This window comes from Cucurbita pepo, chromosome 7 (genome assembly GCF_057944985.1).
Source record: "Cucurbita pepo subsp. pepo isolate OVF chromosome 7, ASM5794498v1, whole genome shotgun sequence".
Lineage (NCBI taxonomy): Eukaryota > Viridiplantae > Streptophyta > Magnoliopsida > Cucurbitales > Cucurbitaceae > Cucurbita > Cucurbita pepo.
The window spans coordinates 8,863,766-8,934,742 of NC_141804.1; the positions used below are offsets into that span (position 1 = coordinate 8,863,766).

General features: G+C 36.3%; 5 protein-coding genes and 1 non-coding gene across 13 annotated transcripts; 5 read left to right on the top strand and 1 right to left on the bottom strand.

Moving 5' to 3' along the window:
- Positions 1-3,334: 3,334 nt before the first annotated feature.
- On the top strand, positions 3,335-29,483 carry LOC111798424 (calcium-transporting ATPase 10, plasma membrane-type). Of its 5 annotated transcripts, none has more exons than XM_023681550.2 (35): positions 3,335-3,432; positions 9,181-9,228; positions 10,833-10,996; positions 11,897-12,013; positions 12,090-12,129; positions 12,516-12,640; positions 12,747-12,878; positions 13,092-13,181; positions 13,334-13,403; positions 14,843-14,913; positions 18,118-18,201; positions 18,270-18,347; positions 18,442-18,516; positions 19,894-19,977; positions 20,050-20,132; positions 20,207-20,315; positions 20,491-20,546; positions 20,864-20,906; positions 21,018-21,101; positions 21,606-21,743; positions 21,937-22,002; positions 22,097-22,195; positions 23,359-23,466; positions 23,739-23,909; positions 24,301-24,360; positions 25,083-25,247; positions 25,353-25,469; positions 25,729-25,827; positions 26,691-26,828; positions 26,911-27,011; positions 27,470-27,515; positions 27,609-27,740; positions 28,019-28,126; positions 28,215-28,306; positions 28,963-29,483. In XM_023681550.2, the coding sequence occupies exons 3-35, from the start codon at positions 10,844-10,846 to the stop codon at positions 29,063-29,065; spliced, it is 3,237 nt and encodes a 1,078-aa protein (XP_023537318.2). In that variant the 5' UTR covers positions 3,335-3,432; positions 9,181-9,228; positions 10,833-10,843; the 3' UTR covers positions 29,066-29,483. The 5 variants fall into 5 exon arrangements, with proteins under 5 accessions (XP_023537318.2, XP_023537316.2, XP_023537322.2 ...); XM_023681548.2 differs by having other exon boundaries at positions 3,338-3,432; positions 10,726-10,996; XM_023681554.2 differs by lacking the exon at positions 3,335-3,432 and adding an exon at positions 8,437-8,482.
- A 4,707-nt stretch (positions 29,484-34,190) lies between these two features.
- On the top strand, positions 34,191-36,825 carry LOC111798255 (plant intracellular Ras-group-related LRR protein 6). Its single transcript, XM_023681289.2, has 3 exons — positions 34,191-34,717; positions 34,973-35,142; positions 35,836-36,825. Exons 1-3 carry the CDS (start codon positions 34,451-34,453, stop codon positions 36,524-36,526), a joined length of 1,128 nt encoding a protein of 375 aa, XP_023537057.2. The 5' UTR covers positions 34,191-34,450; the 3' UTR covers positions 36,527-36,825.
- A 366-nt stretch (positions 36,826-37,191) lies between these two features.
- Positions 37,192-37,406, top strand: LOC111799372 (small nucleolar RNA U3). Its single transcript, XR_002815841.1, has one exon. It is a non-coding gene; the product is annotated as a small nucleolar RNA U3 (small nucleolar RNA).
- A 3,503-nt stretch (positions 37,407-40,909) lies between these two features.
- LOC111798896 (ribosomal RNA processing-like protein) lies at positions 40,910-43,294 on the bottom strand. The gene has a single exon (XM_023682244.2). It carries the CDS (start codon positions 43,068-43,070, stop codon positions 41,397-41,399), a length of 1,674 nt encoding a protein of 557 aa, XP_023538012.1. The 5' UTR covers positions 43,071-43,294; the 3' UTR covers positions 40,910-41,396.
- A 3,277-nt stretch (positions 43,295-46,571) lies between these two features.
- Positions 46,572-52,152, top strand: LOC111798955 (protein trichome birefringence-like 5). The gene is made up of 5 exons (XM_023682312.2): positions 46,572-47,342; positions 49,022-49,214; positions 49,284-49,477; positions 51,410-51,568; positions 51,651-52,152. Exons 1-5 carry the CDS (start codon positions 46,783-46,785, stop codon positions 51,985-51,987), a joined length of 1,443 nt encoding a protein of 480 aa, XP_023538080.1. The 5' UTR covers positions 46,572-46,782; the 3' UTR covers positions 51,988-52,152.
- Positions 52,153-53,958: 1,806 nt separating this feature from the next.
- Positions 53,959-58,854, top strand: LOC111799300 (methyl-CpG-binding domain-containing protein 2). Of its 4 annotated transcripts, none has more exons than XM_023682805.2 (6): positions 53,960-54,192; positions 54,335-54,398; positions 55,947-56,601; positions 58,115-58,168; positions 58,281-58,435; positions 58,523-58,854. In XM_023682805.2, exons 3-6 carry the CDS (start codon positions 56,006-56,008, stop codon positions 58,732-58,734), a joined length of 1,017 nt encoding a protein of 338 aa, XP_023538573.1. In that variant the 5' UTR covers positions 53,960-54,192; positions 54,335-54,398; positions 55,947-56,005; the 3' UTR covers positions 58,735-58,854. The 4 variants fall into 4 exon arrangements, with proteins under 4 accessions (XP_086981914.1, XP_023538573.1, XP_023538574.1 ...); XM_023682806.2 differs by lacking the exon at positions 54,335-54,398 and adding an exon at positions 55,810-55,844; XM_023682804.2 differs by lacking the exon at positions 54,335-54,398.
- Positions 58,855-70,977: the final 12,123 nt, after the last annotated feature.

Here is a 70,977-nt window from a genome sequence, read left to right on the forward strand (position 1 = left end):
AATTTGGGACGACCATAAAATAATAAATAAAGTATGATTTTCCAATCCTCTAGAAAACTCCATTCCTTTTCAAATCTAGAGAGACTAAGAGAAAGAAAGTACAATAACTTAATGAAAGGATTAAAATAATTTTTTTTTTCAAATCAATAAGTATGATTTTATTTAATTTAGTTCCATTTTTTTTAAAACATATAAAAACAAATATAATTTCAAAAAATAAAAGATAAAAACTCGAATAATTATCGAATAAAAACTATAAGAAAGCGACCAAAATAACGAGCTCTGACCTCGCTCAACTAAAGGAAATTGCTACAAACTTTCGGTGAAGAAATATTCTATACAAATATAAACAACGTCAACTCTGCATTGTACGTTTGTCTGTCATAAGTGATGAAAGCTAATGAAGTTAGAGGAAGTTTCATACAAAATTTCTGGCCTCTCACGATAGGTCACGAGTACAAAAAGTCATATCTACTTTTCTCTCTCTCGATGTCATTTTCCCGACAATTAACATTGAGAAATTTTTCAAGTTCAAATATGTGGAACCTCGAAAGAGTAAAGAATCAAAGGAAGAATGTATAAATATTTCATAACTGGAATGATGCGTTATATGTCATTACCTTTACGATTCTTTTTGTTTGATTTTTCGCACCGAAAAGGTTAAAGTGTGTAGAAAATTCAAGTGGAACGAACATGTATTCGTTTACTAGGTTGTCATAGACATAATCTAAGTGTTCGTAAAGATTGAAGTGGGTTGGTTTTAACTAGGAACAATAAATTAAATACTATCATATATGTATATTTAACTTTGTCGGAAGAGCTACTTATCAGATACTTTTAATATCTCGTGTAATAACCCATGAATGGCGATGATGTATGCTAGTTGTGTCATGGGTTTCACTTCTACATTAATATTCTTGAGTTTTTATGTGACACCCGAGTAAAAGAGGGTTACATGAATGAACGGAGGTCATGTCCGAATGAAAATGGTTATGAGGATAGGATGGTTAAGATGAAAAGAATTGAGAGTTATTATAGACTAATAAGGTGCACGTTTTTTTCGGTGGCTTAATAGTTAAGAGTGTTTTTTTTTTTTTTTTTTTTGAGCAATTCTATGTCGGGTGACCTCTCGAGAATTTTCGTAGGAAACAAGTTGAAAAAACTCGTGTTGGTCTATGGAGGATAGTTTTTCCTTTTAGAAGCAAGGCATAAGTAATCTAACCATGTAGCACGGGATACATGAGAATGTCGAGACCATCAGATATTAAACGTAGATTCTGAATCCTGGACATGCAACATTACATTTTACTTTTAAGGTAGGTTTTTATCGTAACCCTAAATTTTAAAAAGTTTTATTTTAACCTTCAAACTTTGAAATTGTTCCAAAAAAATGTCCTTCGAAACATTTTTCGTTAAAATTAGCGACAAAACTGACGCATCGACTAGTTGTACACGTGATATCCCACATCGGTTGGAAAGGAGAACAAAACACCCTTTATAAGGGTGTGGAAACCTCTCCCTAGCAAACACGTCTTAATAACTTTGAGGGGAAGCTTGAAAGCGAAAGTCTAAAGAGGACAATATCTGCTAGCGGTGGACTTAAGTTGTTACAATACAAATCAAAATACATATATTTACAACTTCATTTCAACTACCGAACGTCAGCGATCACGTCATTTACTACTTTTCACTTCTTACCACCATTTTACTTCAACTTTATTTTTTTACCTAGAAAAGTAAAAATCTCGTACCATAAGAAGTTTCAAAGAAATTACAAAATCAACTAACTTGTTCAACGTCAATCCAAATGCGTGGAGTTGGTCCTCTACTCCTTTATTTTCCAACTACTATACCCACTACTATATCCCATACCTTATTAGTATATATTATTTTTTTAAACGTTTCTTTTACGACAAATAATAGAAAAATATAGTAGCTCGAAATTTCTTGGTATTAGATATCTGTTCATGAAATACCCCACGTTATTGGTATAAGTAATAATTATCAATTCTTTTAAATATTTCTTAATCATAATCGTATATGTTTAGGATTACTCTCATTCGAATGTTATCTCGTTTAATTAACATACTCTTCCTCACGTTAGCTAATTAGGGAGAAGATTTTGGTATATAAGTAAGGGACACTATCTTTGTTGCTAGAGACTTTTTTAGAGAAACCAAATGTAACGGTTACAAATATATATATTAACTAGTCGCCGGTATCTCTGAGAATTCCAGCGACTCGCTGGAATTCTCGGGCAACCTCTCCCACGAACATGCCCGTCCCCCTCTCACTAAGTCCAACTGACCTCGTTCTGCCCACCAAGAACAAAAAACATAGAAACACTGAAAACGAGAGGGAAGGAAAGAGAGAAGGAGACGAATGGTCGCGAAATCTTGTGACATAGCTGTATAGTGTAGATAACGCCATGGAAGGGAGGACTAATGAGCCAGGGAACACCTTGATGCATGCGAGTGATTACTACCAAACGGTGTCGTAGCTTTGTTAGCCAAGAGAATGAATTGATTGTCAATACAACTCTGTGTGTGCAGGTTAGGTTCGAACCTTAGTAGGTATAGAGAAAAGAAGAATTAAGATGTTTTAAATTTCAATGTTTATTTATTTCATTTAGTTTATTGTTATGTCGTTTTAAACGACACGTAAGTCCATGACTGTGTTTTCAAGATAAAGTTTATGTTATTAAAAACTTTAAATGAAGTATTTCTGCATTCAATGTTCATAATATGTATACAGTAGCGACCTTAGATTAAATAGAAAATTTAAGGTCGTTACACCAAAAGTAAATCATATCAACTCATAGTGACGTGATAGCATCATAAACATGAGGAGAGTGCCCCGTGTCTATATCAACTAAAATACATACCTATTTTCAAGATAAAGTTTATATTATTAAAAGTTCAAATGAAGTATTTCTGCATTCAATGTTCTTGATATGTACACAATAGCAACCTTAAATTAAGTAGAAAATTTAAGGTCGTTACACCAAAAGTAAATCATACCAACTCACAATGACCTGATAGCATCCTAAACATGAGGAGAGTGCGGGTGTCTATACCAACTAAAATACATACCTAGGTTAGATATAAATAACTCCTCACTACTAGAGGTTATAGCACGGCTAGTTTCCCTTTCGGGGTTTAAAACGTGTATGTTAGGGAAAGGTTTCCACACCTTTATAAAGGTTATGTCGTTCTCCTCCCAACCAATGTGGGACTAGACACTAACAAATATAAGGTCGAAAAGTTGAAGGGGGTAAATTTGTAATTTGAAGAAAAGGTAGAGGAGGGTTTGGGTATAAATAGGGAAGGTTGTATAGAATATCCCAATACAAAAAGTGGGTAAGGGGTTGCTTGGTGAAATGGAAAGCCAAAGGATGAAAGCTTCTTCAACTGAGTTTTCTGCCATTGCAAGGTAAGCATATAACATACACACAAACTCTTATTAAAACCATTCATTCTTTATTTCTCATTTCTTCATCTCTTTTGAATTCATTTGTTAAGAACATCATAAAAGCTTTGCTTTTTATGTTTCATTTCAAACAACAAACCTAAATCTCAAAACAAACACTCTTAGATGATTGCTTTTGAGGAAGGTAATGGGCAGGAAGTTTCCTCTTAATTTCCCATTTCTGTCCTTAAACGACGTCGTATGCCTCCTATTATTATTATTTTTTTATTTCTTTTTAAATATTGATTGCTAAATTTTATTATAGCAAACAAAAATATATATATATATATTATGGACTTTGATATTAATTTTTTAGAAATTATTTAATAGCAATTGGGCATCGAGTTTTTTTTTTTTTATTTATTTATTTATTATTATTATTATTATTATTAATAAAAGAATCAGTTATATATATATATATATATATATATATATATAGGTAAAATAATTCTAGATAAAGGATTGATTAACAAATTTTTTTTTTTTTTTTTTTACAGATGAGAGAAAGTAAAAAAGTATCGATTTTATTTTTTACTTTTGTAAAAAACTTTAATGTATGAGAAGATATAAATGTAGTGAAAGTAATATTAAAAAGTAAAAAAAAGTTAAAATGAGTTCAAATGAAAAAAATATATATATTCTTTTTAGAAACAAAATAAAAATAATAAAATAAATCAAATAAAGTATTTTAGTCTTTTAATCAAAGTAATTAATTTTTTTTAGTCGTAACCTCTAAGTTGGGTTGGATCTACCATTTAGTTGAAAGTAATGAAAAATGTCTGTGTTAGCTCAAAATTGGAATTAGAGCGATGTGTCAGCTTACTCGCTGTTCCCCGAAGGGGTAGACATGAGGCAGCCTTCCAGTAAGGACGCTGGCCCCAAAAGGGGGTGGATTTGGGGGTGGTCCCACATCGATTGGAGGAAGGAAAGAGTGCCAGCGAGGACGCTGGCTCCGAAGGAGGGTGGATTATGTTGTCCCTCATTGGTTGGGGAGGATAACAAACCACCATTTATAAAGGTGTGGAAACCTTCCCCTAGCAGATGCGTTTTAAAGCCACATTGGTTGGGGAGGAGAACAAACCAAGCCTCGAAGGGAAGCCCGAAAGGGAAAGCCCAAAGAGGACAATATGTGCTAGAGGTGGATCTAGGCTGTTACAAATCGTCTCAAAAGAAACACTTGTCCAAGCTTATATGAATCATCAAGGAATCGAGTGACTTCGAGAAATTTTTTTGTCCATTAGGGAAAATTGGCAAATGTCATGGTTAGCAGTGTACATAGGTTGGCTTGAGAAATTTTTTTGAACCAACTCAAAATTTCAGGTTAGTCAAGCCGGTAACTCGAATGACTTGAACATGGTTCACAACTCAACCGAGGGTTGAATTGAGTTGTCAGATTAGCATTCACAAATCACAATACATTAGTAACATTGGTTGAGTTATAATCTTAAAAGTAGGATAGGGTTGAGTTAGATTGTGAACCATACTTTCAGGTCGGGTCAAACGTTGCAATCCGTGAACCTAATTGAATTTTTCAATTTTTCAAAAATTCAACCAAACCCAAATCGGGAATATATATATATATATATATATATATATATATATATATATATATATATATATATATATATATATATATAATCCAACCCAAAGGGTTAAACAGTCAAGGTTGTTCGAGTCCTCTAGTTGTGACGTTGTTTAAGGTAGCGTCTCGGTGGTATGAACCTCGTCGTCCATATGGTCTATAGCCCAATTTTTACTCCACAAACATAACAAGTAGATTCAACCCATGCAATCCTCCCACCCCACACTAGCACAAACTTAAAGAGGCACTCAAAGAACAAATGAAGCCTTGTCAACTAAGCTAACACTAGTAATCATCACTTAGAATAAAGGGAGTACCTCACATGGGAGAGGGCCTCCACAAGGGGCCCAAAAACCAGTTTGTAGCCCTTAAGATAGCCCTCCAACCCAAAGATGACTCATTTTAAGCCTTTATTATCCACAAATTCTTGCACATAAGGAGCCCATGCCACCCAAAGTGAACCTAATCTTAATGACTACGAAAGTTCTCGTTCATATCATCCGTAACATATATTGTAAGATCCCACATTGGTTGGAGAAGAGAATGAAACATTTCTTATAAGGGTGTGGAAACCTCTCCCTAGTAGACGCGCTTTAAAACCATGAAGCTGATGGCAATACGTAGCGAGCCAAAGCGAACAATATCTACTAGCGGTGAGTTTGAGCTGTTACAAATGGTATTAGTGCTAGACACTGAGTGGTATGCCAGCAAGGACGCTAGGCCTCCAAGGGGGTCGATTGTAAGATCTCACATCGGTTGGAGAAGAGAATAAAACATTCCTTATAATGGTGCGGAAACCTCTCCCTTGTATACATGTTTTAAAATTGTGAGGCTGACGGTGATACTAACGGGCCAAAGCGGACAGTATCTGATAGTGGTGAGTTTGAGCTGTTACAAATGGTATCAGAGCCAGATATTGAGTGGTATGCCAGCGAGAACGCTAGGCTTCTAAGGGGGTAGATTGTAAGATTCCACGTTAGTTGGAGATGGGAATAAAACATTTCCTATAATGGTGTAGAAACCTCTCCCTAGCGGTGGGCTTGAGTTGTTATATACACGTTGGTGATGGCGATCTCTTTCTCTTTCACGGCATAGACAAACTTTCGTTCTTGTATGTCCCACATAAAATTCTCGTTTAAATCGATATCTATCTACTTCTTGTTGGGCGTGCTTGATTCTCCAATACTTCTTTAGATAGAAGAAAAGGTATACATCTTGGAAGAGCATAGCGTTCTATCTCTAGCATATCACTCGAGCGAGTAAAAATGAAGATATAAAAGCTCTAAGGCACTAATTTGATAAACTCCGATCTACTAGTAGAAGAGAGCGTGCAAGATGAAGAACGTCTCATCACGAAAATCCTTACATTTGTTAGACACTCTTAAAATTTTAATACTAAATTTCATAAATACAACCAAATAATATAAATTCCAAAATCTAAAAAAATAAAAATAAAAAATTATTATTTTTTCTTTTTTTTTTTCTTTTTTGTTGAATTTTTTTTTTCTTTTAGTAATAAAAAATCTATTTGTCATTTAAAAATTAGACAAATTGTCAAAAGATCTTTTGAAGGAATGCATTAAAGTTTTCAATGGTTCGTCCCTATCCAACTGATATAGGATCTTACAATCCATCACTTTGTGACCAGCGTCCTTTCTAGCACGCCGTTCGATGTCTGTCTTTGATACTATTTGTAACACCTTAAGCCCCCACTGGATCTCACAATTCATCCCTTTGGGACTAGCGTCCTCTCTAGCACGTCACCCGATGTCTGTCTTTGATACCATTTGTAACACCTCAATTCCCCACCGGATCTCACAATCCATCCCTTTGGGACCAGCTCTCTCTAGCACGCTGCCCAATGTCTATCTTTGATACCATTTGTAACACCTCAAGCCCACCGCTAGCAGACATTGTCTTCTTTGGCCCATTACATATTGCTATCAGTTTATTTTTTCAAAGAAAAGTTAACATTCCCTACATTTGACGCTAAGTTTAGGGCATGACTAATACCGAGCTAGTAGACATTGTCCTCTTTGGCCCATTACGTATTGCTATCAATCTAGCTAAGTTTAGGGCATGACTCTAATACCATGTTAGATGAATACGACTCTCGTCAATGGTATGATATTGTCCACTTTGAGCATAAGTTCTCATAGCTTTGCTTTGAGCTTCCTCAAAACGCCTCACACCAATGGAGATAGTATTCTTCAATTATAAACCCATGATCATTCCCTAAATTAGTGAATGTGGGACGTTCATACGTAAATTCTCAGTTTATAATCAAATTTATAGTTTAATTAAAATTAAGAATCGATTATTAATATATTAATTATATTTAAAAAAAAAAAGATAGAATAAAGTAAAAGTGAAAGTGAAAGTTTTTTTTATTTTAATTATAAAAAAGAAATAATAGTGTTTTTCAAAGTAATAAGCTAAAGCCAATTCTTCCTTTAATATTTTGCTTTAATAAGTTTAATTTCATCTTTATTATATCTAATTAATTATTTATTTTTTAAATTCCAAAATGTATGCCATACTTTCAATATAATAATAATAATAATTATTATTATTATTTTTACGTACGTTGCTAGTTGATTTATAACTATATACTCAAGTTGACAATCGACAAAAGGGAATCTCGTACTTTCATTCTGTTTATACTTTGGACACTTTGATCAATCTACGTGATAATATTCAAACTACCTTAGTTTCCAATTATTCTTTAACTTTACCTTTACAACTTTACGTCCTTTTGACATAATAGTTTGAGACAAAAATCAATACGTTATGCATTTTTGTAACGGGTTTATGTCGTTTTTTAGTATCTACCAGTTAAGTTGTCTGTCATATTTAGGTTAGGTTAAATACTAGCTTACACGAACGGAGAACTCGTTTATTAACCTAAGGAGGCTCGTGGAGTATCGAAAGTACTAATATGATAGCTAACCACTTAAATTATGTCAAAATTTATGCCAAATACTTTCAATAGTGGTGGGATTGTGAGATCTCGCATCGATTGGAAAGGAGAACAAGTGTCCTGAAGTGGGGTGGATTGTGAGATCCCACATCGGTTGGGAGGAGAACGAAGAATTCTGTCTAAGGGTGTGGAAATTTATCTCTAACGTACGTGTTTTAAAAACCTTGAGCGGAACCCAGAAATGGAAAGTCTAAAGAGGACAATATCTACTGACCGGTGAACTTGAACTGTTACAGTAATATTACCCGAGTCGAGAAAAGTTGAAAAGAAGAAAACCAAACATGCCCACACATAACCTATGGTACCTAATCCTTGCTTGTAAAAACAAAAAAGGACATAGTCTAAAAAGCACCACCAACTTCACTATAAATATTCAACAACTCGTCCCTTTGCTTCCCCTTGTAGCGTTTCTCTTTGTTCCTTTCACGTCTTTCTTGTTCACGATCATTCAGGTTTGTTCCTAAGCCCCCACTCGACTATAAATTATAAATAAATAAATAAATATATATATATATATATATATATATATATATATTTTTTTATTGAAAAAAAAAATTATATTTAATATTCGAACATACGATTTATAAGATATAAATGTCTAATCACTCCAATTTTATTCCATATCGTAATCTTATTTGGTAATTAATACATTTTTTTTGTTTTGTCAAATCAAAATAATAAAGTAGAGAATTTAATGCTTTAATTTATTATTATATCTCAATAAAATTTCAACAAAAGTTAATTAATAATTTTACCACTGTAAACCCACGTGTCATATTCTTATTGGATATGCATTAACCCATAAAAACCTAATATTCAAAAGAGAAAAGAATATATGCTTTTTTATATATATATATATATATGAATAATTTTTTTGCTCTCCTTTTTCTTTCCAAAATATTCTATAAAACGCGGGATTAGCGAACCTAATTTGATTAATCCAAATTCAGATAGAAAAGGCGTTTTCTTCTTCCTTCGTCGTATCGGTATGTCGGAAAAATTTTAGGTCATTTTTTTCTCTTCAAAATAATTTACTTTGTTTGTAATATGTTCGAGATATTTCGTATGAATAAGGGTTTGTTTTATTTATTTTTTAATTATTAGTTTAATTTAATTATTTTTTGAATTTTTTTTGCAATTTTTAATGCAGAGAGGGAGATGAATTTGCTTCTTGTACTGAAATAATATTGCTTTCTTGGTAAGTCTCCCCTTCAATTCTCTTTTTTAATTTAATTTTTTTTTTATATTTCTACATTTTATTATATTAATATAATAAAAATTAAAATTAGAGATGGAAATAAATAATTAAGGTTATAATTAATTTCTAAAAGTTTTATAAATAGGGAAATGGTAAAATTTAGTTGTGGGGTTTTATTAAATTATAAGAAGGAAATTAAAAAAATTTAAATTATTTTCTATCTCACTTCAAAATTAATATAAATTTTATATTTTTTTCTTTAAAAAATTATAATTTTGAGAATATAATATCATACAAATTGATATATTATTCCAATGTTTTTTTTTAAAAAAAATACGAGAAATGAAAGTTCCAAAATTTTTATTCCCATGTTTTATATTAGTCGAATTTACACATTAAAAAAAAAAAATCGAATTATAAGTTTTTTTTAATCAATTATTATTTTATTTTTAGTAAAAGTAAATTATTACTAAAATTGAATTGAAATTTGAAAGATTTTGAGAAATTACATTTTAAAGAATTAATAATTATTTTTAAAATTTATTAAAAATTGAATAAATTAATTTTTAAAAATTGAAAGCTGTCATTATCACCAACGGCCATTTTCTCACCGGCTTTTGACGGTTACGAACCTTCTTAATTCTAAAAATAAAATAATAAATAATTAAATTTTACACGTTTCGTCCTTTCAAATTTCCCGTACATTTTTAATAGTACCTTTTATTTATTTAATTACTTATTTATTATTATTTTTATGTCCACCCGGATTTTGCTGACCGGTCTCTTTCTGAAAATATAAAAAACTTGAGGGACCACTTGTGCAATTACGTAAACTAAAAGAAACAAATATTTTAATTAAATTATAATATTTTAGATTTTAACTTCTTTTTCTTTCTCGTCTTTTTAAATTATTAAAAATAATATAATAATAATAATAAAAAAAAGCTATTCGTGTCGTGTCCCTAAATCAACACGCCACGTTGTCCTCTCTGTTTCCAGTTCATTCCGTACCGTTCTTTCCCCCTTTTTCCAAATCTGTATTATATTAATTATCATTATTAATATTCATAATTATAATTAATAATCGGTTGATCACTTCTTTTTAATATAATCATTTATATTGATTAAAAAAAATTATTTTCTATTTTTCTAATAGATTATTAATTTTTTTTTTAAATTAAAAAAGATTTTTATTAATATAAATAAGAGTCGGCAGGATTTTGGTCGGTGACGTGGCATTAATAAGTCGGGGGGAGGTGTCTCATTTTTTTTTTTTTAATATAAATTTTGGGAAGTTTTTAATTAATTAATTTTTAATAATAATTATTAAAAATATTTATAGAAAAAGAAAAAATAATTTCAATAATATGATAATAATTATTGATTAACGGAACAAATCGTAATTAGGAAGATAATATGGAATAAGGGTAGAATTGTCATTTTGCTTCTAATCAAAAGAAAAGAAAAGTGAATATAAACGGGACGTTAAAATTACAGACTGAACCGCCATTTCTTTTTCCCGGCGAGATTTTTCATTCGGTCATTCTCCGATGACTTGCGTTGCCTGAAAACACAACTTGACGGTGCCATCTCTCCTGCGATAGATTTTTCGACTATGAGTTCATTCAAAGGCTCTCCGTTTGGAAGACGGAGTGATGTGGAGTCCGGTAGTAGCAATTCCGGTGAGCCGGAGGAGGAGGAATCATCCAATCCTTTCGCTATTCCAAGAACTAAGCATGCTTCTGTTGACAGACTCCGCCGCTGGAGAGTACGGTTTTTCTTTTTGCTCTCTTTTTTTTCGTTTTATGAATACTGATGAATCACTGTGTGTGTATGTGTTTATGTTTTGGATTGTATTCATTTGAATTTCCGCTATATTTCCGGCTTTACAGTGTTTTTTTTTTTTTTTATTTATTTTATTTTAGTAGCGTGTGTGTGTTTATGTTTTGGATTTTATTCATTTGAATTTCTGCTATCTTTTCGGCCTTACAGTTCTTTTTTTTAGTAGTGTGTGTGTTTCTTGTTTTTTTTTTTCGTCTTGCTTTACATTTGGTGATCTTGGAATTGACGTCTTATGTGTTCAATATTCAATACTATGCTTACTGAGTTATATCTTTAGAGTTCTTTAAGGATTATATCCATAACAAATGGTGCAATTAGCCTTGGTTTGAGAAGTACATAAAATTCTGACAATGGATAATTGTAGCAGTATGAAATCTAAAAAAGGAATGTAGAGACTCATTAACCTAACTAAGCTGGTTCGTAAAAAATATAAAGTTGTGCTAATTTGGTTTAATTCATGGAAAAATGCCAGTTGATTGTTTAATCAATTATCATAAATTGTTTGGTTGAACTTAGATTAATAACTGGCGTTTTTTTTTTTATAGAGCTTGATGACTTTTTGGTTATAAGGGAGAAAATATTCTTTCCTTGCCGTGTTCATATCATTAACCTTTATGTGCTGGCAATGATTTTTTGTTTTGGTTAACCTTATGTGCCGTGTTCATACATTCTTGCTATTATCTTCTTGAATTCATGATTTTGAGTATCAACACTGAAATAATTTATTTCTTAAAAATCTATCAGTTTGAATTGTTTTACTGTCTCCAAGCTGCACTATTGTTAAATGAGACTCTAACAGTACTGTTTTACTGTGTCTCTTTTATAGCAAGCTGCGCTCGTGTTAAATGCTTCTCGTCGATTTCGGTATACTTTAGACTTGAAAAAGGAAGAAGAAAAGAAAGAAGCTTTGAAAAAGATTAGAGCACATGCACAAGCCATACGAGTAAAAATTTACTGAACCTAAGTCTTTTCAATTTCTTTTAACATGTGTTTAATCTCCTCTTCCTTTTCTCGGTTAGGCTGCATATCGCTTTAAAGAGGCTGGGGATCGTCTGAGAGGTATGCATTTTTCTTTCATTTAATGTTCTAATGTATCTGAGTGTAAGGCAATGAATGCAAATAATTTACCCAGAATATAGTGCATACGAATTATAGGAGTGTGCATTGATGTTCATACTAATTATTTCATTTTAACTCTCAACTCTTTCTAAATGGATCCCGCTAGAGAAATCTCCTATAAGCTTTTTCCCTCTGGAAATCACATAATTGCTAGGATCTTTGGTTCCTTTCTCCCCCTGAGTTCGACACATTCCTTTCTCCCCCTCAATGGCCTTTATATATGCTCTATATTGTTTACTGTACTTTATAATTGTCTTTGACCAACATCTATGATGCACATGTTTTTTATGGTATTTATGTGCTGTTTTTCTCTCTGACAAATGCAGGTTCTTTAGGTTCAGGGCCTTCGAGAGCAGAAGCTCCAAATGGTGATTTTTCTGTTGGGCAAGAGCAACTGGCTGCGTTGGTAAAGGATCGTAATGTTGATAGTCTGGAGGAGCAATATGGAGGGGTTAGTTTTTAATATTTAATTTTTATTTGAAAATTTCTTTATCCTTTGGTTAATTTCCTTCCATATGAATATTCTATTTAATGTATTTGTTGAATGATTTCATCAGGTTAAAGGGGTGGCAGATATGTTAGAAACGAATTTAGAGAAGGGGATAATTGGAGATGACTCTGATTTACTGAAACGAAGAAACACATATGGTTCAAACACATATCCTCAGAAACCAGGAAGGAGTTTTTGGGTACTTCTCACACTTCTATCTATATTGACGTGTGGAACCAATTAGGTTTATCTATTATTGTTTTTTCCATACGTTTGGTCTTTTATTTCTCTGGCAGATGGAAGGGTTCCATGATAAGTTACGTTTAAAGCAATAAGTTTTTCTGCTTCCAAAGGGAAAAGCTAAAAAAAAAACTTCTTAATGAGTAGTATCTACCTTTTTGTTCTCTTGTAGAGGTTTCTCTGGGAAGCTTGGCAAGATCTTACATTGATCATATTGATGATAGCGGCTGTTGCTTCATTGGTGCTAGGCATAAAGACTGAGGTGAGATTTCTTTTCATTTTTCATATCTTAGTAGGATCCCATGTAACCCCAAAATGGGGCTTGGTGTACATTTAATTGTTGAGAAATCATTTGAAATCCTATTAAGAGTAATTGTTAAATGATTATATGAAATTTTTGGGTTTCTGAACCAGGGTATCAAGGAAGGCTGGTATGATGGTGGAAGCATTGCTTTTGCAGTTCTTCTTGTCATTGTTGTAACAGGTACTCTGTTTTCTTCCTGATTCAGTTATGTTATTTGAGTTAGGGGTGTTCATGAGTTGGTTCATCTCATTTTTAATCAAAACTAGATTGGTTTTCATTTATATAAGGATGGTTGACCAACAATAAACAATCAAGCTGACCAAAGGAACAGTTTGTTGTTTTGGTTTGGTGGTGTGGTTTGAGGGGTTAGTCCACTCAGTCTGCTCATCTTCCTCCCGTGCAGCAGATTTAAGGTCCCAAAACCAACCCCTCTCTTTTAGGTAATGTTAAAAGTAAAACCCTCAAGTAAAAGCTTCTGTATCTCTCTCTCGTTTTGGAATGAAGATAGAGATGGCAGCAGTTGATTCATTGAGATATCCATTCCCCATATCTTTGAGTTCTTCAACAGAAGGAAGGGTTGGGGATTTGAAATCGCTGGCAAGATTAAACTTCTTGTCGATCACATTGGCATATCAAGTGTGGCCATTGAGGATGAGTTGATTTTGAAGAACCAAGATGGTTTCTGTGAAGGAACAAATTTGTGTGAGAGAGAGAGAGAGGCAAAAAGAAACAGTGAAAATTGCATTGAGAGGAAATTGAAATTTCCTTGAGAAGGAGAGTTGAAATTCCAATGAAGAAAGTTATCCCCATCAAGTCAAATTATGATAATTGGACAGTAGAAATATTGAAATGGATCCAACTATTGGAGACTTTGGCGATGTTTAAAGACATCATGTCTGACATTATTGCTTAAGATCATCAAATATCAACATATGTAAGAGAAGAAATTCACAAAAGAAGGAGCCAATAAACACTGGAAAATATCAAGAGGAAATTATTTTTGTATATTTTACTATGAGAAGAAATGAGTTCTTAAATAGAAACACCCATTTATCGAAAAATAAATAATAACCAACAGTCAGTTTTTTGCAATTGATATTTTAAATGCCAAAGCTTGAACCAAACCTAACAGAACCACTGTTGCTTTCTTTGATTTTAGTTTTCAACCCTACAAATTTTATGTTCTAGCCGGATCTATTATGAAGCAATGGAAGTAACTGTAGTTTTATTAGTGTCATGAGAATTGAGAAGTTTGATGATGGATGACAGGGCCTAATGCATTTTTTGTTCATAGGATGTGCTAAGAAAGTACCTAGGTATTCTTTGCCTTTTCGGAATTATGGTCTTGGCAATTTTGGTAGATTGGGGTCCCTTTCTGTAGCTTGCTGGGTGTTCATTTGTTGAGATTTTTTCTTTTTTTTTTTTCTTTTTTTTTTTTTTTGTTGAAATTGTATATTCTTTAATTTTTTTTTTTAATAAGAGCTCGGTTTCTTACCAAAAAAGAAGAAAAAAATATAGTCATTTAATATCTCATTCCCTCATTTCATTTACAACTATTTCAAAATTTTATCACTGACAGTTATTTTAATTTTTTTTTCTATTTTTCCTTTTTTTCCCAGCTATAAGTGACTACCGACAATCTCTTCAATTTCAGAATTTGAATAAGGAAAAGAGGAACATACAAGTGGAGGTATGTTCTATTTTCTAAAACTTAGAAGTAATCGTTGTAGTCAATTGACCACATGCATGCGGTGGTTAATTTTTCTTTGAGATCTGATTGTAAATAAATATTCTATTTGGGGGCCAATATCTAGAAGGTTGAATTATAATAGTTCCTTCTTGGCTAGAAAATGTTCTCATAACTATTTTTGTCAATGTTGGATTCTGTCTAGTAACTCCAGCTGCTAGGTTTCTTGCTTGTGGGTTTAGTTTTATTTGATCCAAAGTTTATTTAGGTTCCTTTTATCTGATTTATATTGGGTGTCATTGCTTGAATAGTTTGGGACATCTTATATTTGATGTATTTTTAGTACTTCTAAGACCTATTTATTTCACAGTTTTAAATACAAAATTTTAACTATTTTTAAGAGAAAAAATAGCATTTTTTAATCTTATTATTATTCTTTTTGAAAACGTCAATATTTCATTAATGTAGTGAAATATATACATTAAACCAGTGTCTCCACAAACTAAATTGGCTTAAAGAAAATCCCCTCAAATTAGCAGATACAGTATTTGAAGAATAATTACAAAGCAATTTGCTTAGTCCTTGTCAGGTGGCAGCTATGAATATATGAGGTTGGATAAATAAATGAGATATCTTTCCTTTTATTTTCTATTGAAGAGTGCTACTCTATATTCAAGTGTTTGAAAGCTTCGTATGATGTTAGGCCAGAGGACTTCAGCCTCCTCAAAGCGAGAACCGATTTGGAACCAGGGTTTATTTTTTCTTTTTTATGACTTTATACTTTCCAATAATCCCACATAAAGATCTTTGACTATCTTTTCAAATCACTTTGCTAATGTTAGAGAGCTGAGCTGACCGTGAAATTGATGCTTCAGTTGGTTTTGTTCAACGGTTTGCTAACTAACTTAAGGTGTATTTGGGTGAGGTGGGTCAGTTTGGTGGGCTGAGGGCAAATGTAATTTAATGGAGGACGAGAAAAGAGAGAATTGGGGGTGGGTCTGTTGAGGTTTATTGGGAGTGAGTGTCCCACATTGGTTAATTTAGTGGAAGATCATGGGTTTATAAGTGAGGAATACTAACTCCATTGGTATGAGGCCTTTTGGGGAAGCCCAAAGCAAAGCCATGAGAGCTTATGCTCAAAGTGGACAATATCATACCATTGTGGAGAGTCGTGATTCCTTACATGGTATCAAAGCCATGCCCTAAACGAGAATAGAATCCTCAAATATCGAACAAAGAATTGTGAGCCTCGAAGGTGTAGTCAAAAGTGACTAAGTGTTGAACAAAGGGTGTACTTTGTTCGAGGGCTCCAGAGAAAGGAGTCGAGCCTCGACTAAGGGGAGGCTCTAGGCTATTCGAGAGCTCCATAAGCCTCAGGGGAGGCTTCTAGTGTACTTTGTTCGAGGGGAGGATTGTTGAGGTTTATTGGGAGTGAGTGTCCCACATTGGTTAATTTAGTGGAAGATCATGGGTTTATAAGTGAGGAATACTAACTCCATTGGTATGAGGCCTTTTGGGGAAGCCCAAAGCAAAGCCATGAGAGCTTAGGAGAGTCGTGATTCCTAACAGGGTCAACTATGGAGGGTAACCGTGGAAAACTAATTGAAGGGGGAGCAGGGGAAGGTAGACACTAGGGTTGCCTAGCTGAAGGGATGGGAAACTTAAAAAATAAACTGAGATACACCACACATGCGGAAAAGAATATCAGTGGGATTGGGGAGTGTGGGTGATAGGCGGTAAGCTTGGTTTAGTTGGTCAACTCAATTTAGTGAAATCACACTATATTTTCTCTTGGCTCAGTCTAGGGTTTGGTTATTATTATTTTTGATATCTACGAGTGTTGGGCCATAAAGCTCGACTTTCATCCAGTTAGGGTTTGGTTCAAATATATTTGAACGTTCACTATCTACCAGCTTTATTGTTCTCACAAAGAAGTTCTGGAGTTTCCTTTATTTGTTCGTGGTTAATCAGCATTTGAGTCCTCTTGTGCTTTTTATACTGAGTTCCCACAAAAAGACCTATACTTCTTTGGATAAGTATTTTTCCAATAAAGGTTGTTTTAAGTTGGGCTATTAGATTTAATTAAATCTGCCATCAATGAGCTAATAGTAAAGAACTTCGAAGTATCTAGAGACCAAATCCAAGAATCATATGAATTCCTTGAAGTAACCAAGGATAAAAGATGAGATAGATGAGTCCATTCCATAATTTCATCGTCATTGAGGTTCCTTTGAAGGCCTAGATCCTAAGCGCACAATGTGTTGGATTCCATAAGGAAGCACTATTTGTGATAAGCTATCTAACCTGATGCTACCTATATATTTGTGGGAGGACAGTAGGTAATTTCTCGCCATTTAGCCGTAAATCATATCAAAGAACTTTATGTAGCCCATTTCCAACCCTTTTCTGAATACGAGTAATATGACAGCATTAGTGAAGCTAATGTGCGTCCAAGGTGACTTTGAAAAACCCCTCAAAATATGAGACAACCATAAACATTCAGCATTTGAGGAGTAATATTTAGCCACAATTAGTTGTCTCTAAAGAGCATTTTTCCTCGTGTAAAAACCATCAAATCCCTTTAGCCAATAGTGCATTCACTGTAGTCAGTAGCAAAGTATGGGACTTTTTTTAGAAAGTTTGGTTTGCAGTGGTGTAGGCCTTTGTTTCTGGAAGATAGTGGGGATGTTTGAATGGTTGGCAGCTTTTCGGGAAGGCTGTGGTGTTGTGGACAAATGTGGCTACGGCTATAGTGTGGTTGATTTAGAAGGAAAGAAACAATAGTCTTTAAAGAGAAGTTCAATTCTTTTGATTACTTTTGTAACATTCTACAGTTAGAGGCATCCAGTTGGAGTAGCCAACACAAGTCTTTTTGTAATTACACCACTTTCAATATCAACCTAGATTTGAAGGTATTTTGTAGCCTCTTTTTGGGAGGGGGGACCCTTGGTATCTTTTCCCTTTAGGCAGCCCCTCTTATAGCCAATTTGTTTCTTCGTCAAGTATTTCTGTGTTTTATAAAACAAAATCATTTTGTGGACTTTCTCTCACATGATTTTGTTTATTCTTCTCTTAATATTGATGCGGTCTCATTTCTTGCTTAAAATAGTCATTCCTGCTGTTTTTATGATATTCAACTGTACTACAAATACCACTACTGTTGGTTTTTTATTGTGATGAACTTAATAATTAGTACTGCAATAATAGGTTGTTCGAGGTGGTCGTCGAATTGAGGTCTCAATTTATGACATTGTGGTTGGAGATGTTATACCACTCAATATTGGTGATCAGGTCTGCAGCTCTATTCATTTCTATTTGTATTTCTACATTAAACTGTTATGCTGATAGATCTTCCTTAGGTCCCTGCTGACGGCATCTTAATTTCTGGACACTCACTTGCAATTGATGAATCAAGCATGACTGGAGAGAGCAAGATCGTTAGTCTTTTATATCTTTGGCTTATTAGATTAAATGAAGTGTTCTCAAGTTCTCTTTTCTTATTTATCTGAAGAAAGGTTGCTTCTTTTGCAGGTTCAAAAGCAGCATGCTAAGGACCCTTTCCTGATGTCTGGATGCAAAGTGGCTGATGGTCATGGCACTATGCTGGTAAATGTTTCTTTGATTTATTTTTGGATTATTTTTTTTCCTTCCTTCCAGTCCTTTACAAGTGCAGTTTGTCCAATATTATTTTTAGGTTTCTGTTCATGTATTTTTTTCTATTCAATTTAAGTCTTTCAGTCCTTTGATATTAACATCACTCGAGAATTATCAATTTGGATCATGTTTACGATTCAAGCACAATATTAGATTACCTTTAAAAAAATACATTAATTTATTATTGATGATGTGGGTTTGATCTTAAATGATTGTTTTGATCAGCCTTTGTCTAAGCTTGGAAATATTTATTTCTTTGTCCTTACTATAACATGTTCTAAGATTATATGATAAAGTACGAGTGAGTTTGTGTAATTTGAGTAGAAACGACACTTTTTTTTCTCCCTTTTTTCATCCCTATTGAGATCTTTATACTATTTTGGGTCCTTGAAATTTTAAAATATTTATTGTACTCTCAGTACTTCAAAATTTTTGTAGTATGTAACCTAATCTTGCCTCAGGCAGCCTTTTTGACACCCATATATGCCTACACTAACATGTTAACACAAACTTAAAGTCACATTATTAATAACTGTCATCAGCAAAATTAAGGAGAGGAACAAAATGATTGTGTTTTTAAGTTCAAGGACTGAAATAAGTTCAGGGAAGAGTTTAGGATGAAAATTTCCTGATACATTGGTGACAGGTTCAGGGACAAGATTCCATAAACCTTGGTGATTTGAATGGCACTTGATTCTATTTCAAGTTTGTTTTATAAACCTTAGTAATTTGATATCATTTGATGTTTCCCACCTATAAAATGTATTTTGTTCTCTTTTGATGTTTAAATTTTAGATGTCAAATTTGTTTTTACAATGTTAAATATTTATGCACACATTATAAAAAAAATAAAAAAATAAAAAAATAAAAAAAACTGACGTGTTTCTTTCAATTGACTTGTGTCACATGCGAGTTTCCGTGATTCTTAGGTACAAGAAAGACTTTTAATAGGCTGGTTGCACAGGCTTTTATTTTTGCATTTTTTTTTTATATGGGGCTAGTTTTATGCGAATGCTCAGTGCATGTGCGTCACATTACCTTAAGTTTGTCTAGGCTTTGATACTAATCTTGGTGCAGATAGTGTTGATGGAGATCTGTTTTTTTTTTTTTTTTTTTTTTCTATGTTTGTATGTAACAAAACAGATTCTTTGTTCATAGTTTGAGATTGGAAGGAGTTTCAACGGTAACTTTGCAACTACTTAAATTGTAGCAATTAACTAACTGTAGCATAGCTAAAATAGTTAACATGAGAAGTGGTAGAAAATCACTGTAAACTGCAGTAAATTCTTAAAGCCCATTGCATAAAACTTCTCCACATCATTATTTTAGGTTACAAGTGTTGGAGTTAATACTGAATGGGGTTTGCTTATGGCAAGTATTTCTGAAGACAATGGCGAGGAAACTCCTTTGCAGGTTTGATCCCCTTACTGTTTTTGGTTAGTATATGTTCTTTTGTTCTATTTTACAGCTAATGAATTTTAATAGGTGCGTTTAAATGGTGTGGCAACTTTAATTGGTATTGTTGGACTCTCAATAGCTTTCGCTGTCTTGATTGTGCTCCTCGCAAGGTAAATAAGAGCTTTGGCTTACTAATGAATTTTGTTCTTATTGACTTATTTTTTATTTTAAAAAATGAGCACAGATATTTCACTGGTCACACCAAAAATCCAGATGGAAGCCGTCAGTTTATTGCAGGGCAGACAAAAGTTGGTCGTGCCGTTGATGGGGCCATCAAAATTGTCACTATTGCGGTATGTTCTGAAAATTTGAAATGTTTGGAGCATTGACTGATTGATGATGATGATTACACAACTTTAAATTTAAAAAGCATGTGTGGAAGATTTATATGATGGAGGAATGATGTGTATGTGTGCTTGGATGTGTATTTATTTGTAATACATTTTTCTTTCAATGTTTGTCATGTAGGTGACCATCGTTGTGGTTGCTGTGCCTGAAGGGCTTCCACTAGCTGTAACATTAACGTAAGTGTACTTTTATTTGTCATCAATATTTTGCGTATGTTTGTTTATGGAAGACATGTTTTTTATGTACACATTTATTTAATATATTGCCATCAATCTCCAATCTCGAGTGTTCAATGCTTCTCATCCTATGGTATATTGGTTGATTTTGTTTCCTCATGGTCTCCTTGCTTTGCCGATTCTGCTAGATTTTTTATTTCTAAGTTGTTCGTAAAACTACTTCGATGCATTATAAATGAAAGCTTCTTTATAATTGTACTGAGCTTTATATGTTTCAACTTTTGCCTTATTACACAATGCCTTTTTGACTGTGGCAGCCTTGCTTACTCAATGAGAAAGATGATGGCAGACAAGGCACTGGTATGTACGGTGGTTTATTCCATGGTCATACTTCAGCGAATTTTGTTATAAAAGGATATTGTAGATTTATCAATCATATGTTTACACACTTCAATGTGACTTAAATGTAAGGTGCGGAGGCTATCAGCATGTGAGACGATGGGGTCTGCTACAACTATTTGTAGTGATAAGACTGGAACCTTAACTATAAATCAGGCAAGTTTCACAATTTTTTATTTATTTATTTATTTTAACTTACATCTTATTCTTTTAACAACTTTTTCCATTGTATCAAGTTCAAAATCTTCTTTTGTTTGATGTTAAGTATTTGTTTGATTTTTTAGCTTACGTTTTTAACATAGTGACAACTTTGTGCATTCTCTCGAGTTTGATCTTCAAAAGTCTCTTTTGTTTGATGTTAAATTTTTGTTTGTTAAATCAGGTAAGTTACTCATTTTTTTTGTTTGATCTCTAAGCTTACATTTTATTTTATTGACAACTTTGTGCGTTATCTCGAATTTTTCTTCAAAATTCTCTTTTATGTGATGTAAATTGACAGAAATTTTAACACCCTATCTCCTTTGTAACTCATTGGAATGTGGATAATGATGAAATAGAGAAATACTTGTGTATCTTCTAGGATGGGAACCGATCTTTCTTTTTCTTTGATTACTCTGATTGGCCTTTCAGGTCTATTAACCTTGTTGGTCAATTTTGTAGATGACCATTGTTGAGGCTTATGTTGGTGGGAAGAAGACTGATCCACCAGAGAAGAAGTCAGAGTCATCTTCCATGTTATACTCCTTACTTGTTGAAGGCATTGCTCTGAACTCAAACGGCAGTGTATATGTGCCTGAGGTATGCCAAAAAGAATCAGTGGTCATTTCTAACTCATGAATTAATCAGATATTTCCCAATGAATCTATTGAAATTTCCAAAGCCTGGAGATTTTTGTGTTACTATTGTTATAAATAAATTCAAATTTACAATCCAGTGTAATTGTCTAGCAGCCTGTTGAAACGCTAGTGTTTGTCTGTTTTTGTAATTTCAGAGTGGTGGAGAGGCAGAGGTTACAGGTTCGCCTACAGAAAAGGCTATTCTTAACTGGGGTATCAAGGTGCTTTTCCATATGGGTTCTTCTTTTTTCTTTCTTTTTTTCATACAGAATTTATGTGAAGTATACAATATTCATAATAATACTATGTCTACAGCTGGGAATGAACTTTGAAGCAATAAGAAAGGAATGTGCAATTCTTCACGTTTTCCCCTTCAGCTCAGACAAAAAACGTGGTGGTGTTGCAGGTCAACGGGTAATCAGCTATACTGTGCATTTCATATTCACTATGTCGGTGATTTCATTATTTTTTCTGTTTACTATAGAATTTTTCTCTGAATAAAAGATTAAGAGATGTCTGTAGCGTGTAGTTGGATCCTCAACTCAAAATGCTCCTTTACCGAAACAAGAACGTATTTCCCTTATTTGGCTCTATAAACCATTGACGTAACTTGATAATGTTGAGACTGTAAAAATCTGGATAGCATTTCTTAGAAGTCTCTTTCCGGAAGTCTATTGACTTTTGGGATTGAGTTTGCTTCTCAGCATTCATTTTGATGAGGATTGAGTTTGCATATCAAAACACTTCTGTTGTTACTTTCTCCGGTGCTTCATTTGTTGTCTTCTTTAAGCTTCTCGTACAACTAGGTCGAAAATGATTTCCCCCCGCCGCCCTACATTTTTATTCCATTTTCCTTTCCCTTTTTGTTCTTATTATTATTTTTATTATATATATAATCTTGATTTCAAGGAGGTGGTTGTTTCCTACCAAAAATGAAAAAAAAAAAAAAAAAGGAAGGATAATTGAAGAAGAAATATCTTATATCCCCAGTCATACCAAAAGAACGTGATTAATTTGGGGTTTTTTTTCCTTGTTCCTATTAAGAATTTAGTGAGGCGTATGTCTTGTTTTGAGTGTTCACGTTTTCTGTGTGCTGACTAAGAAAATTAATGGTTGGTGAGAAGAAGTGAGAGCCCTTTTATTTCGTCCAAATCCTTGTTTTTTGGTTAATGTGACCCCTTATATCAATTCTTTACTCTTCTCTTTTATGCAATAAAGTGTTACTCGTTAGTAAATTTGTATGGAAAGAAGAGGGTGGGAAAGGTTATACTATACTCCCAATTATTGATCAAAGAACAAATAATTATTTTTTATCTTCTTATAGGAATATAGTTTGTGGGTTTGAAGTATTATGTTGTGTTACTTGTACCACTTGTCATTATTCTGTGTCGAGTAATTTTCTTTTTGTCTAAAAAGAAAAATTATCAACGGTACGTAAATATTCTATGGTGTGACCCATATTGCATGTCTGCTGACTGATGTTTCATTTGTTGCATAATGCTATTGCCGTTTGGTTCTATATGAAATATTAGATATTTGCACTAATGATACGTGAATGTACTCTATGGTTTTTACAGGATAATCAAGTTTATATACATTGGAAAGGTGCTGCTGAGATTGTCTTAGCATCGTGCACGCAGTACATGGATGAGCATGATCATTCTGTCCTACTAGATGAAGATAAGGTTTGACACCTTCGTGCATTTAGGAATGAATGGTTTAGTGAAACAATAACACGAAAGTATGATTTTCAGACTGTTTATGTAAAATTAATTCCTTTTTTTTTTATAAAAAAAAAAAAGTTTTTTGTACAGTAACAGGAGGTGTTAGCTATCTCTTGGCGTATATTCAATAATTTGTGGTCTGCTACATTGTTGAAATGATTTTGATACTCATTTATACCAATTTTCAGGTTTTTATTTGGAACTTGCGCTGTAATATTTGTTACTTTTTGCAGATGACATATTTCAAGAGAGCTATTGAGGATATGGCTTCGCGTAGTTTACGTTGTGTTGCACTTGCATATAGATCTTGTGAACCTGAGAATGTTCCTGACGGTGAAGAACAATTGAGTAAGTGGGCTCTACCAGAAGACGACCTTGTTTTGTTGGCTATAGTTGGTTTGAAGGTGGGTCTTTCTTAGTTCACTTATAGTGCGCTGCACTTTTAATTAGAAGATAAAAGTTTCTACAGATTGAAGCCATGTGAAAAGTTCTTTGCCTCATGCTATTGTTTTTTTTTTAAAAAAAAAAAAAAAAAAAAAAAAAAAAATAGTCTTCTCTAATTTTAATTTGATAATGTTCCTCATTCTACTGAATAATTTTGGAAATCCTGGTTATATTTTTGCATCCAATGAAACACTTCATTTGCCTTTTTTGCCCCTAAATTTGTAATTGTGTTCGATGTACTTTTACTGCTTCAAGCGTGCCATGCTTAGTAGTCTCTTTTCAATCAAGAAATTGGGCGTATGTTTTATTTCTTGTGCATATTTTTATTATCTTATGCCCTCTGGATTCTAGGACCCCTGTCGGCCAGGAGTAAGAGATGCTGTACGACTTTGTCAAAAAGCTGGTGTTAAGGTACTCTTTTCTGGTTAAGATTTTGTTTTCAATACGGTGTTGTGAATTACTACTGTCTCTGCGCTCAAAACATTATCTATCAGTCAGCATATTTATTTAGTGCTTTTTGCATATATGCGCATGCATGCTTTTGTGAGATGTAATTTTTACTATGTTTGAGCTTGAGTTTTGGGAATATTGGCGGAATTTTGTGACAGAGAAATCTGAAAAATTAAAGGCAGACTCAAACATAGCAGAGAAAACTAGAGAATTCACTATAACACCTCAGAATTCTAACTATGATCTTGAATATAAATTCACTAGCCTTTTTAGATAATATCTGCTGGAACTTCATTAGAATAGCATGCAAATATTAGAAATTAAGAAACAAAAGCTAATTCAACCAATAAAACTATTACTTACAAACAAGCTTGAAATTAAGAAATCTAATTGTAATTAGATTTCAGTATGATGTTTTTAAGACGATCATTATACTTTCATTCAGTTGAAGTCCTGAATTTACTTCCTGCTTTAAATCTCTATCACTTGCTTTCTTTGAAGACCCGTTCTCTCTAAATGGGATTATCCATGTTTTGTTTTTATCTTTTACCATGTGTCTCTTGTATTCTTTACATATATTCGTTTCTTCATTAGCTAGGGGGCATCCTATATTACAGGCGGCACAAGGGTCTTGTTTCAGTTGGGTGGACTATTGTACTCACCAAATTCTTTTCCATGCGTAGGTACGAATGGTCACTGGTGATAATGTCCAAACTGCTAGAGCTATTGCACTGGAATGTGGAATACTTGGTTCAGATTCAGATGCTACTGAACCAAATCTTATTGAAGGAAAAGCATTCCGTGCCCTGACTGATGCCCAAAGAGAGGAAATTGCTGAGAAAATATCAGTACGTTGTTTGGATCTTATTGAACACCCCTCAATTTTAAGAATTTGCTTGGTTGCGTAAAGAGTTACAACTGAGACTGATTTTAACTTTTCTGGCTGTTTTAAGGTGATGGGTCGGTCCTCTCCCAATGATAAGCTTCTCCTTGTGCAAGCCTTGAGAAAGAGAGGACATGTAGTTGCTGTTACTGGAGATGGTACAAATGATGCTCCTGCATTACATGAGGTTCTGCTACTATCTACATAGACTATAGCCACTATTTTCCAATCAGATGTAAAATTAGAGTCGAGCATCTTTAATAATAATAGTAGTGTTTTTGTTCGACTGGTCCTTTGCTGCAGAGTGTGAATACTTTATTACAAACTGCTTGGTGTTGAGAGATTAGACAATTTGATCTTGGAATTTTATGCCTGATAATTGTAGTTTCTGGCTTGCTATTTTTCATTTTGTTCGTTGTTCTAAATGCTACTCTTTTGGAGTGTAGGCAGATATTGGCCTTGCAATGGGTATCCAGGGGACAGAAGTTGCTAAAGAAAGCTCAGATATTATTATTTTAGATGACAACTTTGCTTCAGTTGTGAAGGTCAGTCTTGGTTTTAGAGCTTTTACTTCAATTTTATTTTTTTGGTTCGTCAGAGAAGTTCTAGCACTGACGTGCCTCATCAGTATAACTAATGTCGCCTTTGATGCATGGTCAAAGGATATCTCCCCACTAACTTGCGACTTCTGTATCCATATTTTTGGTATCTTTTGATATTGTGAATTTCATTTATATATTATGCCTATGGACTAAACTAAAATTCTTAAATTTGAGTGGCTGGGATCTAACTGGCACTAGTTGAATTTCTTCATACATAATCTATAAGTTTGGTGATCTTTTTTCTGCTTGCTTTAACAATTTGTTATTAAGGCCTTGAGTCAATTTGCAAAAAGTTTTACTTCCCAATTCTCATTTTTCGACTTACATCAGTTTCCTAAAATATTGTAACCCACTTGTTTTGATCCTTATTATAACAACTATCCAGAAAATATGAAAGCTTGTGTGCAATCATTTATATTTTTAAGAAAAGGGGGGAAAACGAGATAAAATATCATCAGTATTATTCTATAAATATCTCTATGAAATTGTTCTGGAACTTTTTTTGCTGTGTCCATTGTATTTGCCCATCTTGAAAGTTGTGCACAATGAAATTCAGCTGAACAAATGGCTCGCTCCTTATATTTAATGATGAAAAATAAGTAACGTAGATATGAAAGTTTTATTTCTAAAGCATTTTGCTTGAGCTTAGCAATTGGTAATGCATGAGAATGAGATGACAGACGTGCAATTATTTATGTTCTTTAAAAAGGGGAAAAAGAGAGAAAATAGCATCAGTATTGTTCTATCTCTCTCTGTGTGTGGTCTCGTATGAAGAAGCCTTTTCATTCATTGTCGGCTGGATGCAGGTTGTGAGGTGGGGCCGATCAGTATATGCAAATATTCAGAAATTCATCCAGTTTCAGCTCACTGTCAATGTTGCGGCACTCATTATCAATGTCGTGGCGGCAATATCCTCCGGTGATGTCCCACTAAATGCTGTGCAGGTTTGTGCACTCTCTATCTGTTGAGTGCCATTGAGAATACTCATAAATGACGTGTTGTTTGACATCGTCTACACTTCGACAGCTTTTGTGGGTTAATCTTATTATGGACACTCTCGGCGCATTAGCATTGGCTACTGAACCACCAACCGATCACCTCATGGACAGGACGCCTGTTGGTAGAAGGTACACTCCCTCTGTAAATTTCTATTGATATTTGCAGAAATGAGAGGTCTAGCTTAATTAAGATAATTGATGAGGTTATATATGTCAAAATTTTATTTTATTTTGTTAATGAGAAACCACATTTATTTTGCTAATGAAAGTCCAACATATGCTAATTCAAATAGAAAGGGAATCCTGAACCGAGATTTGTGAATTCTAGTCTAATCTTACGAATTGAACTCATAACTTTTGGGCTGGATAGGCATAATGTTCCCATATTTTCCTGTTCTATCAAATTCACATATATTTTGGCGTAGCTTTTCCATTTCCATTTTAGTCCACAGCGCGGTAATATCTTGAATTCTGTATGTGTATCTCTTTTCATGGTGGTACCTAGCGCGCTTTGTTTTCTCTTTATTTTATAAGCATAGTTCAATTCTATGCAATACAACAGTTTAATAATCTGTTGTTTGTTTCAGTGAACCTCTTATAACAAATATCATGTGGAGAAACCTGCTGATACAGGTAATTTCTTATGGCTTGATTTCTATGCTTTTCAAGATTTCCATATCTTATGGTTCTTGCATTTGAAGAGATTCCTTTATCGTGTATCTTCAGGCATTTTATCAAGTTACTGTGTTGCTTGTCCTCAACTTTCGTGGTCGAAGTTTGCTTCATTTGAACCACTCTCATGTAGAAGCTATCAAAGTGAAGAATACGTTGATTTTCAATGCATTTGTGCTTTGTCAAGTAAGCCCTTTATTCGAGTAATAATTTGGCAGAATTTTATGTACTCACTTTTTTTTCATTGGTTCCCAACGAAGTAATGCGTGTTTATGCTTGTCGCTTGTGTCTCCCTTTTTTTTCTGTTTTCATTTCGTGATCAACCTAGATAGTTTGAGGCTTGTTTCATATTTAAATCTTAACCTTGTTTAGTGTTCTTTGTTCAATAAGCTTATTGACTTGTAGTGCTCGAAAGCCAGATGAGAAGTATATATTCAAAGTAATCTTAACCTTGTTTACTGCAGGTTTTTAATGAATTTAACGCTCGAAAGCCAGATGAGAAGAATATATTCAAAGGAGTCAATAAAAATTACCTCTTTATTGGGATCATTGGAATTACTCTTGTGCTCCAGGTGAGAACCGTTATTCAACTTTGCTATTATATTTTGAGATTAGCATGTTCTTCACGTTAAAATTTTATATATTTCTTTTTTGTCTTAGGTTATAATAATCGAGTTTCTGGGGAAATTCACATCCACAGTCAGACTTAATTGGAAGTATTGGATTATTTCCATAATCATTGGTGTTATCAGGTATGCTTATCTTAAGTTTTATGCTTTTGGTGCCTTAATAACACACTTGACGCCACCATAATTGTGAGATCCCGCATCGGTTGGGGAGGAGAACGAAACATTCTTTATAAGGGTGTGGAAACCTCTCTTTAGCAGACGTGTTTTAAAAATCTTGAGGGAAAGCCCAAAAAGAAAAGTCCAAAGAGGACAATATCTGCTAGCGGTGGACTGGGCCGTTACAAATGGTATCAAAGTCGACACTGAGCGATGTTCTAGCAAGGAGGCCGAGTCCCAAAGGGGGTGGACACGAGGCGGTGTGCCAGCAAGGATGCTGGGCTCCAAAGGGGTTTGGATTGGGGGGTCCCATATCGATTGGAGAAGGAAATGAGTGCTAGTGAGGATGTTGGCCCGAAGGGGGTGGATTGTGAGATCCCATATCGGTTGGAGAGAAGAACGAAACATTCTTTATTAGCTCAAAGAGGACAATAATATCTACTAGCTGTGGCTTGGACCATCACAATAACACCTTTGCATCTAATGTTGAAAATCCTCCAAATTTTTAATCATCTTTTGATTATATGATTTAGAAGAATACGAGAGTTTTAGAGGATCATATACTGTACTCATTATGTTGCTCCATTTTGGTTTCTGCTAAACAATCTCTTATTCTTTTTCAGTTGGCCCCTAGCTCTCCTTGGGAAATTTATACCTGTTCCTGAAACTCCCTTCCATGTGCTTATTATCAGAATGTTCCGTAAACGACGAGCTGGGAGATCGTAATTGCTCTACTTCCACCAATCATTTCACTGGACCTACAGCAACATTTTTTTTTTCTTTTGAGTTTGTAGGATAACAGTTTTTATAGGACTCGAGCAACACTCGCCACGACACGATGGATCAGTGTGGAGATTGGTTTTGTGTGCTTCTAAAGGGAAATCTTTCCGAAGGATCGTATAGAAGTCGGATTCAGATAAGTCGTATACTTGACTAACTCGTGGCTAACCCAATACGAGAATGGTGGTAAGAGATTGTGTCCCTGTTAAATATAACTATGTTTGTATTCTATAAGTTACAGTTTGTTTCAGTGTCATGTTCATAACTTTGTGATTTGGGGTTGCTTTTGGTTTGAAGATTATGTTAATGTGAAAACACACGGAACAATACTAGAACTATATAAAAGCGTCTTAAATTTGATTCATTTCTATCTTTTATTGTCTTAATTTGAACTGTATTGTGAAAGAGTCTTGTGTTTGATGTGTTTTTGAAGCTATGAAATATCCGGATGATGTGGAATAATGCATTATTATTCAAGTTGTGCAACATATTTAGACATTTGGAAAAGTTAGTGGATGAACTAGGGATCAATTGCTCAAAGAGCTAGAAAGCATATTGTAAATAGGAATTGGGTTATTAGCATGTGTTATGTGTACTTAAGAAAGTGGGAATGGTTGTAATAGTCAACCGGGTTAATGATTTCGTCCCTACTCATGACTGGTATATGGATCTCTTTATTTATGTAGTGGTCGGTCTGATAGAAGCTTGTCTAGAAGTGACTAGTCGCTTCTCGAAAGTCTCTTGACTTTAGTGTAGGTAATCGATCGTCTTGTCTTTCATCTATTGATCAAATATTGAATCAATTGGTTGGTCAAGACTACAACTTGGATGGTTATTTCATGTACAACCAAATAAATATAGTTTTCTAAGATTAGGACCATCATTCACCGTATCACTAGTCAAGTTCACCCTAGTAACAAACAATACATGCATTAACGATTTTAATTCAAATTCAAATCCTGTCGGACTAGATGATAGTTCTCCTCTCACTAATCTCATTTAGACATGAAAATAACTCTGGTCTAGCATGAAAAGTGAGGTATAAAATTTAGCCAATTTGTATACTTGTGCAGAATCGTTAGATCATTATGCTGAACTATAAAAAAAACAAAAACAAATGTCGAAAATAGTGAAAAAAAATTATTAAAAAGAAAGTCAGGTAGATGTTGGAGGACTCAATAAAAAGCTACATAGTAGGGTTACAAATCTATTTTCAACCCTTGTTTTAAGAAAGGAAGCTTAGAGTCATATCCCCGGCCAATAGTTATATACTGCGAACTGTTGTTGCCCTCTTGCTTGCATATATAACATCTCTTTTGGAAATCTCTCTCTGCCTTCATTTTCTAAAACTTTCTTAAACCGAGGCCAGAGGCTCGTCGCTTGGCTGTAAGCGACGTAAGAACGAATTGGCTTTAGCTCACTTGTTGTTGGAAAGTGAGTGTTGCACAATCATAAGTCCGCTGCCATTGACTATTGTGTGAATGTTGTTATTGGCTATTAAGAGAGGGAAAGAGAAAAAGGGAGGTAGAAAATGAAAGTGAAAGAGAACAAAAATAAATACTCTAATTGGCTATGGTGTGAATGTTAATAATTATGGCTCAGATTCCTTATTAAGAAGGAGAAATAAGATTAAGATTTAAACGTTATGAACATTAATGAAAATTGGACTTTATCAGAGCCACCATTCTTTACAAATTCTCCTCATCTAGCTTTATTTGTTATTAATTTTCCTATTCACCTATATGGTTCTAATGGCAACATAGGTATACTAGATTCAATGTTTGTGAATTTTAGTGCATTTTTTATATACACCTACCCAAAGAAGTTTGTTGCGCCGTTGTCAATGAATCTAATTTACCCAAAAGTACCTGTCACCACTATGTCAACGTTCTAAGCATTGCTATTAGTGGAGGCATATGCTTTTACCTAGAAGCGAGTCTAGGTAGACCTTCCTGCACTGCCTACCCGAGTTTGTTAGCTAGTTAACAAGGTGCTCGACGGTCCTCCCCAAGCAGTTTCTCGAGATGTGACCCTGTTGGCCACACCTAAAACACGCTCCAGACCGTGCCAAACATTGTCCCCAATGGTTTTTGCCACACTCACAACACAATGGTTTATAGTCTCCTCTGCCTCTTTGTCGACCTGGTTGTTGGCCACGTTTCGGTTTTTTGTGGTACCTGCCCACCTGTTGTTGTGGTTGTATTAGTGGCTGATGATGTTGTGCAACCTGGTCATAATGTCGCTTTTGTCCTACTACGGGTGTTAGGACTATTGGCCTCCAAAGTTCCTCAACACTGTCCCCTTCCAAAGCCGTGGCGGACCTCAGGGCATCATCATAAGTAGTAGGCGCTATAGCCCCAACAATGCAGCGAATTTCTTCATCCAAGCCAAAGATAAACCTCTGCACCTTCTTGATCTCTGTGTCCACCAACTCTAGGGCAAATCGCATCAACCTTATAAAATCTTTCCCATAGGTGCCGACAGAGCGCCCGTTCTGCGTCAATTGAGTGAACTCTTGTTGCTTCTGAAGTCGTGCTTCTTCGGAGTAATACTCTTCCCAAAAGGCCTCCTTGAATTGTGGCCATGAGATCACACCTCCATCAGGGCTGAGGACCTCCCGAGTGAACTCCCACCATATTTCTGCATCGTCCCGTAGCATGAACGATGCTAATGACACTTTCAAGTCATCAGGACAGTTCATGTAATAGAAGATTGTCTCTATTGATGATAGCCATAATTCTGCCACTATCAGATCTTCAGAGGCCCCATTAAAGATGCGGGGGTCATACCTCTTGAAATCTCGCAGGTATCTCGTCTCTCGAGTTGTCGTCGAGCTGTTGGCCACTTGTGCCTGTTGTATAGCCACCATGGTCTGCAACATAGCGTGAAACATCTCCCACATCAAGGTGACTGTGGCCTGATCGAGTCCAACTAGAGGCAATGCCGGAGGTGGTGCAGCTGAGGGTGGGGTCGCTGGGCCTATCCAATTCACCGCTCCTTTTTGAGTCGGGCTCCTTACTACCATACGTCTCTTAATAGGGGGTCGTCCTCCACTACGTCTTATTCCACACCCTCGAGGTGGCATGATCTATCAACCAATACATTTGGTACTAAGTCTGCAACCCTTAACATGAAGTAAATCATACATAGCATCACCATTGCCCATACGTGAAAATCATGAGCATCATTTAACATTATCATTTATTATCTTTCATTGGACATACCTGATGGTGACAGAGCTTCCATTGTAAGGCCATCGAAACATGAGCCAACATCGTGGATACTACATAATCTATAAGTCTAGCTTAATTACCAAGCGTAACGACCCAATTTTTTAATTTAAAAACAAGGTCACAATCACCTATATTTTCGCATTAACGATACTTTTTAATCTTATGAGTTATTTTGTCGAATGACCTATCCTGACCCAATGAAAAAAATGGGATCACTTCTTATGGACTCGTTGAGAATGATTCTGATCTAGTTCATGGCCTATTGTTGGGATTGGGATTCTCACGGACAGAAAAAAATTGCAGTCGATTTGATAATGATCGAGTGACATTGCTTCTTTGGCCCGAACCCAGGAATCCCTTTGATAATCTTCTTTCGCCAATTGGATCTATGCAACGTAGAGAGTTATAGCTTACTTTACTATTTACTTATAGCTTTCATTTTTAAGTACATTTACATTACCAATTGTATTATGAACTCAACATCTTAGGGTGAGGGTTAGGGAAGTTTGTGTGACAATTAAACCAAGACTCGTTCTTGACAATGTTCGATTTTGATTGGCCAACTAAACTCGGGTAATGTCTCACTTTTGAAAAAAAATAAAATAGGAGAGGTCGGTCATTGAAAATTATCGAGCGTTAGGAGCTGGTTAAGTGGAGAAATTAAGAACGATAATTCAGCTAATGCATACAAATAACAAAGAGTATGAATGATTTAAACATATATATTATATTCATGCGTTTAAATATATTAACACAACGACAAAAACTATACTCCATAAACGAACATGTAACGGTCTGCTAGCAGATATTGTCCTCTTCTAGAGGAAGGTTCCATACCCTTAAAGGATGTTTTATTCTCCTCCTCAACTAAGGTGGGACTCTTGGGACTCTTACCGAGCATGTAAAACGCATCTAGAGGAAGGTCCCACATCCTTATAAAGGTGGGACTCTTACCGAGCATGTAAAACGCATCTAGAGGAAGGTTCCACATCCTTATAAAGGTGGGACTCTTACCGAGCTTTCAAGCTTTCCCTCAAAACTTTAAAACGCGTCTGGAGAAAGGTTCCACACCCTTATAAAGAATGTTTCGTTCTCCTCCTCAACTAAGGTGAAACTCTTACCGAGCATGTAGGAACCGAAGTTCAACTACGAAGAGATGCTACACATGTGTGGTGTTAGTGGAGAGATCAAAGCCACTATCTAAGTCATCAAAGTTGAAATTGACAACATTAGTGCAATGGGCAGTCAAATCATGCGAGTGGTCGATAGAGAAGTTCCACCACAAGAGATGAGGTCTCTACTCAAAGCTCTTTAGTGGGAGTAGCAATATCAAAGAGATTGAAAACCCTATACCTCTAAGATATTAATAACGAGTACGATATCTAACGATCACACAAAAAGTTCGATAGCAATGACATGCAATGATGATAGTAACCTAACAAAGAATATACCAAAACATGAACTCGTAAGAATACTAAATTAAATATGAGATCAGGTATGATTCTATAAAAACTATGTTTAGGGTTATACTTCCTGAAAATATACCTTCGATCCCGTTTGTCGTCGCCTTCTTATCAAACGATGAAACGTTGAAATCTTAAGACTAGTCTTCATAGTAAAGGATGATCTTTCCTTCGATCGTATTAGCAAGATCTTTGAACGATCACCTCACCCGTTCATTCCTAATACTTATAACTCCACGACTCAAACAAACATCTAGATTTGTTTGCTTCTACCTAAAGATCAACCATTACTTTGAAGCCAAATTTAGTTTAACAAAAATAAATAATGGAAAGGGTTGACTTTATCAAATTGAATGAATAGAAAGCAAATTTCCCTATGTATACGGCCATTGTACTTATGATTTTGATCCAAAAAACCACAAAAAAATTTATAATAATATGTTTTCACACGTGGTAGGTCACAAGTTTTGTTATTTTATGTGTAAAATCCATTAATTTTCTCACCATCCAAACACACCCTTATAACTACAAACGAACATACAAAAATTTTCTATTCTTCTTCACTTTCTCTCTCTTTTGTTGTTTGGTTTCTAGGAAAATAGCTAAGAAAATTCTTGAATTCTTGTGGGGAAGCTATGAACATGTTGTTGTTTGAGCAGCAGCTACAGCAGCCACCGCCGACGCCGGAGGAGGTGGAGGTGACGATGGGCGGGAGGAGGACGGTGATCGGGACGAGGGGCGGGGCGGTCGTGGCGGCGGAGAGAAATAGGAGGGTGGTGGTGGAGGAGGAAGAGAGGCTTGAGATTGTGGATTTGAGTGGCATTTCATTGAGTTCTTTGCCAAATCCTAATCTCAATTTGGCTACCATTTGCAAGTTAGATCTCTCTAATAATAATCTTCAGGTGATCTCTATAACAAAGTTTGAATCTTTCTTGTTTTTAGCATTTTTTAAGGAAAAACATGACAACTTGAATATGTTTTGTTTCATAGTATAAACAATTATGTTTTGTTCTTATGTTTTGTTTCGAGATTATTTTAACGCACTATGATTATCAAACGACCCAGGTAGAAAATTTTGAATAAATAGGATGATTATCTAATAAGAGAAAATGGGAAAGACCCAAAAAAAAAAATTTTGATTTTTTCGTTGTTTGCAGAGCATCCCGGAGTCTCTAACAGCAAGACTGTTAAACGTTGTTGTATTAGACGTTCATTCAAACCAGTTGAAATCTCTCCCGCACTCCATTGGTTGTTTGACTAAACTCAAGACCTTAAACGTCTCCGGCAATCTCATCACTATCCTTCCCAAAACTCTTGAGGATTGCAGGTTCGTTTTTTCCGCTCCTCGTTCTTTATTTCCTTTGAGTTCAATAATAGGGTGAAAACTCAGACATATGACTTTTTAGTCAAAGATTACAGTATCTTTAATCAGTTGAGCTATACTTGAGTTGACATCTTATCATTTTCTCATTCGTTTTAGAACTCTGTTTCAAATAATATTATTAAAAGCCCGATGATGATTTGAGATAAGGGGTTGACCCGAAACGAGCAAATATAATATAATTTTTAAACTAAGTCTTCAAAAATTAGGTCAAGTTGGTGTAAAATTATATCAAAAGCAAAGGAACAACATAAAAGATAATGGCATACATCATGATTAGATTTTGACATTTGAAAATAATAATAATAAATAAATAAATTTAGTATATGGTGGGGAGCATATGCTATATGCTTCTCATCATTCCCCTATTGAATACATTATAAAATGTGCATATATTATAATGGTCCAAATATAATTAAAATATTTTAATTTGTATGTAATTAATATTAACATAAAAGGTAACCTTTTTTAAATAATTTTGTTCTAGGGTTTGCAAAAAGTAATAATTATTTTTTATTATCCATTTGGTTAGATATTTTTATTCATTTTATAATATTCGTTGTCCCCTTATTAAATTAAAGATCGATAAAGAACAGATATATGAACGAACGATTTGTCTAAATATATTTTCTTTTGCAGATGTTTGGAAGAACTTAATGTGAATTTCAACAAGTTGATAAAACTTCCCGACACGATAGGGTTTGAACTATCCAACCTAAGGAAGCTCTCGGTGAATTCCAACAAGCTAGTTTATCTTCCTCATTCCATCTCTCACCTTAAAAACCTTCGTGTTCTCGATGCTCGCCTAAACTCCCTCACTGCCCTCCCCGATGACCTCGAGAATCTTATCAAGCTAGAAGTCTTGAACGTTAGCCAAAACTTCCACCACCTTCAAACTTTGCCTTATTCTATTGGCCTTTTGTTATCTCTAGCTGAACTCGACATTAGCTACAATAGAATCACTTCTCTCCCTGACTCTATTGGTTGTCTCAAGAGACTTCACAAGCTTTGCGTCGATGGAAACCCCTTATCCTCCCCACCCCCGTTCGTGTTTGAACAAGGAGTACACGCCGTTAGAGAGTATTTGAGTGAGAAGATGAATACACGAAACTTAAGCTCGCACAAAAAGAAGTCATGGGTGGGCAAGTTGGTTCGATATGGTACGTTCAATGGTGGATATGGGTATTTCAGAACTAATGAGCCACGTGAGGATCGAGAAGCTTTCATGTATTCTCAATATCGCTCCATTGATGGTCTCACTTCACCAAGGTACATAGGAACGTTCACGCCACGACGCTTCTTTTGGACCCGAGGGTATTGGACTAGATGATGTCATTGTCAATGCCGTCATTCAAAAATACAACTTTTGGAAGTGAAACATTAATATCTCTATCTTATTGTATTTTGATAGTTTTAAATTCGAGGGAGTATCAAGAGAATACGAGTTGTGTAACGGAGTATGAAGTATATGTTTTATATGTATAGCCCTCTTTACCTAACGTAGTGCCATTTGAGAGTGAGATTAGGTAATAAAATGGAGTGTAAAAGTTCATACAAGTTCATACAAACTCTATGAGACTTTATTGTTATTATTCGAACATAAAATCGGGTCGTATGGTTGAAGAACAATTTAGAAAAAATTATTAATTTTCACGTCGGAAGTTTAAATGTCTCATTTACCCTTTTGATAGATATGGGAATGAAAAATAAATTAAATTTTAATTAGTTAAAATTATTGTAATAATCTAATTTAATAAAAATAAAATAATTATCAATTAATTATGTAAAATTAAAATTAAATAATATAGTAAAATCGCCAAAAATAAAAAATAAAAATAATAATAAAACTAGTGTAGCCGGTACCATCGCATTTGATTTGATGGCTATTTGTAGCTGCCTTTTTAGGTCACTAAGTGAGTCATGTCAGCATTCCCACATCGGAAATTGGCGAATAAGAATAACGTTATTTAAACAGAAAGATGAGGGAGAGAGGGCACGACCTTACTTGAACAGGATCTGTTCTATAGGTTGTACAACTGTGTCCTTGAGTTCTAAGGAGACAAGAACCAAAGTCTGGTGGATGATTAGCTGCCTTGCGACTAGAGCGTGAATAACGGTTAATGGACCCCTGGTGGTCCTGTGGCTGTAGATGATCGTTCTCGGGGTAGGTTCGCCCTGCCTGGGATGGTCGCATGGCGGTCTGACAGACTCAAAAAACATTTTTTTTTTTTTTGTTTTTTTTGCGTTCTTAATCTGTGTTGTGATGGAAGAAACCCGTTATTTTGTGGGTGAAATCTCAGTTTTAGCGTTTAGAATCTGTAGTGTGATGGAACCCTTTATTTTGTTTGTGAAATCTGAGAGCTTTGTTGGTTTGGTTTGGAAGTGGATTGGATGATTAGAATTTGGTTGTTTTTGTGCTGTGTTCTTGAGGTTTTGGGATGGATTTAAGTTTGAATTAGTATGTTAAATCATTCTTTGCGATGGAGATAGGATGCAGAGTTATGTGGGAAACATGGATGTGCAGTATTTTAAGAAATACACAAGACCCAGGCATCGCACATGGACTCCAAGGCGGGCATGTAGACGCTCCCTTGACCTGTCCTTCTACTAACATACACTCATGCTGCTAGAAAAGTCGGGAGGGAAAGAAGAGCATAACATCATAGAGTACATAACACCATAGTGTATGCGTCCATACTAATCATATCGAATAAGTATCCTGATGCACATGACATACAAAATATATGAGGTCCCAAAAACTTTAAGTCATGACATATATATATGATGCGAGTCATACCGTTCTTTCTTAACATAACTTTCATGAATAATATAAATGCCTTAACAGTTTTGCATAAAACCTTAAATGAAGATGCTAATATAATGCGCATGACATAGCATATAGAGGTGTCATGCATCATACGACATGGAAGTCACAACCAGATACATAACATATCACAACGTCTTATGGAATCACATATAACATAACATAATACATGTCAAATAGTCACAAAGTACGGTTCGTGGAAGAGTCACAGAGCAGGCGTCGTTCATACTTCATACAATTCATTCAACCAGTCCCTTAATATTAACTTAAAGCTGCTCTTTAAAATCTAATAAATTAGAATTTTACTCTGAAAATTGGCTCACCTAATTTGTCCAACATAATTTAAACTTGGTTTTAAATCATTTAAATTAGCTAGAAAGGAGTCATACTAACCTTAAACATCTACGAAAGTGTCAAAAATACCTCCGGAATATTCAAAACTGGTAGGAAAGAGTCCAAGCTTATCAGACCTAAGCGAACCAGTCGAGAAGCCGAGTTGGAGTCGTCAGAAAATGTATTCTCTGATTGACTCTAAACCCCCCAAGTGGAATGAACGACGCAATTGTTGTGAATCAATAAGCCAAGGAATGTCCTTTTATGTTGGAGTCTAACTGATAATTTTCTCAACCTAACCGATGTGGTACAACTTTTTTTTTTCTTTTTTTTCTTTTTTTTCTAATTTTCGATTGTTACATCATACACATCTAAAAGAAAATTTTGTTCTCAAAAGTACCTTAAACTTGGAACTACTCAGGTCTTCGTCTATTTGGAGAGGTTCGTAATTTATAACGTGAGTTGGGTCATTCAAGTATTTGTAAAGCAGGGATACATGGAATATAGTATACACCACAAAAAAGGATGGTGGTAGGACTAATCTATATGTCATCGGTTTGATTCGATGTAGAATGCTAAAGGTCCCAATAAAGTGTTGGCTCGGTTTTCCTTTTCGTCCAACCCTCAAAACGCCTTTCATCGAGAACAACTCAAGAATACCTTGTCACCTGCCTCAAACACCAGTTTCTACACCTCACTTTGGTCTGTCTACTCCGAGTCGTATGCATTTTTTTCTTGATCTTTTGCACAGTCTCATTGGTGACTTGGACTAACTTTAGGCCCAATAGTTCACATTTGCCTACATTGCCCCAGCACACCACGACCTTCATTGTTTCAATATGAAGTTTCAAACAACGGCACACCAATAGTTCTCTAATATTTGCAGCTGTAAGCAATTTTCATATGATGTATGTTTATGAGACCAAAGCATTGTTACTGATAAAACTGACATCACATAGTCTCACCTATTCCTCGTAGGGTTGAGACATTATCCGAAGTAACATGTGTAAGGTTGCTAGTGCAACAACCCACAATGGCGGTGTGACCTTTTGTTATCTTAGGTAAACCTAGAACCTTTAGATAATCATGATGAAGACGTGTGACAATTTTTTTTTTTTTTTTGTAATCGACCAAGATTTGTGTTGAGATACATAATAATTTATAATTAATCTCTAATATAATTTTATCATTAATTATGAATAATGACAAGCTACCTGTGATTGCTTAAATTTCTCACTCAACCAACATTATAATTACAAGCACAATGATGATTAAACATATTTGAGAGATCACTGATGCTTCAACTATAATCTTCTGCTGTCGGTTATGGCTACTATCACAAGCTTTCGTTGTTAAAAAATTGATATCATATCCTTTTGAGAACTTGTAATGAAAAAGGAAAAACTTTAAAAAAGTAGCACTTATTTTGGTTGAAGGGACTCAAAGAGATAAATGTGAGATGAACGGGATTCAATCGGGTTAGCCTAACATCCTTCAATCGTGATATATATCTTAATCAATGGAATAATATTCTTAACACAAAGGTATACAGGAATCCTAATCAGAACATAGAATAAGAGGCAAAAATACCATTTCTGTAATCAAATGTTAAACTACCATCCAACTAAAGCAAGCTTCATTATATATCACAAGAGATCGAGCTCGGTTCCAACGAACTGGACCAATGGACCAGCCAATCATAGCTGAACCCAACCAGAGTTCGTTGATTTGGTTCGGCCTAATTCTTGCTCCGTTCATCGATTTTGTTCAGTCAGTCGAATCAATCAATTCAGCTGGATCATCTAAGAACCAGTTCACACCCCCCAGCAAATTGCAATGGACAAGTCTCCTATTGCACAGGAGATCGAGCTCAGTTCTAACGAACTGAACCAATCGACCAGCCAATCATAGCTGAACCCAACCAAAGCTGGCCGATTGGGTTCGGCCTAATTCTTGCCCTGTTGATCGATCTCGTTCAGTCAGTCAAACCAATCAATTGAGCTGGATCATCTAATAACCAGTTCACACCCCCCCCCCCCCCCCAACAAATTGCAATGGACAAGTCTCCCATTGCACAGGAGATCAAGCTCGGTTCTAACGAACTGAACCAATGGACCAGCCTATCATAGCTGAACCAAACCAGAGCTGGTCGATTTGGTTCGGCCTAATTCTTGCTCTGTTGATCGATTTGGTTCATTCAGTCAAACCAATCGATTCAGCTGGATCATCGAAGAACTGAATCGAACCAGTTCACACCCCCAACAAATTGCAATGGACAAGCCTCCCATTGCACAGGAGATTGAGCTCAGTTCCAACGAACTGGACCAATGGACCAGCCTATCACAGCTGAACCAAACCAGAGTTGGTCAATTTGGTTCAGCCTGATTCTTGCTCGGTTGATCGATTTGGTTCAGTCAGTCAAACCAATCAATTCAGCTGGATCATCTAAGAACTGAATCGAACCAGTTCGCAATGGACAATTCTCCCATTGCACAGAACATGAGTATTCTGCATAGCATATGAAGGTAAAACCAGGGGCAATTATACACAAACAAATGAAAAAATGCAGATTCATTAACCAATCTACAATATGCATTTCCAGTCATTCGTCCAGATGAATACTACTTCTAACATCAAAACAAAAATACATTTGCCTAATGATCATCTCAATAATTACAAACTGAGAAGGAAAAACAGCAACCGTTATAAAAGGAAGAACAAAAACAGCAACCGTTACGTTCCCTCCCGGCCGAAATTCTACCCTAAATGATCTCTCACTCATTTATGCTGCAAAACCCTTACTCCCTTAGAAGTAAAAAAATTATCAGCTAAGCTAGAATTTTCAAAGGGGCATCATCAATTTCAAGTTCTCAGCTCAATGCATCAGAATCTTCATTCCTTTTCAATGGTTGAGTTCATGGAAGTCAGTCAATATGACAACAAAGCCCAAACAAAACGAGGTAATTAAAAAACTAATTAAATGATAAAATAAAAACAGTAAGCTTTGGACCTCTGCAACTTCATACCCGATGAAAAAAAGTATCTAAGTACTCTTAGATTTCGGTTTCTTCAAACGTTTGACAGGCAAGCTTCTTACACCTTTCTTAGCCCTCATTGTGACAGCTCTCCTTTTTGTTCTTTTAGTTGTGGCAGGGAATTCCAAGATAGGACCTGGAGGTATTCCTTTCTTAAGGGCACTTCCCCTCGGAGTAACGGTGGGGGGCAGTCTCAAACTTTCCGGTGGCAACGGATTATGGGGTTTCCATACCAAGTTATTTTTCATGGAAAATCTTACCTTCTTTACACTATTCTCTCCACTTTTTGCAGCTGTATTTCCTTCAGTGTCAACTTGGTTAGGAAGTACTACATCATGTGTCTGCTGCACATCGACCTTCTTCGCTCTCTTTCTTTTCTTGACTGAGCCATTGGCTGATATTACAGGGGTCATAACATTGTCTCCAAACTCAGCTTCAGCAGCAACCCTCTCGAATTGCATCTGAAGGTTCGATATCACAGATTCATCAAATGTTATCATATTTCCATCACTAATCTGTTCATTATTAGAATTCTCACCGTTAGCAACAACTATATTCTCATCGTCCTTATTCATATGAGTATTGTTAGAAACAAGATCAGAAATACCGTTCGTGTTCTTCTTCGCCTTCTTAGCCTTCTTCTTGCCACTGCCATCGGAGACCTTTTTAGTCTTCTTTTTCTTTTTAAGTGCCTTATCAGTGATTTCATCGCTAACATCAACATCAGCCATGGAAATTTCTTCACTGGAAATAGGAACCAAAGTAGGCACTTCATCACCATCTTGCTCTTGAAGATCTGGCATGGAAATCTCAATCCCCGACGAGATAAAACTTTTCTCCAACTTCTGATACTCTTCGTGCATCGCAAACAGTACCTTTCTATTCGATTGACAACAATCGGGTGAAGAACCCAATTCATAAAATGTAGAGGAGAAAAGGTTTGTCAATGGAATTGTCCCATAAACAACTATATCATCATCAGAGTTGATATCCTCTCCACATTTTCGACGCTCGAGCAATTGCTTCCCCATTTTAAGTAACACATCAAAAAGATTAGACTTAATTTTTCCCAACATAACTTTATCAGACAATTTAGCCATGGACAAAATGAATGGCTTGAACAGGATATCAATAACTTCCTTCCCAAGAGGAAGAAACGGCCTAAGTTCTTCAAGAAACACAGAAGCAATTTGATAATTAACACCATTCCCATGAAACTTATCATCAGTGAAAAACACCCTTTCTTCCAAAACTTGAACTGAACGACGACACAGTTCCAAATCCCAAGAATTCTTCTTCAACAAAGCAAAAAACTGGTGCATAAATCTACGAATCAAAAGATAAAACTTATCTAACCTAAGCGCATCAATGCCAGCCCATTCACGACGCATGGTGAGAAGAAAAATAGAAAAGTACTGAAAAGCAAGCGGCAATTCGAGATGTAGGAGCAAAGAAGCAAGGCGATTAATAAGCTCGGTTTGAACAGGAAGCTTATCGGCATGCCAAACACAGTAGAACAAACCCTTCCAAAGCTTCTTCATATCGCCATCGGAGAGGCTCGTTTGAGTGGGAAGCCATGTCTTGATGATTACACGGAGGGTTTTATCCCGAGTCGCCTTGTTGGAGGACGCCAAAAGCTTAATCAATGAAGTGAAATCTTGATCTCCTTCAACCACCTCCATTTTTTTTTACAGGAAAAGCTTGCTCGTTCGCTTTCAGATTCAGAAAAGAGGAAGAAATCTGAATAGAGACGCCGAATTAGGTTGAAAGACTAGATTGGTGTGAGGAAAAAGGATCGATTTCGATGAAATTGGAGCTTCCCAATTCCCAGAAGGCCGAACAGCGGCGTTTTGAGAGAACCCTAGATGTTAATTGGGGCCTGGCGGAGGTCGTTAAGAAGTTCATAATTAGGTTACAAATGGGTAAATTATTTTCTAAACTTTAAATTTATATTTTAAAATATTTTTGAAAGTTTTAAATAAATTATTAAATTTTTAACTTCGATCTAAAAAAAACTTCAACCAACCCAACCCGAAACCTTAGATAGCATTTTAGATTGGGTTGGGTTTATTTTTTAGAACGGTATTACGAGTTTATTGGATAAAGGTTTGAGTCAACATGAACCGAACTGGTCCAATTTTTTTAATAGACAAAAATTAAGTCTCGTCCCTCTGGATACTGACACAACTCCTCGTCATTCATTATTGTTCTCTCCCTTGACGTCACCCACGTTGCCAGCCACGCTACTTGCCCTCGCCATCACTGTTAGACGCAGACAAGATGCTCCTTACAGATGCAGCCACACGCAGGTCCTCGACCTTGCCCTAGCCAACAACTCAACTCAATCCTGGGTTAAGTTGTGAAAATAGATAGTTGCTTTACTTTTAAGAGTAGTTCTCTGTGTTAATATTTGAGATTATCTTGACGTGTAATTTTCATGATGGACCACTTCAAAGCGGTATAAATGAATCAATGCATTAATGGACCCAGCTGTTAAGGTTCTCTGTGTTAATATTTGATATTATCTTAACGTGTAATCTTGAATCAATGCATTAATGGACCCAACTAGTAAGGTTCTCTCTGCTAATATTGAGATTATTTAACGTATAATCTTCATGATGGACCACTTCAAGACGGTGAATGAATCAATGCATTAATGGACCCAACTCTTAAGGTTGATTCAGTAAAGTCAAACGTCACGAGTAATTGGCAATCAACTGAAGTTAAAACCTAATTATGACATGGTTCTCATCCAAAGCTACATAACTATTAAGTGATTTGTCACGGTAGATATACAAGTCAAGTTTTTTAAACAGTGTAACACAATCTACCGATATCATCTTCAAGATTTTTAAAATATGCTAATTTTACAATAACTCATAACCAAATGAGCTATAACACGTAACACGATCATATTTACAGAATAGGAAGAAGAAGGTTTTTACTCAATTAGGCAACAATTTCTCGAGTTGCTTAGAATGTTACGTGTTACGATTCTACTTCAACATTATGTGTTCGGGAAATGCGAGGAATGACACACGTTTGAGTTTTGTCCTAACAATCCGGCTATTAGAAATCAAAATAATTAGTGAAATAATGTGTACTTAACCCTTGTAATTTAGAGTGGAGTAATCATTTAAACTTTGCATAGGAGGTTGATGAAGTAATTTTCAAGTCTAGATATGTCTACGGGGCCCGGCAGGTCAGGGAAGCCTTCCCCTTCCCCTTCCTCGTCTCTGTCCACGTCCCCGTCCCCGTCCCCGTCACCTTTTCATGCTCATCTCCACACAAAAATTTCATTTATTTTTGTAGGGATCGAGGTGGAGATTGTCACGAAGAATGCACAGGATTAAGTTTCGTCTCAAGAATTTTTTTTCTCCATATTTTTATTTTATTAAAAACTTATTCTTCCAAATAAACTTTTCCATTTTACATTATAATTTTTCTAAAAAAAATGTAAATAAAAATCTAATACAATGTTAACCAACAAAATTAAAATTATAATATAAAGTTGTTTTACATCAAAATATCATCACTCGCCCAATAGATTAAGTCAACCAATTGTACGAGTAACTATATTTATGTTAAGAAAATGATTTAAAATTTTAGAAACAAATTTAGGAAAATGATTTAGAAATTTTAGAAATAAATTTAGAAAAATGATGGAGGTATTTTAAGAAAAAACATTCAGAAATTTTAGGAATAGATTGACTCCATGCATAAGTACCCTTCATCGTTACCCCACCAAATTTGAGCATATTATTTGAATTAAGCAATGCATAACAGTACCTCCTTTTCATCACTAAAATTATGACAGTGGAAGATCGACGCCACCATTTTCTCCCATTCAAGGTACTCCTCTAGATCGGTTTCGCCATAAAACTTGGGAAGTTTTAATTTGATGCTCCCCACGTTACGATCAATTCTATCATCATAAGGAACTCGTTGTTGTAAATTATGATACCTTCTTCCATGGTCTCTCCCTCGCATCAAGCCATGACCAACCACATGTGGATTATCCTCGTGGTGATCAGAATTGTCGCCCTCATATGTATCGGTTGAGGGCGTAGGTAGTGGAATCCTCTGTCGAGCTTGATTTTGAATCTCCAATCTTCCTATTCGATTAGTCAACTCTTCTATTCCTCGAATTAGTCTTTCCATGGTTCGTTGTTGTGCTTCTCTCAATCATGCATCAGTAATGTCAGTATTGTCGTTTTGATAATTTTGACGACATTTTCTTCACATCTTCATTGAAGTATATTGTATGATTGATGTTTTTTGGTTCATATCAAGTTTATAAGAGTGTTTTGTAAATTTCTTCTCGATTTGGTCTTGCAAATCTCTCATCGATTGGTCTTAATAAATAAATACTCTCCACCCTACTTAGTCATCATTTCAAGAAATCTCAGTAGTAGTTTAGGAGAGTGTTTTGTAAATTTCTTCTCGATTTGGTCTTAATAAATAAATACTCCTCACCCTACTTAGTTCATCATTACAAGAAATCCCAGTATTAGTTTATAAACTGTTTTGTAAATTTCTTCTCGATTTGGTCTTGTAAATCTCTTCTCGATTGGTCTTAATAAATAAATATCATCCACACTACTTATTCATCCTTCCAAGAAATCTCATTTATATGAGTGTTTTGTAAATTTCTTCTCAATTGGTCTTGTAAATCTCTTCTTGATTCGTCTTAATAGAGTGTGCGAGTGTTTCCATAGAGAATTGTGTTCAAGTGTATACCATTCTAAAAAAAAATCAAAATTTAATATTATAATATAATTTTCCAAAAAAAAAAAAAAAAAAAATTCAATTTATTTTACCTTAAATATTACCTCAAAACCTTAGATGTGGTAATATATAAGTATTACAATCCTTATCTTCGACCATGTCTCTACTAAACTCGAGCCTATTAAACTTAGGCTTGATGTGGTAATATATAAGTATTACAATCCTTATCTTCGACCATGTCTCTACTAAACTCGAGCCTATTAAACTTAGACATAAGCCTAGACATATTAAGCTAAGACACAACAAAACATAATACCTTAAAACTTTATGTTGTAAAAAAAAAAAAAAAAAAAAAAAAAAAAAACTTGAAAAAGAGGAAGTAGAAATGGTGTGAGCTAATCTCTTGTTACATGAGCGTTAAAATAAGAATTCTTTATTGTTATGCTTCTAAACCAACTCCACTTCTTCCTTTGTTTATAACTAAACGTATCCAAATCGTTTATCTTCAAATCACAGAACGATTAAAAACAATGTTGATCGAAGAAGATTTTGGATTCAAATTTCCAATGTTCATCGGATCAACGCCATGAATACAAGACAAACATTCGCGGGTTTCTCCAAATTCAAAGGCTGTTGTTCTTCATTGAAACCTTTCTTCCTCCTCTAATGGCGTTTTTCTCTCTACCCATCTATCGTTTCGCCTTCGCCTCCATTTCCGTCCTCCTCTTCCTCTGTTTCTTCATCTTCTCCAGACGAAAAACAGATGTTTCCCTCTCTATCTACCAAGATCTCTCTTCCCAATCCCCATTCACCGTCCCTCTCTCTCCTCCTCCTCCGATCATTCCTCCGATCATTCCTCCTCCTTCAATGCCCGAACCCCAGATCCCTTTTCCCGATTCTGGGTCCGATTCCTCTGTTATTGAGCCCTTAACGAGCCCATCTGTCCAAGAAACAGAGGTTTCTAATGGCAAAAATGGGTCGGTGGCTAAAGGTAAAGCTGCTACTGGTTCTTTGGCGGCTCGTAATGGTGCTGATTTGTTAAGGGATGGATTGAAGCATTGTGATCTTTACATGGGGAGCTGGGTTAAAGATGAGAAGCATCATCCAGTTTATAGAGTGGGTTCTTGCCCTTATGTTGATGAGGCTTATGATTGTGGGAACAATGGGAGGGCTGATTCTGAGTATACCAAATGGCGATGGAAGCCTTATGGCTGTGATCTTCCCAGGTATGTATATCTATTGTTGATGAATCCATTGGCTTCTTTATCTCATTCTATTGGATTTGCATGTATCTATATGAATAATAAAAGGTTTAGAGAGGATGATTCAAGTCGTGGTAGCCTAAGATTTAGTATCTTTCGAATTATCTTACATGTTGAATCAAGTAGAATCAAACGATTGTCTCATGAGAATGATTGAGGGAAGGTGTTTTCCGTTAGAACTGTAGCTTGATCATGAGTTTGTGGAGGTATAAACTTCGTGGGTATGGTATGTGAGATCTCACATCGGTTGGGAGGGGAACGAAGCATTCATTATAAGGGTGTGAAAACCTCTCCCTAGCAGACACATTTTAAAACTGTGAGGTTGAGGTTGATGGTGATATGTAACAGGTCAAAGCGGACAATATCTACTAGCAGGGTTTGGGCTGTTACAAATGGTATCAGAACTAGACATCGTGGGGTGTGCCAGTGAGGACGCAGGGCCCCCAAGGGGGTGGATTGTGAGACCCCACATCAGTTGGAGAGGGAAACGAAACATTTCTTATAAGGGTGTGGAAACTTCTCCCTAGTGGACGCGTTTTAAAACCTTGAGGGGAAGCTCGAAAGGGAAAGTCCAAAGAGGACAATATCCGCTAGTGGTGAGTTTGGGGTTGTGACAGTTGATATCACAGCTAGACATTGGGCGATGTGTCAATGAGAAGGCTGAGCTCTGAAGGGCGTTCCTTTATCTCTTGAGAATTGTGGGATCTTGTTATTCATTGTGTGTGTGCGCGTGAGAGATTTCATATGCCTTAGGTTGTTAGATGACTTACTGTGAGATCCCACATCAGTTGGGGAGAGGAACGAAACATTTCTTATAAGGGTGTGGAAACCGAAATATTCCTTATAAAGGTGTGGAAATCTCTCCCTAGTAGACGCGTTTTAAAACCGTGAGACTGACGACGATACTTAACGGGTCAAAGAGGACAATATTTGCTAGCGGTGGGCTTGGGCTGTTGTTACAAATGGTATCAAAGCCAGAAACCAAACAGTGTAATAGTGAGGGCACTAGGCCCTCAAGAGGGGTGGATTGTGAAATCTCACATTGGTTGGAGAGGGGAACGAAGCATTCCTTATAAGGATGTGGAAACCTCTTCCTAGTAGACGCATTTTAAACCCTGAAGTTGACAACAATATGTAACGGGTCAAAGCGGACAATATTTGCTAGTGGTGGATTTGGACTGTTACAAATGGTATCAGGGTTGGCACCGAATGGTGTGCCAGCGAGGATGTTGGGCAGGGGAGTGAATTGTGAGATCCCACATTGGTTGGAGAGGAGAACGAAACATTCCTTATAAGAACGGCGTGCCAATGAGGACGTTGGGCCTCGAAGGGGAGTGGATTGTGAGAACCCACATTGGTTGAAGAGGGGAACAAAACCTTCCTTATAAGGGTGTGGAAACCTCTCCCTAGCATGTTTTAAAACCATGAGGCTGACGGCAATACGTAACGAACCGAAGCGGACAATATTTACTAGCAGTGAGCTTGAGCTTACACTTACTTCCCTCCACTGATTTTGTATCTATGTTTGTTTGTCTGAAGTTTTGTTCCTTATTGCAAAACAAAAACGAGCCATTGAGTATTGACAGTAGTGTAGATTTTACATGTCTACTAACAGAAGTATCATGTTTTCACATGTAGCTCAGATTTAATGCCACAGACTTTTTGGTGAGACTGAAAGGGAAACGATTGATGCTCGTCGGAGATTCTATGAACCGAAACCAGTTCGAGTCGATCCTTTGTCTCCTTAGAGAAGGGCTTCGAGATAAGAAGAGAATGTTTGAGACCCATGGCTACAAAATATCTAAGGGAAGGGGTTACTTTGTCTTCAAATTTAAGGTAATCAAGTTCATTTAAGTCTTTGCTGCTTCTGTTAAGTAAATGGCTAAGTTAGGAAACGTCTGGCAGGATTATGGCTGTACTGTGGAGTTTGTGAGATCACATTTTCTTGTGAGGGAAGGAATTCGTATAAATGCTCAAGGAAACTCGAACCCAACTCTATCGATTGATCGAATCGATAAAACTTCTGGGCGCTGGAAGCGAGCTGATATTCTTGTGTTCAATACTGCTCATTGGTGGACTCATGGAAAGACTGCTCGAGGGTAAGCATTTATCTTGAATTCTGTTGGATTTTACCTTAAATTATCGTTGGATTCTGTGGCGAACGAACTGATAAACAAAAATCCCTCCTCCCCGACCCAAACTGAAACTCTTAAATCGAAGAAAAGAGAGACGAAATGTGAGATTCTATATTGGTTGGAGAGGGGAACGAAACATTCCTTATAAGGTGTGGAAACCTCTCCCTAGTGGATGCGTTTTAGAATCTTGAGGGGAAGTCCGGGAGAGAAATCCCAAAGAGGACGATATTTGCTAACAGTGGACTTGGGCTATTACAAATGGTATCAGAGCTAGTTACTGGATGGTGCGAGGCACTGGTGGGAGTAGGGTTAGACCCTCTCTATAGTAGACGCGTTTAAAAATCGTGAGGCTGACAATGATACGTAATGAGCTAAAATGGACTATATCTGTTAGTGGTAGACTTGGGCTGTTACAAATGGTATCAGAGCCAGACATTGGGCGGTGTGTCAACGAGGACGTTGGGTTCCCAAGGGAGGGTGGATTATGAGATCCCACATCGGTTGGGGAAGGGAACGAAGCATTCCTTATAAGGGTGTGGAAACCTCTCTCTAGTGGACGTGTTTTAAAATCTTGAGGGGAAGCTATGGAGGGAAAGCCCAGAGAGGACAATATATATACTAGCGATAGGCTTGGGCGGTTACATATGGTATCAGAGTCAATCACCGTACGGTGCGAGGCATTGATCGGATTAGGGTTAGACCCTCTCCATAGTAGACGCGTTTTAAAAACTGTGAGGCTGATGACGATACGTAACGGGCCAAAACAGACTATATCAGTTAGCGGTGTGCTTGGGCTGTTACAAATGGTATTAGAGGCAGACGTTGGGCGGTGTACCAGCGAGGATGCTAGCCCCCAAGGGGGATGGATTGTGAGATCCCACATTGATTGAAGAGGGGAACGAAACATTCCTTATAAGAGTGTGGAATTTAGTGGGCGCATTTTAAAATCTTAAGGGGAAGCCCAGAAGGAAAAGCCAAAATAGGACAATATTTGCTAGCGGTGGGCTTGGGTTATTACACAAAACATCCGTCGTCTCCCTATCGAATAATGCATGACGGAACTTGAATGAAAAAGAAAATATCTCCGAGAAAAAGACATGACATCAACCAGCCACGAGACGATTTCTCATAGAAGACAAGTGTTATAAACAAGGAGGCATATAGCAAACAGGCAATCCCCCACCTACCTATCTCCAGAGAAATGCTTTTCCTTACCATTTCCCACCTCACATTGAACTAAATCAGTAAAAAGAGAGAGCTCCAAACATTTCTTATTTCGATTTATAGATATCTACCCCTACTGTGTGGGAGTGATCCTAGTGAGCTTTCTCCAATCGATATAGGACCGCCACCAAATCCACCCCCCTTTGGGGCCCCGCATTCTTACTGACACACCGTCTCGTGTCTATCCCCTTCGGGGAACAGTGAGAAGGCTGGCACATCGTCCGGTGTCTGGCTCTGATACCATTTGTAACGACCCAGACCCACCGCTAGCAGATATTGTCCTCGTTGGGCTTTTCCTTTCGGGCTTTCTTTCAAGGCTTTAAAACGCGTATGCTAGGGAAAGGTTTCCACACCCTTATAAAGGGTGTTTTGTTCTCCTCCCCAACCAATGTGGGACATCACATCACATATGGGTAGCAAGAGGGAGCTTATGCCCCGATGCTGGGGCCTTATGGGGAAGGGCCCAACCCAATAGGGACAACACACCCCACTGCAAGCACACCTCTAATATTGACTTTTTCACTCTTTCTAGTCGGTGGAACCAGTAACACGTGAGTAAGCTAGATGCGTGGGGCAGAGGGCTCGTAGTACTCCCTTTTCTTCGCACCTCGATAAAAAATAAACTTCTTCTTTAGTGTAGCTTACTCATACTAATACAATTTAATGATACAGGATAAACTATTATAAAGAAGGTAACGTTCTTTACCCAAAGTTCGATGCTGTCGAGGCGTACAGACGAGCGCTCAAGACGTGGGGAAACTGGATCGATCGTAATATAAATCCAGCCAAGCAATTGGTCTTCTATAGAGGATATTCTTCAGCTCATTTCAGGTGAAAATTTTGTTCCTCTTTTGTTGAAAACAGCTTTGGATAGCCATAGATATCTGATGAAATGATGAACTCTTCATAACAGAGGTGGAGATTGGGATTCAGGAGGATCATGCAATGGTGAAACTGAGCCAGTCTTAACTGGTGCCATCCTCAACAACTATCCTTTGAAAATGAAGATAGTCGAGGAAACGATCAAGCGAATGAAGGTACCCGTCATACTTTTGAACGTTACGAGGCTAACCAATTTTCGTAAGGACGCTCATCCATCGATCTATGGTAAGAATCGGACCGCTACGAAGAAGGTTTCAAAGAGACGGCAGGACTGCAGCCATTGGTGTCTCCCCGGAGTTCCCGACGCATGGAATGAACTTATCTATGCCTCTCTGATCTCTTGGTCGAAAAAATCTAAGTCGAGCTAGTTCAGGTATAGCAACATTCTTTTGTTCCACTTGGTGAAGGCTGCAGTCTGATCAAGCAGCAATTTTGATATTATTTATGACTAATTTTAGAATAAATGTGTGATATTAGCTCCACGAATAAGGTTTAGATTCGATATTTTGAATGCATGGTTGACCTAATATCCACCGAAATGACTCGTGTTGCACGTAAGAAAGATCTTAAGGGTTTTGTAACGGCTTATGTCCAGGATTTGGATACTCTCACACACGTTCATCCTAGGAAAATTCGTATGAGATCACCCAATATAGAATTGCGTCAAGCATAGCACGCTTAAACATAAGAACGCCTAACCATGAAGTTTTTATGTTTAGGCCATCGAAGAAATGTGTACCTTGTTGGTATAAGTAGTGACTTTCAATTCTTTTACGTGTTTCTTAGTCATCATATCTTCAGGATCGTTTTTATTTAAATGTGGTTTCGGTTTATTTATATACCTCTTTTTTACTCGGGTGTCATAGGTTTTAACTCCAACAAAATTGAACCATACGGTTTATATGAAAAACAGTTTTCGATTAAATTTGAACATCAATCTTACTTATATCGTGATTATATTAGAGCTTAGACTCGACCCTTTAGTTTCAAACTTCGGTAGTTAAACTAATCATGCTTCGGTAAGAATATAAATTCAAAGATAAACATGCGAAATACTAAAGCAATTACTCGACTATGATTATATTAAAGTAGAGGTGTGGCAATAGCTTTACGTTTTTAACTCACACATTAGACAACAAGGAATCCTCCTAAGTCTCCAAAAAATTACTCAACATTAACTCGTTATGTATCGCCAACAGCCTCACGGTTTTAAAACGTGTCTACTAAGGAGAGCTTTCCACACGCTTATAAGGAATGCGAACAATCCACTCTTCTTGGAGGCCCAATGTTCACGCTGACACATCGTCCAGTGTCGGGCTCTGATACCATTTGTAATAGTCCAAGTCCACTATTAACACATATTGTCTGTTTTGGCCCGTTACATATCGTCGCGCCTCACAATTTTAAAGTGTGTCTACTAATGAGAACTTTCCACCCCCTTATAAGGAATGTGAACAATCCACTATTCTTGGAGGCCCAATGTTCATGCTGACACACCGTCCAGTGTCTTGCTCTGATACCATTTGTAACAGCCCAAACCCACAATTAGCAAATATTGTCTGTTTTGGCCCGTTACGTATCGTCGTTAGCTTCACAATTTTAAAACGTGTCTACTAAGGAGAGCTTTCCACACCCTTGTAAGGAATGTGAACAATCCACTCTTCTTAGAGGCCCAATGTTCACACTGACACATCATCTGGTGTCTAGTTCTGATATCATTTGTAACAGTCTAAGCCCACCATTAGCACATATTGTCTGTTTAGGCCCGTTACGTATCGCCATCGGCCTCATAGTTTTAAAACGTGTCTACTAAGGAGAGCTTTCCACACCCTTATAAGAAATGTGAACAATCCACTCTTTTTGGAGGCCCAATGTTCATGCTGACACACCATCCGATGTCTTGACTCTTATACCATTTGTAACAGCCCAAGCCCACTTGTCTGTTTTGGCCCGTTACGTATAGCCGTCAGCCTCACAATTTTAAAAACGTTTACTACACCCTTATAAACAATGCTTCGTTTCCATCTCCAACCGATGTGAGATCTCACTGTAACTATCTCATATTTGAAGTTAGATAACAATCAAATCATCACGTTAAGGTTAAGTTACATACTATTTAGAATCGTTTTACAAACTTCAACGCTAGTTCAAAAGGTGCCTCGAGAGGGAGGTAGAATAGTCGAAACTAGTCCATTCAAACATGCCTAAGTAAATTAGACACCACAAATCATTTTAAATTAAAATGGCTAAATCATCACCTAATATCCAAACCATAAACAATTAAACGACAATAATCCAAATAATTAAAAATATTGTATTGTTTTTATGTTGTTTTGGACCATTCCCATTTCCAGATTCCATCAACGAATCATCCCTCTTTCTCCTTCTCCTTCTCCTCAACGTCCATCTCCAAATTCTTTCCACTCTTTTTCTTTTCTCTCTTCCCGAGGCCTTACCTTCATTTCAACATCAAAACTCCCACACCCTCTTCGATTTTCTTCCATTCTTCCCCATTTCCTCCAAATCATTGTACTTCATCTCTGTTCTCTTCGTCGCCTCTGATTATAATCCATGTAATATCTCTTTCTCCTCTGTTTTTTCTGTTGTTTGATTGTGTTTCTATTATCGTATCGGCTGTTTGTTTGGTGGGTTTTTTTAGTCAATTTGTGAATGATTTGTGGGTTTGAAGGTTTTGATGGATTGGATGATATTTAGGGTCGATTGTGGAACTGGGTTTGTGGTATGGGTTTCGATCGAGATAAGAACACAATGATCTTAGGTGAGTGGAGTGTAAATCTTTTGTGATTCTTGATTATGAAGCTGGAGGGAAATAATGGGTTTGTGTTTTCCTCTTCCATGGAGGTTGATCTTGCTGTTTGGTTCTGTTTTTCGTTGTGGGATTTTATGTTTCTGGATGATTTTGTTGGCTTTCTGTATTGGGGTTTGAGTTTTGTTCGTTGTTGTGCTCGATGATCTCTTTTTTCTGTGTTCATGGAGAGAGTATTGCTATATGGAGTATTTGTTTATGGCAAGGACATGCAGAATCTTTGGTTGCTTGTGATCTCGTGCATGATCATTGTGTTTTTCTTTGATGAAACCCTACGTTTTCATTGAGAGAAGTGTAAGAATAGAAGCAACAACAGTAAGATCGCACATTGGTTGGAGAGGAGAACGAAATACTCTTTATAAGGGTGTGGAAACCTCTCCCTAGTAGACGCGTTTTAGAAACCTTGAGGGGAAGCTTGTAAGGGATAGTCCGAAGAGGACAATATCTGCTTGCGGTGGGCTTGGGCTCTTACATGGTATTAGAGCCAGACAATGGGCGATGTGCCTGCGAGGAGGCTGAGCACCGAAGGAGGTGGACATGAGGCGATGTGTCAGCGAGGAGGTTGAGCCCCGAAGGGGCTGGACATGAGACGATGTGCCAGCAAGGTACTGGGCCCTGAACGGGGTGGATTGTAGATCCCACATCGGTTGGGGAAGAGAATGAAGCACCCTTTATAATGGTGTGGAAACCTCTCCCTAGCAAGCGAGGAGGTTGAGCCTCAAATGTGGTGGATATGAGACGATGTGTCAGCAAGGAGGCTGAGCTCCGAAGAAGGGTGGACATGAGATGATGTGCTAGCAAGGACGCTGGGCCCCGAAGGGGGTAGGTTGTGAGATCCCACATCAGTTGGGGAAGAGAACGAAACACCCTTTATAAGGGTGTGGAAACCTCTCTCTAACAAGCGAGGAGGCTGAGCTTCGAAGGGGGTGGACATGAGGCGATGTGTCAGCGAGGAGGCTAAGCCCTGAAGAAGGGTGGACATGAGGCGATGTGCTAGCAAGGACGTTGGCCTTGAAGGGGGTAGATTGTGAAATCCCACATCAATTGGGGAAGAGAACGGAACACCCTTTATAAGGGTGTGGAAACCTCTCCTTAGCAAACGCGTTTTAAAAATCTTGAGGGAAAACTCGAAAGGGAAAGCTCAAAGAAGACAATATCTACTAGCGGCGAGTTGCTCAAGACATAGTAAACTTTTATGTTATTTTCTCAACAAAATATATTTTATCCGATTTATAATTTCCACGATGTTGTGTCTTGAGAATAGTTGTAAACTTCGTCTTTCTTGGATGAGCAGAATATTTCTGTCATTGTTTCGAGTTTTGACTTGTAAATACGTGTTTCTCTTATTCTTAAACGTTCGAAGTTGGGATTACGTTTCTACGGAACAATCGAACTAAGGTTTATTCACCCTCTTAGTACTCATTTTCTTTGATCAAATCCAATAAATGTTTCTTTTTGTAATCTCTTAAAAAGATTGTAAACTAAGATTATGTTTCTCAGTCTTCAGCAGGATTTTGGATCATGGAATGATGTGGTTTCAGTGCTGATAAATTACCAATATGGTTGGTGGTGAAGAAAATGACTTGAACGATGCAAGTTTCTCAAACAACAAAGGAACTCCACGCCGAGATGTTGTAGCCGTTTCGTCGTCTTCATCGTCTTTGTCATCGTCTTCATCCGAGAATGAGTTACGCAAGACAAGGAACAAGAATGACCAATCTCAATGTAATGACAACGCGTCTCGTGAACTGATACTATACAACCCTCCTGCAGGTGATGGAGGTGCAAACGAACCCGTATCGCCACCTATTGAGCACCGACGTCCATCATTACTTGGACACCTCACTCCCAAATCTTCCAGAGTTATGCTCTCAGTAGGGGCCTTTACTATCCAGTGTGCTGGCTGTTTTAAATGGAGGCTCATTCCAACAAAGGAAAAGTATGAGGAAATACGTGAACATCTGTTGGAACAACCTTTTTACTGTGAAAATGCTCGTGAGTGGCGGCCTGATATCTCTTGTGATGATCCTGCTGACATTACTCAAGATGGAAGTAGGCTTTGGGCGATTGACAAGCCTAATATAGCACGGCCCCCTCTTGGCTGGCAAAGGCAATTACACATAAGAGGTGAAGGAAGCACCAAGTTTGCTGATGTGTATGTACTTTAAACTCTGTATTATCACTGCTTTTTGTGTGTTTTGTTACCTATTTGTGTCGTTAGTTAGATTTGGACTGCTGTCATCACTCTCGTCGTCTCTGAAATTCATATTCTTAGATTTTACGGGGTTTTTTTTCTTTTTTTTTTTTTTGAATTATTGTGAGATCTAACATCGGGTAGGGAGGAGAACGAAGCATTCTTTATAAGGGTGTGGAAACCTCTCCCTAATAGACGCGTTTTAAAAACCTTGAGGGGAAGCTTGAAAGGGAATGCTGAAAGAGGACAATATCTGCTAGCGGTGAGCTTGGGCTGTTACAAATGGTATCAGAGGCAAACACCTGGCGATGTGCCGGCGAAGAGGCTGAGCCTTGAAAGGGGGTGGACACGAGGCGGTGTGCCAACAAGGATGCTGGGCCTCGAAGGGGGATGGATTGGGGAGGTCCCACATCGATTGGAAAATGGAACGAGTGCCAGCGAGGATGCTGGGCCTTGAAAATGGGTGGATTTGGGGGTCCCACATTGATTGGAGAATGGAACGAGTGCCAGTGAGGATATTGGGCCCTAAAGGGGGTGGATTGTGAGATCCCACATACGTTGGAGAGGAGAACGAAACACCCTTTATAAGGGTGTGGAAACCTCTCCCTAGCAGAAGCGTTTTAAAAACTTTGAGGGGAATCCCGAAAGGGAAAGTTCAAAGAGGACAATATCTGCTAGCCGTGGGCTTGGGCTGTTATAAATGGTATCAAAGCTAGACACCTGGCGATGTGCAAGGATGTTGAACCCCGAAGGGGGGGACACGAGACAGTGTGCTAACAAGGACGCGGGGCCCCGAAAGGGGGGGGGGGGGGGGGACATGAGACGGTTGTGTTAGCAAGGACGCGGGCCTCGAAGGGGGGTGGATTGTGAGATCCCACATCGGTGGGGAGGAGAACGAAACATTTTCTATAAGGGTGTGAAAACCTCTCCCTAGCAATATCTGCTAGCGGTGGGCTTGAGTCGTTATAATTATACTAAAAGTAGCTCCCAGGGATGGCCCCATGGCTATGTTCATGGTCTCTAAGTAACACGTACCTCAACCCCGAGGTCACATGTTCAAATCTTCGAGTGAGCTTAATAGAGAAAATCCCCGATGTCCCCAAAGTCCGGGCCTTAGGGTGGCGCTTACGCTTTCTTAGTAAAAGTCATATGATTAGACATCTATATACAATCATTTTTCCTTTCCTGCCTTCATTTTGCCACAAATCACCATTATCACCATTCCAAAGTTATTTACATTTCCATTGCTGTTATCATAGAGGTCAACGATTCGATTCGATTTGATTCGTTCGTAAAGAGACCGAGTCGTTTTTCTTCTCATTGTTACATTATTTCTTATTCTCTTGCACTCTTTGTTCTTACTGTTAAAACTTAGATAGATAGTCGCTATTCGGTCCAAGCCATGTAAATTTCGAGCATTTAGTTCTCTACCTAAGAGATTCGTGCACCAACAAAACATTTTCATTGTTATCAGGTATTATATTGCACCGTCAGGCAAGAAACTTCGTTCGATGGTCGATATCCAGAAGTAGGTCGTTGTATATCATGCTTCAGATTTTGTTGTCTTAATGTTTATTATCTTTGCTTGATTGACTTTTTGTGAACAATCTGTGGCCATGTCTGTTCATCTTGTTCCATAGATACTTGAGTGAACATCCAGAGTACCAAACAGAAGGTATATCGATGAGACGATTTTCGTTTCAAATCCCGAAGCCTCTGCAGGAAAATTACGTGAGGAAGCGTCGTGCCCATATCAATGCATCATGTGACGGTTCCAAGCTCGAATCGGGCGGAGGTACTCGTTTTCTGTTTGCTCCTTTAGACCCTGCATGACATGTTAAACGATACGAAGCTATAATAGCATATTTTCGGGTTTGAGCAGTGAATCCAATATCGTGCGCTCCCCCGGACGGTTCTACTGCATTACAGCTCGGAAAACCTGGGCTCCCGGAGCTACTGTCAGCTGCACCGGTTAACAATCACGTCGTTCGACCAGCAAAGAAAGTGAAAAGAGCTCTAGCAAAGGAGATGGAGATAAGTTCTCTTGAATTGCTTGAGCTTCCTTCTTTAAAGTTGGATCAATATGAAAAGTAGCATTCCTGTTGTTTTGTTGGCCTATATATATATATATATGAATGTATATTATTATCATATATGAAACCTTATAGGATAATGTTTGGTCTGAAATTTGGCTAGACTTTATGGATTAATTCATACCCTAAAATCTTTAACACGTGAAATAATATCCCGATAATATTTAGGAGTAGAAAGAGAAATATCGGGAAAATAGTTGTAACAGCTCAAGCTCATTGTTAGTAGATATTGTTTACTTTGGCCAGCAAAGCTATGACACCGTTCGGTGTCCACTCTCTTTCAAGGCTTAGTGTCTTCGCTGGCACACTGCCCGGTGTCTGGCTTTAATACCATTTGTAATAGCCAGCCCAGGCTTAGTGTCTTCGCTGGCACAATGCTAGTAGATATGTCCACTCTCCTTCAACCCTAAACCCAAGTCCACTGATAGTAGATATTGTTTTCTTTGGCCAACAAAGCTATGACACTGTTCAGTGTCCACTCCCCTTCAAGGCTTAGTGTCTTCGTTGGCACATTGCTCGGTGTCTGGCTCTAATACTATTTGTAATAGCCCAAGTCCACTGCTAGTAGATATTGTCTTCTTTGAGATTTTCTTTTCGAGCTTCCCTTCAAGGTTTTTTGAAACGTGTCTGCTAGGGAGAGGTTTTCACACCCTTTATCTACACCCTTATAATGAATGCTTTGTTCTTCGTTCTCCTCCTGAATTGATGTGAGATCTCATAATAGTACGATAGAGATTTATATGTCAACCTCTATGAGATGTCGTTGATGGGTTTCAATCAAGCTCTGAACAAGTTTGATGATCACGATTGATGATTGAGCTCCATGAATTTAACAATCTCCTACTCGGAGACTAACGAGCAATATCCATACGATAATAGTTACGTACAGACTTGAGATTAGGGTCTAAGAATTAGGATTCGTTTGTTTTCATTGGTTAGCTAGGATTAAGATTCTTTTATTTTGATAATTCCTAGGTTAACTTTGAGATCCAACATCGGTTGGAGAGGAAAACGTAACATTTTATAAGCGTGTGAAAACCTCCCCCTAATGGACGGAAGCGTTTTAAAACCTTGGAGGAACCCCAAAAGGAAAAGTCCAAAGAGCTTAACGGAACGACACGTCTTAAAATCTTGGAGAAAACCCGAAAGGAAAAGTTCAAAGAAGACAGTATTTGCTCGGTAACTAATGGACCAAAACTTCAACTTTTAAAATTTTAGGGACTAAATTGTAACTTTTCGGCTAAATTTAAAATTTAACATAAACTTATTTTCTTAAAAATGCACAATTTTAGAAAATAAAAATAAATAAAAATCCCCCAACATTTCTCTAATAATTTTGTTTTTTTTAATAACAATTATTAATATTTCCAAAACTTGGCCCAAAATTCATTCACTAAACAATTAAGGCCCAAATCTGTTTACAAATTGGCTTAAAGGCCCATTTTCTGAAGTATAAATTGGGCTTAAAGGTCCAAATATGTTTACAAATTGGGCTTAAAGGCCCATTTTCTGAAGTATAATTTAATTTTCATTTATTAATTACCTAAATTATATTTTAAATATAGGCCTTAAAATTTATATTTTTGAGTTTATTTACAAGTCAATATTAATAATTATTCTTAAAATAAATGATTTTAATAAAATTTAAATATAAATAATTAGTTTAATAATCAAATTAAAAAGTTAATTATAAATGTCATATTTTAAAAATTAAATATAACTAATTTATTTCACTCCTCCCAATTCCTTTATAAACCATTCGAAAACGACTAATAAACAAAAATATTTTTTTTATCAATAAAAAAAATAGGGAAAGGAAACGTTACAACTACACACAAAATACGAACAATTGAAAAAAAAGGTCGAAAAACGAAACGAGGGACTTTCTCTTTATAGGATCTGCTGAGGTATTACTTATAAAACGCTATTATTCATAACAATAATGCAGCAAATAACTCGTACTATACCCTAAAAATTCACATTTTCAATTCCGTAACCAAACGAGTCGCAACCATTATTATATATTATGATATCAATGAAATAAAATAATTTTATTAAAATACTAATAAATGTAGTTTTTTTTTTTCTATTAATTATGTATTAATTTATTATCCTCTTGGTTTCTTTTATTTAGATATCGGAACACTTTCTAGATCCATTCTAATTGTTCGAGTTTTATTTTTTATTTTTAATTCAATCTAAACGAATTTAATAATGAACCCAACTCAACCTAATAATAACTTTGATATGAACCAAAAGACATCAATCATACAATATACTTCAATGAAGATGTGAAGAAAATATTGTTGAAATTATCGAAAGATATTTCAATTCATGTCACATTGAAAAAGAATGAAGTTTCATGTTATAAATTTTGGGTGGATTACAATTTAGAATAATTTAGATTGTATTTCATTAATGTATTTTAAGACTTTTTATTTAATTACATAATGGTTAATTATGGTCATTAAGTATGAATGTTACGAGAGTTTATGCTCAAAGTGGACAATATCATACCATTGTGGAGAGTCGTGTTCATCTAACATGGTATCAGAGCCATGCCCTAAACTTAGTCGTGCCAATAGATTGGTAAATCCTCAAATGTCGAACAAAGGACTCCAAAAGTAAAGGAGTCGAGCCTCTTCGGGCGCGCTTTGTTCGAGGAGAGGTGTATCCTCAAATATCCTCAACTTTTGGAATGCCTTTCATAGTTTTATTTCGAGGCTATATAAAGTTGTATGTTGTATTTGTAAGTTGACTTGGAAAATATAGTAAACGAAGCATTTGTGTTTTTTTCTTTAACCAATGGCTAAGTTTCGTTGCAATTCTATGTAGTTTAGGTTCAAGCTCGACATGATCAATCTTGGTTGTGGAGTGATTCAAATCTCAATCAAGTGTTCTTGCGTTCAGATATTTGATCAACAAGAATCATTAAAGTTTGACATGATCGATCTTGTTTGTGGAGTGATTCGAATCTCAAATAATGTTCTTGCTTTCAGATATTCGATCAACAAGGTAATCCGAATCTTACTTTCCCTTGTAGTGATTTCCGTATCAAACTTTTTTTTTTTTTTTTTGGTTTAGTTTAGTTGTTCAAGATCATCTATTTATTTATTTATTTTTAAATATTTAATTAAAATTTACAAATATATATTTAATTAAAATTTGCAATTACATACACATTTCTTTGTAGAAATCAAATAAAAAAAAAATAAAAAACTTTAGCATTGGAATCTATAATTAAATATTAATAACAAAAAAGTAAGCTTAAATTATCATATGGAATTATTTTAATAATCGAGTATGGTAGCTAAAAAAAAAGTGTGATACAAGCTAATATTAATTATTCATTTTAGCGTATTAATTTTTAATTATGAAATTGAATCATCGTGTGACACTCGAGTAAAAAAATGGTACATGAATAAATTGTGACCACTTTGACCCGTTACATATCATTGTCAGCCTCACAGTTTTAAAGCGTGTCGGCTAGAGAGAAGTTTCCACACTCTTACGATAAATGATTCGTTCCCTTCTCTAACTGATGTGAGGTCTCACAATCTACCCCTTAGGGGCCTAACACCGCTCACTGTTTAGTTCGGACTCTTATAAAAAATGTTTCGTTCCCTTCTCCCACCGATATGAGGTCGACTCTAAATTGTTAGGACTTAGGAACTGTCTTTGTTTACTTTTGTACTCCAAAATTTTAGAATTTATATAATAACCTAAGTTCACATCTAGCCGATATTGTCCACCTTGACCCGTTACGTATGGTTGTCAGCCTCACAATTTTAAAACGTGTCTGTTAAGGAAAGATTTTCCACCCTTAGTAAAAAAAAATCAAAGAAAACTAAACACAAAATTTATTATCGAACTCTTTTTTTTTTTTTTTGTCAATTTAAATTTTAGATTTAGCGATAAGGTCGACTCTAAATTATTAGGACTTAAGAGCAGTCTATCTCTATTTAAAAAATAAAAATTAGTAAATCGAATATTACACAAAAATGACTAGGGGTGTACATGATCCGAGTTATGGTGTGACCTTTAGTCCTAAACTAAACAAAATACTAGCGTTGACTCGGGTGTGAGTGTTCTTAGAGAGGCCGAGGTACCACTCTAGCAAACCTATTAATACAAAAAAGATTCTCAATATAAATTATATATTTTTATTTAGCTCGGGTCAACCCGAAGGTTTTATCCACGAATCCGAAATCAAACCGATTCAGTTCGGGTTCAGAAAAATGAACTCAACCCTACCCAAAATGCTAATTCACCCCAACCCAACCCAACCCTTATAGTTCAGGTTGGATTGGTCCGGGTTGTCAAGTTGAATGTATACCCGTAAAAAGTGAAAGAATAAATTAAAATCTATAAATATAAATAGCTAATTAGTTTTAAAATGTAAAAGAACAAAATAATAATTTAAAGGAATATGCTTGATGGCCACGTGTCAGATCTTCCACAAGTCCACGTCAAGCCTATTTGGGAACATAAATTTGTACCTAAACGTCATATTCACCCTGACTTGGATTCCCAATACCTTTGTGGGTCTCATGAATTCATGACAAGACATCCAATCAGCATTCACAAACCACCTGACCAATGAGGTTTTGCCACGTTTATTGGTTAAAAAACATTTAAAAGACAGCATGGCTCCCACTTGGAAGACAGTTGAAACATCTTGCTTTGTTCTTTGCTTCCACTTTTTTAAGTCTTATTTGAAAATTTGGTTTTTAAATTCCATGAATTACCCAAAACCTTAATAATCCCATTTGGGGTTGTTTTTAAATATATATTAACGAGACCATTTTGGGTGGCGTTGCCTTTTATTGAAGGTTCTCGCTGTGAGATCCTACATCGGTTGGAGATGGAAACAAAACATTCTTTATAAGGGTGTGAAAACCTCTCTCTACACGTTTTAAAAACCCTGATAGTAAGCCCGAAAGGAAAAGCTCAAAGAGGATAGAGTTTAGGCTGTTACAAATGGTATCGGAGCCAGACACTAGGTAGTGTGTTAGCGAGGATGCTGAGACTCGAAGGAGAGTGGACACAGGGCGAGAGGGGTGGATTGTGACATCCCACATCGGTTGAAGAGGGAAACATAATTTTTTTTTAAGGATGTGGAAACCTCTCATCTCTCTATCAAACGCGTTTTAAGAACCTTGGGGGAAGCCCGAAATAAAGTTATATACTAGAACTATACTGTATGTTCATATCAAATATATAAAAGAAAGATTTAGAAATCTTATTTTAGATTGAGACATTTCGTAATCTAACTTGATCGAGGCTGTATTGAATGGTTGGATGCAATCTATAACAAGAATTGTAAGAGAACTTGTTCGTGTCTAAATTTACTTCGAAAGCTCCAAAAGGTCATTTCTCTCTCAGAATAGTTTGTAAAACAAGATGAGAAGGTTGGACGTAGCCTATCAAATTTGTAGGTGAAGACTAAACACTTTAGTAACCGTCCAAGCCCACTGTTATCTTCTATGTATTTTACCTTTTAGGCTTCCTTTTAAGGTTTTTAAAACGCGTTGAAGAGGGTCTAGCCTACTCCAACTAGTGTCTTGCATTGTTCGGTGACTGGTTCTGATACCATTTATAACAGCTCAAGCCCACCGCTAACAGATATTGTCCGCTTTGACTATTTATATATCGTCATCAGCCTCACAATTTTAAAACGCATCTTTTGTAACAGCTCAAGTCCACCGCTAGCAGGACAATATCTCCCCTCTCCTTAGCAGACGCGTTTCAAAATTATAAGACTGACAGCGATACATAACGGATCAAAACGAACATCCGTTAAAAGTCGGTGATAAATTGAGTAATGAAACCAGAAATATAATGCATCAAATTGATGCAATCATAAGAATTTGATTGACAATTATATTGTTTATTTAATTTGTGTCACAATTGGACTTTATTAATCAAAGATAATAAATGAATGAAAATGACAAGACTTCAACCCGCTGGCAGCTCATAAATTTGGTTGTCCCACTTGCCCCAAACTCTATCCTCAAACAATAATTCATTACTTAATCATGTTTTCTAATATATATTTCTAATCTTTACGCAACATATTGACTCGACTATTGAGCTAAGTCGAGCGTAGAAGTATATATGGATTGAGCTAGAAATTTTTTTTGGATGAACTCGAAATATTAGATTGATCGGGTTGGTAACGATTTAAATAGTTAATAGCTGAATTTAACTCAACCCTCTATTTTCGGGTTGGACTAGATTAGGTTGTTGGGTTGTCGGGTTATTATTATTTTTAATTATTTAAAATAATCATACTTCGTTGTTGCCACCCGTCCTTGAGTTAAAATTCGAGTCAATAAGGAAGGATTTACACCGGTAAATATTTGAATTATAAAGTTTTGAATTCTATTTTGATATGGAACTTATTACACGAACGAGAGTCAAGAAGTATCATGGGTGAGTATAAAAATACTCAAGTAGCCCCCTACAATCCACCCGCCTTCAAGGCCCAGGATCCTCATTGACACTCGTTCATTTCTTCAATTGACGTGGAACCCCCTATCAAATCTACCTCCCTTTGGGGCCTAGCATCCTCGTTGACACTCGTTCCTTTCTTCAATTGACGTGGAACCCCCTATCAAATCTACCTCCCTTCGGGGCCCAGCATCCTCGTTGACACTCGTTCCTTTCTTCAATTGACGTAGAACTCCCCATCAAATCCACCTCCCTTCGGGGCCCAGCATCCTTACTGGCGCACCACCTCGTGTCTACCCCACATTCGGGGAACGACCTCCTCACTGGCACACCACCTGGTGTCTGGCTCTGATACCATTTATAACCTCGTGTCTACCCCCCATTCGGGGAACGGCCTCCTCACTGGCACACTACCTGGTGTCTGGCTCTGATACCATTTATAACGGCCTAGGCCCATCGGTAGCAGATATTGTTCTCTTAGGACTTTCCCTTTCCAGCTTTCCCTCAAGATTTTTAAAACGAGTCTGATAGGGAGAGGTTTCCACACACTTATAAAGGGTGTTCTGTTCTCCTCCCCAACCGAATGTAGGATCTCACAATAGGTTTCACTCTTAAGAAGCTGACGAGTAGATAATGTGACCATGTCATATGGGATGCAAAGAAATGTCAGGTCGATCAGGTGCTAAATCCAAATTTGAATCATGATCCAAATCTTGAGCATGGATCGTTATTTAGAGAGATACCTCCCTCAGTAAAATATGGTTTAAGGACGAACCAAGATGGAAAGGAGGAGACATGAATAAACTGAAACCACATTTTCGAATGAGTAAAATATGGTTCAGAGACGAATCAAGGCAAAAGTTGGTGGACATGTGACACTCGAGTAAAGAATGGGTACATGAATGAACTGAAAACACTTCTAAATGAGAGCAATTCTAAGGATATAATGACTGAGAAAGGTTTAAAGAAAATGAAAGTTATTATCTATACTAACAAGGTGTGAACCGAGACTACGAATGAGAACAACCTTGAGAATAGAATGACTAAAAAAGCCTTAAAGGAAATGAAAGTTACTACCTATACAAAAATGTGCTCCTTCCTTTTCGATATTGGGTAAGCTCGTGAAAATGTGAGTGAGAACAAAACATGTTGGAAAGAGTCGTGTTGGTCTGTCAAGATAGTCTTTACTCTCGAGTAGTAGGTAACGTGATCATATCACAGGAGAATATTGGGGCCATTAGGTATCGAATCCAAATTTCGAATCCCGAACATAGGTCATTACATGTATATTATTTAGTACACATGTTCATCCCAATAAGACTAGCACAACCACTATATTTTGAATCAACTAAAGTGATATTAAGTATCTATTGTGCCAGCTAAAATTAGCTAGAGTTGACTTATAATTTTATTCATATTTATTATAATAATAATTGAAATTATTTTAATTACTCAAAAGATATTAATGGGGTATTTTAAGCATATAATAATTACCATCACATGCCATAATACAAAACTATAAGCAAAATATTCTCATAATCTTTTGTTTATCATCACGTAATCATCATTAGTACCCATAAATTATAGTAATATCCTTTGGAATAATGTTGAATTGCAAATAAATTATTCAAAATTGTTATTAAAAATTAAATAATACGAGATTTTAGAGCATAAACTACGTGTCGTATATTAAAATCTAAGTAGCTAAGACCCTTTGTAATTCCTTTCGGTCTAAATACTTCCACCATGCATAAGTGTACCCACTTTTCGACCAAGTAAGCTTTCTTAAAAAATGTTCATCAATCTGAAATCCGTCAAACACGTAGATTCACATATCTTACAACCAACACAGTCTTCTGTTCTTGGAGTGAAGTTGATATGGAATCAACCCAAGAGAAAGTATGGAACAGATTACTTTGATGATTAAGATCAAGAGTAAAGAAAACTCGTTTCTAAACTCGTGATTCGAATCACTCTACAAGAGGTTTGATCCATACCACTTGAATGATTTTAGCATGCCAGTTCTAAACACAAGAATTTGCAAAAAAAAAAAAAAAAAAAAATCTTAGCGGTCAACAAACCTAAAAAATAGAAATTCTATTCTTTCTAATTTCAGAATGTGACATCTCTGATCAAAGAAAAGAAGGTTATGTGACACATAACTCCCAAATTAAATTGGCTAGTAAAGGAGGAATACCCATAACCTTCGTGTTAGTTAATGGTGGAATATGGTAACATACGTGGTTACCATGTAACCTTAACTCCCATATTAAAAATTAATGATTAACAAATATTTAAATTATAATTAAATAGTGCAATGAATTAAATGTGCTTATTAGTCATTCTTGGACTAGTTCCATCGCTGAGTTCATTAAATGCAACTCAAAGTGCATTTAATGCATCTCTTTCTTGAAGCTCAACTTTGCACAACATATAAGGAAGGTCTCCAACGTCTTCTAGAATTTTCTTTGATGACCTCATCATAGCTTGAATATAAGTGTACAAGGTTTGTTGTAGCTTCCTGGCTCTCGTCCTTATAATTAGACGTTGAAGTATGGAAATTCCTTGGTCGTGGTTCATATCAGAAGCTATTTGTTTAGCTTTACATTTGCTCCAAAGTATCATTTCTAATATCTGGGCAAGTTCGGACACATTGAATACATCCTATACATGTATCGTAAATCTTTACTAAATTTTCGATCGAGTAAATTTATAATCAATGTTGAACATGTTCTAAATTATTCGTACAAGGTGATTTTAGTTTAATAATTTAGATTATGATCAAGAGTATCTTTGCAAATTGAAAGGTGAATCGTGCAATGTCATCGATCATTATTCCTCAATTTGCAAAGGTGAAGGTGAAGAGTATCTTTGCAAATTGAAGAATAATGAAGTACAACCAAAATCCCACCTTTGGGATACTCTTTACCTTTCCAAAAGATAATGATTTGAGGTACATATATGGGAATCTCGGTGGGATTGACCTAATTAATTGGAATTGACACCCGATCAATGAAATTGAGCTCCTCGAACATCTGACTGTCGTGACAAAATAGTGAAAGTGTCAATTTTATGAAGCATATGTATCTGTCTTGGTGGGTTTATCCACCTTATCGACAGTGACATTTAGTAAGTGAAGCCGAGTTACTCTGACACACGACCATCATGATAAAAGATGGGTAATTTTCATACAAAAAATTTCTTGAGATTGTACACGTGCATGAGGTCTCATTAATGATTTTTCACTTACATAAATAAGATAAATACAATCCATTAAGTATTTAATACCTGTTGGGACAGAGTGTTGCAGTGTACCAGTCGTGTAATACGGTGCTTCATTGACGATCGACAAAAACAGGCTGCAACAAGGCAAGAGAGAGAACGAATAGATCACGAGAAACGATAGTGAAAGACAAAACGAGGGAGAATAGTAAGGGATCAGGTGCAGATCCTGTTGCAATCCGTTCTGAAAATAATGTTGTGAATGCTAGAATGGTGGCACGACTGATGGAGATACAATGATAAGCGATCGAGGATGAGATGGAGACTCACTACAACAACGAGAATTGAGCCAAGGATACCTCTTACCGTCGCAACTAGAGTTTTTTTTTTTTTTTTTTTCTAAACGTTACGTATATTAATATATATCAAAATACTAAAAAAAATATATATAAAAATATAATTTATTAAAATTATAAAAGTATACATATTTTATAATACATAAAAGTAAAATAATCTGATCCAAAATAAATAAAAATACATAAATGTTCTAGTGGAAATAGAATCTCTCAAGCACCCAACTTTTTTAATTAATAAAATTTCGATTCATAATTATTAATTAATTTATTACAAAAATTAACGAAAATTATGCATTTGCACGTGGCTTTGCGTGTCCATTACGTGGCATGGCCCCACCCAATCCCTTTGTATTTATTTTTTTTTAATTTTTTTTTAGTTAAAATACCATTTTAATTTATGTCCATTTAAATTTATTCTATTTTACTTCGGAGAAATCGATATATTGCTGTTACCCGTACTCGTTTCTGAGTTGGGTTTAGAACATTACTTGTATATCGACCAAAAATCGATTCTACCACATCTGGATTCGGTACTTGATGGTCTTAACATTCCCCTGCATCCCCTATGACATAGCCACGTTACATACTTCTCGCTTCTTAAAAGTGAAGACTATCCTCACAGACCAACACGAGTCTTTCTAGTATAATTTGTCTTCACTCATATGCATCTCAAGAAAACTCGTAAGAAGTCACCCAACATAGAATTGCTTCTATAATTGAGCTACCGAAAACAAAGGTGCACCTCGATGGTATAGGTAGTGGCTTTCAAGTCATCCTATCCTCATGATCGCTCTCATTCGGATATTATTTCAGTTCATTCTTGTATCACTCCGTTATTAGGATATCTTAGTTACGTCATGTTATATGTTGTGTTATGATATGATTATGTCATGTTGTGAAACTATATTATAATATCAATGGTGTATGATGCGAGGTTTTTTCTTATATAAGTTATGTCATCGTACTCTATTATAGTATTCCTTATAGTAAAAGTTTCAAACTTTTAATAGCGTCGGCTATCCGGACGTATGAAAAACGCTATCAAAGATCGACGATAACGTTTTTCGCTAGGTAACGTATCTCTTACTTATGGTAGAATTTTACATGACTCGAACTTATGATTGTTCCGCCTTTGGTCTCCTCTGAATTTATCTTCGAGAATGCTTTTATTGTCATTTCAATTAGCTTAGTTGATCGAGCTTAACTCTTTACTTAAGAAAATACCGTTTGCTCCTCTAAGCTTAACTCTATATTTAAGGTCATGTTGCTAGCTCTTCTAAGCTTAACTCCATATTAAAATTCGTATTTTTGCTATTAGGGCATTGACCTAATTAAGTCACATGTCATTACCTTAGTCAATTTGCATATCGTGCAAGGAGGGACATTGCAACTATTAGGACACTACCTCTAGTCCGTGCGCATATTATATAATGAGTGATCTTCCAACTATTAGAGCACTACCTTTGGTCAACTCCGATATTATTCAAGTGACCTTACAACTATTAGGGCACTTCCCTAGTCAATTCACAAACCACGCAAGAAGTAACCTTAAAACTATTAGGGCACAGGCCTAGTTAATTTGTGTATCGTGCAATAAGTGACATTCGCAACTACTTGTGTACTACCCTTGTCAATTCACAATTTGTACTTCGTGCTATAGTGTGTCTGTTGGAAAGGTTTCCACACGGTGTTTTGTTCTCCTCCTCAACCAATATGAGATTCTCACAATCCGGGGGCCAGCATCCTTGTTGGCACTCGTTCCTTTCTCTAATCAATGTGGGATCCCCACCAAATCCATCCCCCTTCGGGCCCAGCATCCTTACTGGCACACCACCTCGTGTCTACCCCCCTTCGGGAAACAGCCACCTCGGTGGCGCTGACATATTGCCCCATGTCTGGCTTTGATACCATTTGTAACGGCCCAGATCCACTGCTAGCAGATATTGTCCTCTTTGGGCTTTTCTTACGGGCTTCCCCTCAAGGTTTTTAGAACGCGTCTACTAGGGAAAGTTTTCCACACTCTTATAAAGGGTGTTTTGTTTTCCTCTCCAACCAATGTGGGCTTCTCACAAAAAAAAAAAAGTTAAATCGGCCAAAATAGGACAAAGTGAACCAAGTGGACTGGTCCAATCGAATCAACTAAACTAGTTTGATCGAGCTGGTTGAATCGGTTTATATATAACCTCCTAATGCACATATCTACGTCTCTATCT

Bases quoted from the DNA above. Each gene is read 5' to 3' on its own strand.
- LOC111798424 (XM_023681550.2), top strand. From the start codon at position 10,844: ATGAGTTCATTCAAAGGCTCTCCGTTTGGAAGACGGAGTGATGTGGAG. The intron at 24,361-25,082 runs GTACTCTTTTCT...TTCCATGCGTAG, and splicing joins GTCAAAAAGCTGGTGTTAAG to GTACGAATGGTCACTGGTGA. The intron at 27,516-27,608 runs GTAATTTCTTAT...GTGTATCTTCAG, and splicing joins GGAGAAACCTGCTGATACAG to GCATTTTATCAAGTTACTGT.
- LOC111798255 (XM_023681289.2), top strand. From the start codon at position 34,451: ATGAACATGTTGTTGTTTGAGCAGCAGCTACAGCAGCCACCGCCGACG. The intron at 34,718-34,972 runs GTGATCTCTATA...CGTTGTTTGCAG, and splicing joins TCTCTAATAATAATCTTCAG to AGCATCCCGGAGTCTCTAAC. The intron at 35,143-35,835 runs GTTCGTTTTTTC...TTTCTTTTGCAG, and splicing joins AAAACTCTTGAGGATTGCAG to ATGTTTGGAAGAACTTAATG.
- LOC111798896 (XM_023682244.2), bottom strand. From the start codon at position 43,070: ATGGAGGTGGTTGAAGGAGATCAAGATTTCACTTCATTGATTAAGCTT.
- LOC111798955 (XM_023682312.2), top strand. From the start codon at position 46,783: ATGGCGTTTTTCTCTCTACCCATCTATCGTTTCGCCTTCGCCTCCATT. The intron at 47,343-49,021 runs GTATGTATATCT...CATGTAGCTCAG, and splicing joins TATGGCTGTGATCTTCCCAG to ATTTAATGCCACAGACTTTT. The intron at 49,478-51,409 runs GTAAGCATTTAT...TTAATGATACAG, and splicing joins CATGGAAAGACTGCTCGAGG to GATAAACTATTATAAAGAAG.
- LOC111799300 (XM_023682805.2), top strand. From the start codon at position 56,006: ATGGTTGGTGGTGAAGAAAATGACTTGAACGATGCAAGTTTCTCAAAC. The intron at 56,602-58,114 runs GTATGTACTTTA...CATTGTTATCAG, and splicing joins AGCACCAAGTTTGCTGATGT to GTATTATATTGCACCGTCAG. The intron at 58,436-58,522 runs GTACTCGTTTTC...GGGTTTGAGCAG, and splicing joins CAAGCTCGAATCGGGCGGAG to TGAATCCAATATCGTGCGCT.